Below are 72,089 nucleotides of genomic sequence, written 5' to 3'. Positions count from 1 at the left end.
GAAGGGATGCTAACCTTCAGACTGCAGGGACAGATGATGGTTCCAGTGACTACCTGTGGGAACTGCAGTATCGCTTCTCGCGTCCTGCAAAATATGATTGCTCTTCTGCCTGAGCCAAAAAACAGTAGATGCTGAGCTGAGCAGAGATACAGGAGGCTTGTGGCTTTCATACCCAGGCTGCTGTCTTCTAATGCTGAAAGAGAAACACCCAAGAAAAGCACCGGTAGCTGTGATTGTATCTCCAGTACATTTGCCCTATGAAGCAATGGTCTGAAATGCTTGAGCTAGTTACTCTCTGACTTCCTGGGTTAATTTACTTTTTCATGTCAAATATTTCCAAGCTGGTGATAATAGAACGTGGCGCTCTTTTTTCTTCTCCTCTCCTGAAGGTATGCAGAAAGCTGAATTTTGTATCCGAATATACGTGTCTCATTTGACACTGGCTCAACGGTTACTTTCCCAAATACAACCATGCCCAGCCTCAGCAGCCTTTCTACTGTGATTCATGTAATGGCCAAGTTCAGGGCCATTTATCTTTTTTTTTGCTTTCTCTGACAATATCTCCTTGTTCCTTTTTTTTCTTGTTTATTCCAACTCAAGAGGGACTGGAGGAGGTGGGGGGGAAGTGGAAGTTATGCTAATGAAAATCTGCGTTTCCCTTTTAAAGATACAAGCATAATCTTTTGCTAACATGCTTATTGCAAATTCAAGCATGCAGGATCAGAATTCAAAATTATTCTCACTCTCAAAAACAAAACAAATACGTAAAAATCTCTAGAACGCAAATTTAAATCACAGCAGAGCATACCACACCTTGATATCAACAGTCAAGTTTAAATATAAACCTGAAATTCCACCACTATGATGCTGCGTGGTCAATCTGGCCCAAGATTTTGTCTGTAGACGTGCTTTATCAACGCCCCCCTCCCTCTGGGCCTGGGAGAATGAAGCGACAGCAGAGCGTCACCTCTGCAGGAACCAAACCAACTGCAACTTGTCTGGAGCTGGGTGTCTGGTTCTGGTTTTATTTCTACAAGGCTTAAGTTAAACTATATATTCTTGCCCTCTGTCATTTGACAGAGGAATGTACTCAGCCCCCTAACATTTGCACTGCCTGTCTTGCTGCCATCGTTAAGAGAACCTACTGCCTTGTAAAAATGTAACTACACGTGTTTCATAAAAATCGATATAAAAATAACAACACTAGGGTACTTACATCTTTCTGGAACAATTGAATTCTGAAACAAGCATCTCTGGTTCTTCCTCCTGCAAATGGATCAAATTACATTTCACTAGGTAATAAAGTGTGGTACAATAGCCTGCCCAATCTGTTTTCATCTTGTCTTGTACAAAGTCTCAGATATACTTGCTCATTATTCAACCTAATGGGCCTGCATTTGGCATATATTGAATGTTAGCGCTCTCCTTGGAAGCTGCAGAGGTTAACTGCTCCTAACAGTCTCTTTCCTTCCTTTCTGGGCATGTTTTCACCATGAATAATAGAAACAACAGAACTGAGTGTCATAATCCCCTAGAATGAAGGTGCCGGTACAAACCACAGTGAGGAAGTAATGGTAGCAATTTTTTTGTCCTAATCCCTGATCATCCCAAAGGAAGCTGGTCCATACCTGGAAATATTTTGAAATGTACGAGGGAAGGAATCTGCTCCTGCCGAAATGCTTCCCGAATTGAAAGTCCACATTACGAAGCATTATTATCATTCTTTATTCACTTTATTGGTAGGGTTTGTGTGACTGTGGCTGTGCATGAGGCAAAAACCAAGCTGTCAGAAGCTGAACCGGAGATGTTACAGCCTTCATTCAACTATCATTTCAGTCGAGGAAAAAAATCTTTCTAAATACAAATGACCTAATTTAATGTTCATTATGAGCTAAATCGTGGTCATTGCGGTCCTGTAAGTGGTCCTGCTGCAGCAAATTAAAAACAAAATTACTCTTGAAAACAGAAGCTTGAAAAATATTTGTATATAATTCATAGGCTGAACAGCAAGGAATTACATGAATTGCTAATCGCACACAGAAATGAATAAACTGTTGATACAGTTGAAATGTTTTCTTTGCTCTCTTTTGCGCTATAATATTTTTCTAGTCCCTGCACTCGAAGTAGATACATCACATTTTGATGTAGTTAGGCTCCTTTCAAGGTGTGAAATTGGTAAGTACCAACACCAAAGGAAAAAAATTCTTTTAATACTGCGCTGTGCCACTTGAAGCAGTATTACCCTCTGGCTTCAAGCCAGCAAACTCCAGTGAGAACTATTTTATAGCACATGACTATAATAAAAGATATTTAAACATGGCCTAACAATGGATTAAACTAGTAAGACATAGTTTGTGTTAGATCCCAAGGATGAATATCAAAAATAGAGGCAATAGTTTTGAAACAACAGCCAGCAGTGAAAAGTTTACTTCTAATATAAACCAGACAGTCCCCAAAATAATTTGTGGTTTATTTAATTCTTACCGTTCATCTTGTGTTCTTTTGAGTAAGCTAAAGTAAGACACCCGCCTAAAAACACCAGCTGGTTTCGATTTTGATTCTGGATCTCTAGTGAGCTGAAAAACTGTAATCTGCATCTGCCAGGGTGGGGAGTCATTTCTGTAAACACGAAAAATAAGGATTTGCTGGGGGGGGGCGCCGGTGGAGGAAGGGCAGCTTATGAGAAGGTGCGTTTTGGGAGGAGAGAGAAAAACCAACCTCGCTAATATATTATAATAAATTACTGTTTTGTCATTATCTGGTTATATTTGCACAAACATCAATTGCATGTGAGCCCTGAAAAAGAATGTCTCATTGCCTTTAATATGCACTGCAGTGTGCACCCATACAAAATCATTACTGTAACAAAACCAGCTGCGTGTAATAGAAAGCAAATGATTTACAATGTTACTATAAGAAACTACTTTATTTCATATTATCATAAAAAGAACAGCACTGAAAATTTGCATGACAAACACAAGAATCCAGGAAATTCCAAATCTAATTCGTTCTTAGGTTTTAATAGGTATTAACTTACAGAGGTGAATTGTGAAGAACATTTCTTGGAGAATATTTCCAGAGAGTTTAGCTGCAATATTGGAACTCGTATTTAGTGAAACACGTACTAGTCCAGTAGTCAAAGAAAATTCATAAGCCTTAAAGAATTTGGATTCATTGCTGGACCTAAAAAAAGTATATTTATTTTTATCACCATGCTCTGGCTGAACGTTCTGGTCTATCAAGGATCTCTCTGAAGTCATTGGGACTTCACTCCCCTGAACAAAGACCACTGGATTAGATGCTTTTCTTCCTAAAATTTCAGTTCATTTATCAACCTGCAGAGTTGGTGGGGTTTTTTTCAAGTATTGTAAAATTACCACAAATAAACATAAGCTGTTTCAAACTCACGGTCTGCCCAGTCGTATGGAGCAGTTGGGTTACTCAAGAGATTTAGCAGATTAGGAAGGATCAGCTCCCAACTCTATCTCACGCAAGTCATGAAACAAGTTTCTGCTGGACCGTGGAGGGTAAGCCTATTTTATGTTACCATCGAAGGAGATAACAGCTGTTACCAAAAAGGTGGCAGGCATGTAAAACAAAAACTAAAGTCTTGAACAAATGAAGCTTTATAAGACCCAGGCAGGACTCAAACAAATGTTCAATGAAAGTCACTTTTATGACTTTACTTTGGTTTATCGCAAGGCAGTAATAAATGTGTCTCATTAAAAGCCAGTAAAAGAACACCACCTACACCACCACTTGCTGTAACTGCAGATATAGCAAATCTGGAATAGTTACCTAAAGACCCTCATTTCCTAGCATTTAATGCTTCCCTGTCCATATAAACTAGCCTTCTATGGATTTAAAGACTGTTGGATGCTAAAAGCAGCAGCTGTTGCTGGGAAAAACCACACTTTCAAAGCCCTGCTTCTTCCTCAAGGTGAAGTCAGAGGGATGTTGAATGAACATGGAGCTCTCCTTGGGTAAAAAAAAAATAAATAAATTGCCAGAGGAGACTATGCCAACAGAAAGACAAGCAATTCCCCCATTCTGGCTAGAGCGTAAGTGTTTTGCCTCAGCTTTATTGCTCAGCGGGTCAAATTCATTCCTGGTGAAATGGCAGTTCCCATGGTGAAGCCGCAAGAAAATTCTGAAACCTTCTGGCACCTGTCAAGAAATGGGGCTGTGAAAGTGGGGGGAGGAACTGGCATGTAGAAGCTGGGATTAAGGGTGGGAGCCACCACATAAAAGGTTATTCTTGTTCTAGTTGTTAGAACTTTTTTATTGCGTAGAATTTACATACATGCTTATTAAGTGGTTTAAAAAAGAAGCCTGACAGATATTAAACAGCATGCCACACTCTTTTTGCTGCTGCCATACAGATGTGTCCAAAGCATAAACAGACTTACAGTCGGTGCTTGGTTGCTCTATGGGAGAGTATCTCTGTAGTAAATTTCTCCAAACTTTTCAGGACAATTAACTTGAGAATTGGAAACTCTTTTTTCCCCCAGATTTCATCCTTTGCTTCATCTCTCACTGCTTTCCAATTACGCAGGGAAAATATATAGCAAGTGTTTTAACACTCTAGATTGAATTTCCTAAACCTAAGCTAGCAGCAGAATTACTGGGCCAGGGATTCTGGCACAAGAAGTACAGCTGTGTGTGAGCTGGTGGGAAAACTACTGGAATATCATGACTAGTCTTGGTGTTCACACTTCAAAGAAGCCATGGAAAATTGAAAATAGATCAGAAAAGAATGATTTCAAGATCTGGAATATCTGCCTTGTAGGGATAGATGTACGCAGCCTAATCTGTTTACTTTACCAAAAGAAAGGTTAAGAGACTTGATCGTGATATAGCAATACCTCCATGTGGAGAAGATTTGTAAAGGCTGTGTAATTTAGCATATAAAAATGGATCAAGACCTAGAAGCTGAAAATGGTCAAATTCTGGTTATGGATAAAGCAGACAGGATTAACAGTGAGGTTAGTTAGTTGTCAGGAAAATGCCTACAAACAGATTGTGGGTTCTTCACCCCAGAAGCTTTTCAGTCGAGGCTGGATGGCTCTTTGACATAAGGAGACCTGTGAACTGGGCTGGGTGCAGGACTGCCGGGTGAGGCATTCTGGTCAGGGCAAATTCATTAACCATGATGATGCCTATGACCAAGGATGTGCTGGGGCAGGTCACTATTATTCAGTAGAACTAGCTGGCAAAATCAACGCTAGTATATGAACCATGGTAAAACTGAATGGTCCCCTCTTCACAGGATCGCTGATGCTCTGGGAAGCCCTGTCACCGTGCTTGGCTTGGTGTGCAGCTCCCTCTTTCCTTCCTGAGACCCTCCATGCCTGGACATTTCTGTAGAAAATATAAAAATGGAGGCATTTAATCTGCTTTGTCCAATACCACTGCTGCCATGCACAACTCAACTGCTCTAGTCTTTCTTCTACCTCTCTACCTCTTCTCTAGAAACTCACCATCTGCTAAATCTCAGGCTTGCCACTGGATAGAAAAGTCTGGCAAAACATCTTCTTTGGGAACGTACACTGGACACTTAAATGCTGAAGTGAATCTCTGTTTCTGTGATTTAAGTAATTTCAGGGATGAGCCTGAAAAGTGGTATCTTGGCTGGGATGGTGTTTAGGTTACTACTTAGGACTGCCTGGGAGTTCTGCTGAGTAAAGGTTATTTGCACAGTAATGTTAGTCTTGCGTCCCTTTAGTCATCACTCTTTAGGCTTTACCACGCCACTCAAACCCAGCAATGGTGCAATTAGTAATGCCTTACCTAAAAATCTCTATGACCTCTTGATTTTGTCACTAGGGATGGAAGGACCCCAGGTAGTGGCAGGACACTATACAAAAGATCCTGGGATAAATTATTCAGCTAGAACACCCAATTGCCAAAGTGCGGTATTTAATTATATTGCCTTTTCTATCCCTGTAAATGAAGGTGGACGTGCTGTTGCAGTAGTATGGGGGAGAGAAGAAATGAGATTGAGCAGCAGCAAAGAAACAAAGGAGAAGCTGAAGGAAAACAAAATATGGAGATGATTTAAAATCACTTATGAGACCTGTGCCTGCTAATGCATTTTTTCAAATGATTATGACTTACATAAAATACATTCAGACATCTTCTTCTCATTAGAAATACTGAGTTGAAAAAGATATAACCAGTATCCCAGTGTGTTCCTCTTACATGAGATTTTGAAACACAGCTACAAAGTTGCATCCAACATTGGTATGCCTTAACATCATATGTTGCTGGATGATGAGACATCTGTGTTCTTACATGGACAATCATATTTACTCCAACATCAGTGAGAGTGTTTCTAGAGAACAATTGCTGATGTGTTAGCATGGTTTCTATTTTTCTATGTAAACAGGTATGCTCCATCTTTGATTTCATATTTTTCCAGCAGATGGGAGTTTCCAAAGAGCTGCTACAGAGAGCTTTTACTGTTATTCACTGCTTTTTCACAGGTAGACAGACAATGCTGTCAAACATCAATGGAAAAAGACAGAGCCCTGAAGATACAGCAAAAACTCCAAGGTAATTACCAAAGTAAGAAAATAAATCACTTTTGCTAATGCTAGGTTCATTCAAAGTGGTGGCTGAAGAAGCTCAGAGGGTGACATCTATATCCTGTATATATATAACAATATATAACAATACTGTTAGAATTTACTTTTTTAGTGAGGTTCAACCAGAGACAGTGCTGGTGGCAAACTTCCACTGCAATTGCTCTTTTAGAAGCAAAGACAAAGGATTATGAAGAGCAAAGCTATATACCCAACGCGAGACTGTGACACCAGGGAACTGTTTTCATTTTTATTTACTCAGACTCCAAAAAGAACTAAATCTGACTGCATCGCCTTGCTTTCCTGCGCAGCTACATTTTCGGAGCCCAATTCTAAAGCGATAGTGGACAAGCTGACAGAAGAGACTCAGTAGATTTCTAGTGCAGGGGAAAGGGCTTCAGAGCTGCAAATAATAACCAGAGCTTAAATTCCGCTCTCCATCACACTGGAGAAAATTCAAAGTAATTACCCCACCGACTTCAATGGAGTGAGCCTAGATTTATGTTACTGTAAATGACAGCAAAAATTGGACCCACTATAGAAATAATTTATCTAAGGCCCTAAGTATAGTTGCACAATTCAATCTGTAAATAATGCCACTAATGCACATATGGCTAATTTACATCCAGACTATGAGAACACATCCAGCGCTGATTTCCAGGATGCTTGAAGCACTAGGCAGTGCCAAAACAAATTTGCAGTATTCCCATAGCCCTCACAATCCTTCCAACTTTTGGTGTTGGGACGAAGATGCTCTACAGATATTTTGGAAAAGTGAAATTTTATCTGTCATATGACTAGGTATCGGATAATTCTTACCAAAAAAAAGGCATAGAAGGCTTTCAAGCAGCAGTCCACGTCTACTTGCATGAGCTCTGCAAGCTCTCTCCTCTAAATAAGTTGTTTTTATCCAATTTGCCTCTTACTGGGAGCAGAATTTTAGGAGCAGCTTGAGTTTTCTAAGAATAAACCATGCTTCAAAGAAAGGAGGGTTGTAAGTAACATTGCGGCAGAGTGCTTGGAGTACATACATTTAATGCACATAAAACTTAACTACAGCAATTTAATTTAGATTCCTTCTCTAATCACATATTTATATTAAGACCTTCCTGAAGCCAAATTGAAATTTATATTGCTAGGAGGCAAAGATGATATAAAATCTGAATTATTCATCAACTCACCAAGAGAAAAAAATTCTCACAAAATACCAAATATTGTTCTGGGCTTTATACCAGCTCTGTAATGTGGTGCTAAGAGTTAGAAAATCCATGTCTTGGTTTACCAGGACTTGAAAGGAGACACGTTAAACCTAAGTCTAACAAATACATCTACCTTCCTTCCTTCATAAAATATTTTATGTTATGCTATTTTCTTATATATATATATATTTTTTTTTGTATCATCAGGGAAGAAGGCTTCTCCTGTTACCAACACACAGGAGGTGTTGAGACCCTGCAGTTAACTGCAGATTAATCACGGCTGACTCAGTGCTGCAGGTGGATTCCATTAGACCCTTCAACAACAGAAGAGACATGGGGTAGTCCTCTGGTAGGAGAAAATCCCTGGGAAGAAATTTTGGGGGCAGCTAAGCCTGGGAAAAAAGTCTTGGGAACGAGCAGGATGTTTAAATGTGTTGCTTTAGTTAAGAAGACCAAACTTCAAGGAGGACTTTTCACTCTTTTCAAGCAGCACACTATGTTTTAAGGTGGGTAGGTACCTTACCACCTTGCTGCAACTGCTAACTTAGTACACAAAGCAACAATGGAAGCATAACCATTTAATCTTCTTGCAAATAATTCCCTTTTGTCTGCCCTCATATGGCAGCCTACTGATGTTGAATGTATAGGTCCTGTAAAGCGTTTTGAAGTCCTAGGGAGGAAAAAGAAATAGAGAAGTTCAGAACTTCCATTATTAGAACTTTTTTTAGGACATAATTTTCTGATATTTGCTGAGATTCTCCTTAAGAGAGTTGATAACTTTGGATAATTTCTGAGGTAATGGTCTCTGAGATCCTTAGAGACCTATAAAGAGAGAATAAATGCATGAGTTATTTAAACCCAGGAAAAATACCTCTGAAGAAACCTCATACTCAGACAATGATAAAAATCTCTTTCTTTTTTTTTTTCTAGCTAGTTCATTAGGAAATGAGAAAGAAGGTCATAATTTTCAAGTCATTTGTTTCTATTGCTAATATTTCTTAGGTTCTGTCAAGCACAAAAAAAGATTATTCTCTGTAGAGATGGCAAAATTATCCTTGCCTCTCCTTATATTATTCATGTACATTTCCAACGCATAAAAGTTGTTTGTGACCTTCAAGCATCGGATATGTACTGAAAACAAGAAAAGCATGTGAATATTTAAGTCTGAAAATAGATGTCATATAGCCAGTTTCCATTTCTAATGTAACTCTCTAGTTTGAGCCCCAGGTTATGTTTCTATGATTTTTTTTGAACGGGTACTTCTCTAAGGGTCGGTTTTAGGAGAGCCAATGGCTAATCTGAAGTTTGCCCTTAGCTAAATTCAGATAAACTCTTTTAGAAGAGTTGCATGTGACTGGTCCCGTCCCCTGTGGAGCTATTGCTGAAGACAGTCTGGATCCTACCAGGTCTAGGGCAGGGCTATGGCTTTTCCATGTGCCTGAGGGATCCCACGGCTATTTCAGGTTAGAAGTGCTCAAGGAATTTGCATGCCAGGGATGCTTTGACAGAAGGGCAAAATGATTTGCCTGCTTACGATTTGTGCAAAAGCTGCTGAGAGCTAGGTGTCTTCATGTCTTTAACAGACTGGATTGAAATCTAACACAGACACCTGACTAACATCTTGAGACACAGGCAGTGTGGGTCAAATCTGGATGACTGGCAAGTTTAATTATAGCAGTTGATGACTGTTTTACAGCATTTAAGCCTCTTTGAACTTCACAATGGATGACAGCGTTGAAAGGCTGTGAAACAAGTTCAGCTAAAAATGAAGAAAAAAGATGATGCTTCCAATGCTTTTAGTGGTACCTGGCGCTTATTTGAAGTTTTGATATTGCACAAAATTCTAGTGTATCTGTGACTCCACAGTTTCCGGTTGAAAAGTACTGGATTTCTATCAAAACAATGGACAATTCCATGAGTGTTTGCCTGATTTCAAGCCCCTGCTCCCCTCTTTGGAGACACATTTCCTTTGCCATTTGTTCTATGATCGTGTTTATTGCCTTAAGGCAAGAAAGCCAGGAAAGAATGAGGCAGGGAGGAGACAAATTGCACCCTAAGCGGAGGGGAGGATAAACCCCTACCCAACTAGAGAGAACAACAGCACAGAAGCGATGCCAGTGGCTGTACCTGAGATCTCAGTACCTGTGAGGTGTGTGTAGGGCTGTTGAGAGCTATCAGAGAGGATTCAGCCCTAGTGTTGAGGCCAAAGACCGTTGGAGGATGAGATTGTACATCTGAGATGTTCCACAAGAGTGAACATGAAAGGCAAAAGAGAGCAACTCATCCAGCCTCAGAAAACCACGAACGCTTGGGGATGCAAAATTTGGGTTCAGGACAGAAATGTGTTGAATATTCATCTAGCTTTTAATATTTATATCAAAATACTGCTGCTTAATGAATTCTTGCAACCCAAGAGAGCAGACAAAAACAGTAGCTTGAGAAAAACTTTCCAATCCACAGTGGTGGGTTTGAGCCCAGCTATTTGATTTCTGCAATCAATTAATGCTAGTGAATTCCTGAAGAAGTCACTAATTCAAAAAATAACGACAGCTGAGATAAAGTTAACAAACAATGTTCAGTCTCAAAATTTGCATAGTCTCTCCAGAAAATGTGCAATCCGGACAGTTGCAACAGCTACTGAAAGTCAGAGTCAGCAAGGCAGAAAGCAGAAGCTTGTTACACGTCTAGACAAAACCAGCCTGTGCCTCACAACTACACAACGTTCAAAAGCAACACATCGCCCGAGATCTGCCAACAAAGAATTATTCAGCAAATAATTTCAAAGAAGAGATAGCATTTTCATTTTAAAAAAAAAAAAAAAGCACGGCAAACCAAGATGCTTCCTACTTCATAAACAGAAATCAGGGAGAAATTAAATCATCAAATTATCTGCTACACTTTCCCACTGTAAGCACAATTGCTCTGATCCTCTTTAGCGAGTACGCAACTGGAAATGAGAAGCAGAAGATGGAACTGTCTCAGCAGCACAGGCGAAAAGATTTTCTTGCATTTTCTTTTGCAAGGGCAGCCAGAATATCAAGCCTGATGTTTAATCAAATGTACTGTTGGCTCTGGAGGGAGAATTGAGAGGGTATTTCAAATTACTGAAATTTAAAAAAAAATCCACCATAATTCTTGGAATTCCCTCTTTAAAAAACAATGTAGATCTTCCAGGCCAGAAATGCTTGGAAGAATGTGTAATAGAGATAGATGGCACACATGAGGATTAAGGTTCTGTATTAAATACGCTGTAGATATCCACTGTTGTTCTGTGATGAACAATCATTTTTTAAACTCACTCTCATCCCTGTATCGTGTTTTCTGTCCAAGTCCGCTCACTCTGAGGATGTTCTATCACAAATTTTCCAGTCCTTGGATTTGTTTCTTTTAGAGGATTTTGAGCTCCAAATGTTACATTTGGAGCTTGCACTCAAAAGTAGCTCCCTTGAGCACTATATTGTGGTAAAAAGGATTCCTCTCCGAGAATGGTAGCTCCTGCATCGTTCTCTGCCTTGTCCCTTTTCCCTGTCCTCCCACCACCTGTGCAGGGTTGGAGAAGGACAGTCGAGAGAAGCAAGCCCAGAATTCTTGCTGCTGAAGAAAAAGCCATCAAAGCTGGAACATCTGGCCTCAGAAAACTGTTTCTACATTTCTGATTTGCACTCTCTGTACAATGTTCCCGGTGGCTGCCCCAACGATCCCTCTCCTTGTAGATAACATCCCTCTCTTCTCTCATGTTGTTAGTCCACTTAGCTATTCCTTCCTAAATAAACCACTCAAAATAAATAAACTTCTGGGATTAGGGAGTGTTTTGATGACATGAGCTAGCTAGAAGAAGGAATATGGTGACCTTGATACATAAAAAGCCGTAAGTCGTTTTCACAGAGAAAGCATGAATTACAGATCTTGCCAAAACCCAATCTAAGAAAAATTCCGCCCTTTACCCAGGAGACATTTGAGTTTTAATTATCTCTTTCAGAGTCCCTAGACTTTCCTTCTCTTGTATCTATTTTTGTCTGCTTATTCTAATCAGCGAAGAGACAGTGAAAACAAGAATTTTGTCCATCACTTCTGTCAGCTTCACAGTATCCTTCCTCACGTGAACTGTTGTTTGGTTAGTGCCCACTTCAAATTCAGGCAGAAAAAATGGTTTCTCGAAGATTAGTCATCCTCATTAGCATTCCCACTGTACTGCTAAGGCAAAGTATTTAATATTAATGACCACTGATATTCCTGCACTGTTTGAACTGCATCCACGGTGCTTGGTCTCAGCATGGGGAGGAAAAGCAAAAGCAAAGGAACAGTATAGTCTCCTAACCAAAATGGTGCATAGAAAAACAAAATGGATTTTCTAATATAATATTCACTAAATCATGGAAAGTGATGAGCAAAACCTACAGTGCGTGCAGCTGCTGAGCGGTGGCAGTGGTGTAGTAAGCGGGAATCTGAGTCGTTTCTGGATTAATGCTCTAACATAGTGCCAGGGGACACTGTGTTGCTGGAGATATCATTATTTCTCGGAGATGTTTTGTCATTTATATCGCACGTTACATTCAAGAACATGACAATGTCCCTATTCCAAAGAGAACGAAATCAAAAGGCCGGATTGCAACTTGACCCCAGAGGGGCATAAGAGGGAATAAAATATATCTGGTGCACCTTTGAGCAGAATTCACTCCAAGCACAGGGGTGGGGGAGTTGAGAAGGCATCTCCCCAATGCCTGCTCCACCAGCCCAGCAGAGAGGAGACACATGAGAAAGGCTCCACTCTCCTCTTCTCACACGCCACGTGGCGCAGAAGGAGTAGAGGACTAAGAAGCAGGAAAGGCAGATTGGGTACTCTCCTCATATATTGAATGCGGAGGTACAAAAGTTCTTCTGCCTTCCCCGGTTCAGCTGCATGCATATGTATTCCAGTCAGACCCCATTTAGAAAGAGACAATAATAAGAAATGATAGAATGCCAATAAAAGACAAGGAAAAAGCACAAATCCTGCCTGTTATAAGAACCCATAAAACTTTTCCTAAGACACAGCATGCAAGACATGATGTTTGACTTAGATTTCTGATTAAATAAATACATTCTGCCTACCTAAAATTCATTTCTTGTTTTGATTTTGACAAGCACATCATGCTTGGTTTCGATTTAGTGCAATGAAGAATACTCTATTAAAACAGAATTTGTATGTGGTAAAATTCATTTAAGAAATAATGTGATGTACACATGTCTCCCTGCTTTCCAACAAGAACCCTGTGGCTCTCCCCCATGGCCTAAGTCTCCTGCAGAACACTGTCACCATCATCCTTCGTGGCGCTTCCAGCCTGAAATACTGCTACTCTTTCCCCAAGCACAGCAGTATGCCCTGGGAGCTTTGTTGACAACTCACTGTGAAACATTTGGGAAAGAAACCTGAGGACGTGGGACACTGATGAGGAGCTGGAAAGGAGGGGAATGGCAATTTATCCCAAAGAGTTGATGTGCCGCCTTAATTTGACCATTAGTATCTCACCAATACAAACCAAGGCAGATAATCATAGTATTTATAACTCTTAAAGAAATTACTACCCTAGATAATCCATTTACACACTTTTGTCTAAATATTATCCCAAGACACGTTCTGAAGTTCTCATTTTCAACTGGACCACCTATTTTCCAACATCAACAAGAATCAGATACAACGCAGAAGAGGAAAGAAGTGCCAGCACTGTCACAGTCAAAATTTAAGGGCCGTTTAAGTAGTTATTTAAATCGTGTACAGAGATAACGTGAGCTGGGACACAAGACTAATGACTATGTGTAGACCGGTGATCCCCAACCTTTTCTGACCCTGGACAATAACTCGCTCAGCATTAAGCGTTGTGGCCAGCATTATACTTTACTCTCCCTAATGGCCTTCAGCTTTAACTTTTTAATTTCCTGTAGGTCTCGGCAGTATGAGAAGGTCTCCCAAGCTTTTTGTTGCTCACTAACCCTGTTGCTCACTAACCCGTGAGCCGTGGACTGGGGACACATGAGTGAGGGGTGGTGGATGAAGTATTATCTGACTTGGCTGCTGATTTTATCGCTCGTTATGTTTTTTGGGGGTGGGATATGGAGCCTCGCAAGCCTTATTGCGTGTGGGCTTCTCTTTTTTTTTTTGAAGAAACAAAGTTAATACCTGTGACTCCGCTTAGAGGTGCGCGTGTACACGCAGACGTAGCCTCCAGGTGTGCCATCAACATTACGTGTCCTCAAAACATCAATTATTTCCACTTTCTCATTTAAATCCAAGAGAGTTGGCAGGGAGGGCGGATGGGGTGGAAAATAAAGGGGTTCCCAAAGTGGCCTCCAGCAGGACGGGCAGGAGAGCTCCCTCCGGGGCAGCACAACTCCACGGCCGCCCCCGAGCCCCTAATAGTAAATAATAATAACAATAGATGTCTATAGCTGTTCCCTCCTGCCCACAGCTCCCGCAGGGAACTCTGTCCCCTCTAGAAATAAACGCAGCGATGAACTAATCAGGGAGACAGAGACCTCAGGCGGGAGGGGACCCCGAGGGCCCCGCTCCCCCGGGGGGACCCGGCCTCTCCCCGCCCTGCCCGCGGGCTGGGGGGGGTCCCTCAGCGGTGACAGCCCCGGGTGAGCGGCCACGGCGGGGAAGGGAAGGAGGGGACAGGAAAGGCGGCGGCCCTGGCGGCGGGGAGGGGGCGAACCCTGCCCTCTGCCCTCTGACCGCCGCGGAGGCCGCCGCCGCCGCTGGCAGCATGGGGAAGGCGGAAGCGGCGGAGCCGGCCCGTCAGGCCGGGCGGCGGCGGCGGCGGCGGCGAGGGGGGAGCGCGGCGAGAGGCTGAGGCAGGCGGGAGAGCAGCGCGGCGGCGGCCCGGCCCCACTCCCCCGACAGCGGCGGGGCAGCGAGACACCCCCCGCTCCTCCGCCGCCCCGAGGCACCGAGCCGTGAGGGGCAGGGGGAGGCCGGCGGCGGCCTGCGGAGCCCGCGCCGGGCCGGGCCGGGCCGCGCTGAGGGGCCGCGCCGGACCGGGCGGTGGGGCCCTGCCCGGGGGATGCCCGGGGGGCCGGCGGCAGCGGCGGGTGGGGGGAGGCTGGGGGCAGGAGGGGAGTAGTGCTGCTGGGGGGGGAACGACACCCGGCAGCCCCCAGGCATGGAGCCGCAGGTGGGGCTGCGTGGGGAGGGGGGGGACCTGAGGGCTGGTGGGTGCCACCCGCGGCGAGGAGCTGGAGGCAGGAGCGGGCCGAGCCCCCTGACAGGTGTCTTCGCCGTTAAGGGCCCTTCCGCCGTGGCCCGGGGACTTACAGACTTCCGAGTTCGTTATCGCTGCTGCGATCTTCAAAGACGATGTTGGGGGAGCAAGCCCAGAAGTGGTTCCCAACTCACGTCCAAGTTACGGTCCTTCAAGCCAAAGGGCTGAAGCCAAAAGGTAAAAATGGCAGCAATGACGCCTACACCATCATCCAGCTGGGCAAGGAGAAGTACTCCACCTCGGTGGCCGAGAAGACCCTGGATCCCGTCTGGAAAGAAGAGGCCTCCTTTGAGCTCCCTGGATTACTCATGCAGGAGAATCCAGAAAAATACATCCTCTACCTGATTGTCATGCACAGGTCACTGGTGGGGCTGGACAAGTTTTTGGGACAGGTGGCGATAAGTCTGAACGATATATTTGAGGACAAGCAAAGAAGGAAAACAGAGTAAGTGATGGTTGTTGTTTTTTTTTTTCATTATAATTTGTATTCCTGGTACAGTTGCACTTGGCGGGGGGTGGGGGGGGGGGAATAGCAGCCTTATTATCAGCGTACTTGGAAATGGAATTAGTATGTCTCTTTCTTCTGTGGTGTGTTAAGAGCCCCTAATGTATACAGTTATGTCATTGTGGCCTGACCTCTTCCAGAGAGAAGTTTACTGTAATCACAGTGTTCACCCTGCGCAGGCAAGGACTGTCATTAACATTTTTTGACAAATTCTTATGTGCAACATGAACTCATTACAGTCTGTTTTTCTAAAGATTTTTCTTCGTTCTGCTCAGGGCCATGTCCCCATTCAACTCCTACCCCGATTTCAACCACGTACGAGACTCAGACGCCCTCGAAGCCGGGTGTCGTTCTCTTTAAAAATGTTTTCCTTCACTTGCTGCAACCACGTGACTTTAAATATTTTGTATTTATGTTTTAGTGGTCAATGAACTGTGACTTAGTGAAGGTTTACCAGGGCAGCACAGTGTTTTTCTGATCCTGATTAGCCTTAGGCCGCGATCCTGCAGGCTGCTCTGTACAAGCAGGCCTCAACGGACAAGACCAAAGAGAAATTTCTGCTGTTGTGGTAGCCTCCATCATTACCTACGTAAGCATCTGTCAAATAAAGTTGCCATTTGCCAGCAAATTTTGTCACTGGAATGCAAAAAAAAAAAGCATCATAGCCGTTTATTAGGCTGAACTGTAAACGTATCTAACGCTCTGGGTATTTCAACTAAATTAGTAAAATTGTCTATAATTTCTAGTTAGGACATGGTTGCACAAAGATGCCTGGTACCAGTGTATTTTATCCTCCAAAGTGGGAATAAACCATAGGTGAAAGCGTAGTGCGGGCATGCCTGTGACTACATGATTTGTGTTTCTGTTAGCTATGCTTGTCCCACAGAAGTAGTCCAAGAACAGCATGGAGACCTCCAAGCTAAGGGCTGACAAATCTTTCAGCAGCACTTAAAAAGTTCCTACCCCCGTGCCTTGCCTCCTTCACTGTCTCTTCAGTAGGGTAGAAAGGCCCAAAGTGCCCAAATCTCAGCTGTTAAAATTGAAGGCTGATATTTCTTCTGTTAGTGATGGTGGGTCTATGGTAAGATGCTGGACTTTCTATCAAAGTGACTCAGCTGTTGGCATCGTTTGTCTGTCGCTGATGGTGCTGGGGAGGCGTGAACCTCCAGCAGAGTCGGAGCGGGCAGCTGGAGGTGGAAATCAGTACAGCAACACCAGCCAGGTCTTGTTGATGAGACAACTGTTTCCGCAGAAACCATCTCAAAACCTGGTCCTGCTTGTGTGCAGTGCCTGAGGTTGAAGGAGCACCAAAAACAAGTCAAAGCTGGCTTTGCTCTGCTGGTTGGGGTTTTTTTGTAAACTATAAATTTTTAGGAAAACATCATGTTCACTAACCATATAATAGGAAAGAACATGTCAGTGCAGAATCTCTTGTGGGTTCGTGGTCTGAAGTGTTATATTTTTTAATTGCTTATCTTTTTAAGGACAAACCAGTTATCTTGATGCAATACATGGTAATGCCTGTAGCCTCAGGGTCTTAATTTCTATTTACACTTGTTTCAAGAAGTTTCAGTGCTTTTTAGACAAGCATCTTAAATATTCTTTAATCATCAGTTATAATTATCTTGCAAGTCATAGGCAACTGCTTTAGTTTAAACACCTAGCTGCTCTACAGGAAAAAAGATGAATGAATCAAGTATAAATGCTACTAATTGCAAAAGCTTTCGAAGTCTAGGTAGAAATATGTATTCAGAAACTGGAGGAAAATATGTAAAGCACGTAACAAAACCTCTTTTCCCTTTGGGGAACCATATGCTTTTGCACCAATTTTAGCAAAAGTAGTATTGGAGTCTTATGAAATTATTGCAAAAATTTGTAAGTGGGGTAATTAACATAGTCCTTGTGATAGTTAAATAAACGTTCAGATCTCTTTGGCATTTTTATGTGATGTTGTGTTTAGCAGGGCTTCATAGGTGTTTTTTAATTTTTTTTAAATTTCTTTTCTCTGAAGTGCGAGAGAGGAACTCGCACTATGTAAATGTGCCGCGGTGCTTCCCTAGACCACCGCAGAAATTAGCAGGGCTCCCCGAGAAAGCTGTGCTCCGCCTGCAAGCCGTACTGTGGGAGATGGGAGGCCTGCGGGGAAATTTTTACAAACAGCCGAAGTCCTGTTTTCAGAAGTTACTTGAGCATTTAAGATTGCAAATCTTACTAAAAGTTGATGGGTGTTAGGCTTCTAGAGCTGAACAGCCGTACTTGTAAAAGTCTTATATATGTGTAAAAGTGCGGATAGTGGGATTTTTGGCAGCATGTACTCAATGCTGATTTAAACTCTTATGAGGAGCCACTGAAAGTCCAGTTTTCCTGTCTGTGTCTCTAGGTGCTTAGAAGCCTAGGAAACATCCTTTTTGAAACTCACTTTGGAAAAAAAATCAGTCTTAAGTGTTTAGAGGTGTTTAGATAACTTTTTGAGAAGTTACGAGGGTTTTCTGCGTGTGTGCCCTCATGGAATGCATGTGTGTTGTTGCTGACTCCTTTAAGCGTTAGTTGGAGATGTGGATGCAATATTTGTACGTGTACGTGGGAGGAGGGCAAACTTTCAAGAATATATTTGCAAATGTGATCTCAAACAAAACACTCTTTCTTTCTTATTCTGCTTTTATTAAATCCTTTTTGATACAAAATATTGCTAGTCCTGTGTTGGCAGTAAACTAAGGGTAATATATTTGGACCCAAAGACCTTCTAGCCATGACTGTGGTGTGGGAACTGAGATACCCAGTGCCTTTCAAGACCAAGTCCAATGTCTTTATTACCAAAGCATTCTGATGGTTGAAAGCTATATTCATTGTTTCAGAAACACTAATCTGTTTTATTAAGCAATGTTTTTACTTTCAAATATGTTCAACAGGCTTGTGGTGTTATTAAATCCAGAGTTATTTTCTCATGTTGATGTAACCTTAACGTTTCTTGCTTTGTTTGGGGATGAATGAGATCCAGTTATTTGATGAAGTGTCTATTGGTAATATTTCTACTTTTTAATATATTTAATAGCTTCCTCTTTCCAACACAGCTGTACATATGGTGCTGTAAGAGACAGACTCAAGAGTCACCAGGGTATTGCAAAAAAGATATTTAATATTCTGCACAATGCTGAACCCTGTCAGCAATTCCCTAGTGCTTTTTTAGTAAGGAGGTATGAGAAGTGAAGGCTACCAGCTGATTTTGAATTCCTAGGAAGACCATGGGGTCTGTGACATTGAGCTTTTTGTATATTTTTTTTTTATATAATATTTTATAATTTGGAAGAAATAAATTTAAAAATTCGGTGCAGCTTCAGAAACATTATGTTAGGGGAAAATAATCCTTTTTTTCTGTATAGCTTTTTTTGTTACTTGTCACACCTTAAGAAAAATACTCTCTGCAGTAAAGTTTTCAGGCAGAGGCCTCGTGATAGGATTTGTGCATCTTGTGTTCTAATAAGCTTGATTTCTCACAATATTCAGTGAAACAAAGCAGTATATGTACTGTAATTTGATAGTGGAATTTTGTACGCACCATCACGCAATGCCCTTTCTCTTTCTTTCTGAAACCGATGGTTTTTCCAATTGTGAAAAGTGAAAATTCCTGGAACGGTTAGATCCAGATGTGGCTCAGATGGTCGCGTACTAGGTCTCTTCCTGAGCCCTCAGCCAAAGCGTCTGCAGGATCCTGGTTTGTTTTCTTTCTGTATTGGTGCAAAAAGTGCCCATCGATCGCACTGTGCTAACTTTGTAAATTTGTGTCTCTGGCATCTCTGCCGTAGTTGGAAATGGACAGGCTCTTTTTACTTCTGCTTTTTTCTCCAGAGTCGAAAACTGGGCTCCAGAAGCGAAGAGGTTTTACCGAGTTTTTTTAACAGTTCGGAAAACTTGGGAGACTGCTTTATTGGAAGTATACTTAGCATAACTCTTCAGATCTTAGATTTCTGACGTGGTTTTATTTTTTTGCAGTAAAATCCTGGGGGTTTGTTTAATTCATCCTGAAAATACCTGACAGTTTTTTTGGTCTGCTGTTGCAGAATAAATATACCTCTTCCGTTCTTGCAATTTAAATGTAAATGGTAATCAATTAATATGTTGTTTTAAAGGATATATACGTTTTTGTAATAATTTCAATTCAGCTATAGTTCAGAGCTGCCTTAATACTGCTGATGATCTGACAATGTGTAACATCAAAACAAGTTTTTGAATTATCATGGAATAAAAAAATATTCATTTACTGTCATGTCCGAATTTACTGAAATAGTTTTCAGTAGCTTTTTTTAATGACTGTGCTTAGTTTTTTTTCTCCTGTGTGCTAAATGAACACAGCAGTAGAAGAACAAATTTCCACTAGCTTTCACCATAACGTTACTTATTTCATAGGCATTTGTTTCGTCCTTGACGTTCTCTAATTCGACACTATTTATTGTCCATTCCTTTATTAGCTTTCCTGGAGAGCTAATTTTATTATACATGCATCTGATTTAAGATGCAACACTTGTCTGGAATGTTATAAATTTGAGGGGGGTAGGCAATGGTAGAGTTTTTATTTCTTGCAAAAATTTTGTTGGAGGAGACATTTTTATGTGTGACTTAATTCACCTTCTCTCTGGTTTCTATAATACCTCAACACCCCACCCCCAAATTGTTTCAGCATTATAAAAAATGCTTATTTGAGCATAATACAGTGAAGGAATCTTGGCCTTATCTAAGATGTTTCTCCTCTGCTTACATCGATCATACAAAAGAGTCAAAACGAGCTTCTCAGCAAACAAACATACAGAAAGAATTAACGATTGACCATGATCGATACCGCTGTGTTGTAAGCACTTATTCCTTAGTGCTGCTGAGCTTCCTGAAAGATAGGAAAATTGTGTGACTTCCTCCAAATTAACGTGAATTTCTTTTTGGCAGCCTCCCTCTTGGGCATGGACAGGTTCCCTCTTCGACTGCCTTTGCCCTCTCCTCTCTCTCATCTGCAGCAGCATAAGCAAGAGGCAGGCGCTTGAGGAGATGGCTTCAAATATAACTTGAATTATGAACAAGCAAACAGCTAGTGAATAGATAGTATGTCATGGGCTTGCTAATGTTGTGTCATGCCTGTTAATGAATAGTGCCTTTTTAAAAATAATTCTACAAAACATAACACTTTGTAAATATTATTTACTGATTTTGAGTCTTAAATTTGGTTTTAACCAGAAAAATGAATTTTAGATTATTTTAGGTGGTAAGACTAAATAGGACTGGAAATGGCAGGCTGTAACATGAATTATCAAAATGTTGTGGTGAAAGTAAGAGAAAACACTTGTTCCACTCTAGTCAAAAGTGGGAAGAGAAATTTGTCGAAGGCACAGAAATAACGAGCAGCCTGGAGGATCCGTGTGGATTTGTGCTGTTGCTTTTCTGGTACCACTCAGTAAATGTAATAAAAATTAAGGAAAGTTAGTAGTGAGGAACAGAGGAGAAAGGTGGTGATGGGGGACAACAAAAAGTTGTGCTCAGCTGTAGCTTTATGGGATTATAGCAATATTTTCAAATTATGTAGTAATATTCCCAGCATTTACATTTTGACAACAAATGCAAGCACATCCTCGGAATAGGTCATAATTCTGAGTCAGAGTCTGAGTGCCATCTGGATTGAAATACTTCTCCATTTTCTGTGCGTACACACGTGTTTATACACACACTCAACTGAAATAACTCGCCTTAATTCTCATACTTTCAGTTATTTTGTTTCTAAAATAAAAGTTTTCACACGTAGTCTTTAGCCAAGATGGTAAGTAAACTAAAACCACTTTAATTACTTTGATTCCAGTTGATGTTAGCTAACCCCGTAGTAGGGGTGTTGTGATATGTGTCAGTTCCCATATGTTTTGTGGTGTTACGATGTCACTCTGTAATATTTATTTTTAAACTCCGCTTTGTATATCTCATTTCAGTTGGCTTCCAGAAAGTAATAGTATTCATCTTTGTGAATGTCATCACTTATTTTAATAAATAATCTGTTTTCTTCTTCATTTCCCCTCATACCCGAAGTAGTCTGTGCTCAGCCCCTTGCCTTAATTTTCCTACTTACTGACTTTTGGGGCAGTCTTTCGGTATGGCGTTCTGCATTTTTCAAAGTTCATTTGTTGCTAATTAAAATGTTAAAAATTTCTGGACATTGGGTGTTGATTTTTATCCATTAGCTGTGGATATTTATGTTAGTGGGATTTTGTGAAGCCAGGTTTCTTCGGTGTGTCTAGTTTGGACATAGTAATCTAAATGAAGAAGTACCTTCCTGTGACAGCTGATGGACGTGTTCTGTCATTGGGATTTTGATGGTGTTTTATAGGGGTAGTTTTAGAAGTACCAGCTGGTGTAGAAAATTCTCTTCATCACTGTGTAGCAGACTAAAGTTGCTTAACAGATCAGGGTGCTAATTTTACCTGTAAAATCAAGGTTAGAAGCTTTGTGGATGCTGTGATTGCTTTTTTGGAGGCTTTTTGCAGAGTGGCTTCAGTAATTTTTGAACTGAAATCAAGATTTTGCAAAAATCTTCGGGTGCAATCTAATGATTTCACCAAAGCAAAATTAGATCAGCTCCATAGATATTTACTGGTAGAGTTAGGGCTGAGTGGCGTATTTGAGAAGCAGCAAAATGAGTGGGAAAATTCCTCTTGCATTTTCCATCTTCAGCGCAGGCAAAAAGATGGGAGTCAGAAGGTCGTTTATCATGCAGATTGAATGTGCTGGCTGGAAGGCTTCTAATTCCCATTGAAATTGGTAGACAACTATGCCAGTGGTTTTGGAGGCTGTTAAAGTTTTAAGTATATAATTAAAATGTAATTAAAATTACATAATGGTTTTTCTTACGTGTACTGTTATTATTTTTCTTATCTATGCTGTCAGCCTCTCCTGCTGACTGTAACATAGTGAGTGGAATAGGTTGAGTGATGCTTCTTCGAAGAAGAGAGAGAGGGCTGAGACTTGGCACTGTCAAATTCTGTGGCAGATTTGGAGGATAAGACACCACGACATCATCTTCCTGCCATTAAGAGAAGAGAAACAAGATATTGGTTTCAAAATATTTGTTGAATGCAGGATGAAGGATGCAATGAGAATAGTGTAGATAAGCAAAAGAGAGTTGAAAAACCAACTTCATGGGAAGATGAAATCAGAAGAAGGGGAGGAAAAGAACAGGTGAAGAAATTGTGTTGAAAATACATTTGTAGATCACTCAATATTTAGATGGAATAGGCAGGCCAGAGTTTTTTAACTTGCTTATTAATAGTAACTTAGTTTTCTCCTTCAGCCTTGCTGTCTACCTTTTCTAAGGTAAAAGGGTCAGTGCTGCTGATACTATGGAATTCACTTTAATAGTATGCAGAAGATAGTTACTGTTTTTCGTAGAAATAAGGGAGTTTTCTTTTTCCAGCCCTAATTGTAGGTATGGCCAAAAAATGAGTGATTTTGTCATGGTTAGAAAATAGCCATGTATCTTCAGAGAGGGCTTAAATTTCTCAGGGCTGACTTGGGCAGCAGGATTTTTCAGCCTTGAATGTTGATCTTGTCTTTACATGTTAAAAAAAAATTGTCAGCATACAGAGTGGTAATTTATGTAATACTTAGAAAATAAAAATGATCAGGAACCTGTGCAGGACAGGCGAAGCCCATTAGCACACTCAAAAACAGATGAGAAAAAGAAGCAAGGGTTGTTCTGATGGAAACCATAGGGGAAAAGTCAAAATTAGAGGGTGTATGGAGGACGTTGTCCTACAGAACACTTGAAGGTGAGAGCAAGAAGTATGAATGTGGTTCAGAAGGCAATGGGGCTTCCTTTGAAGTTGGGAAAATTTGCCAGACTTTGTACGAGGTCTGTTTAAATAAAGACTGTCTGTGAGACTGGATGTAATATTTGGTTATTAAATAAAAGGGCATCTGCTCTCATAAAAGCCACCCTGTTTTGTTCGTGTATGTTATTGGCTATTTTCCTACTTTGTACAGGCTTTCTGTAGCATAAGCTCATGGCAGCCTGACAAATGGAGCATTTATTGTGGCTAAAAGTACTGTAAACAAAACCAAAATAGCAAGTTTTATTGGCTTTTATAATACATTACAATTTTTTAAATTGGCAGTGGTATAGTGGAATTTAGTATTTTAGGACCCAAATGCTGTTATCTGAAAACAGTGGACTTCATTTTCCAATTCTTTTTTCTATTATATACAGCACTGTTTTTTCTGTTTGTTGCTCACGCCCATGTGTTGTAGAAACAGTTTCTAATAAGAAACATTTACAGACTCGGTTACTCATTCACGTGTAGCTCCACGCACACGCATTGCCTGCATTTGTTCTCATCTGTTTAGAAAAGTAATTATTTGCCTTTGAATTTGAAGAAAATCATGATTTGAGTCTGCTTCTCATATTGTCTTGTTATGAGCTGAAGCATATGGAACCTTCATTATAACTAAAACAAGATAAACTCTCCAAGGTAACAAAGAAACCTCCTTGAAATGCCTATGAAAATTAAATATCTGTATTTTATACAAAGATTTGATCCGGCAATCATTATTCAAATAAAAATTCCATTGAAGTCCAGAGGAATTTTGCTGGAGTAAAGAGTTTATGATTAAATTCTGTTGGAATAAGTAGTAGTGTTGAACCTGGTCCAAGCAGGTCCAGTCCCTTACACTGGGGGGGGGGGGGGTAGTGTTATCTTCCTAGGGTAAGGAGAGTTTCTTTGTTTTCCCAGCCGAACTTATTTTTAGTGTCAAGTTCTTCAATGTCTACTTTGATAATAAATGTACAAGCTGCAAAGGCAATGTATTAGTTGTGTGCTGGAATTCTCTCCTTCAGACCTGGTAAAATGTCAGAATAGCTTTTGGAGATATGCTGTTAGCAGGTGAGTACCGGGTAGTGACGCGGAGTGGTTGTCGATTCGTGATAAGAAAGTCAATAATTGAGTTAAATTAAGTTTTAAAAGAAAAGGCTTTCTTTCACACAGCCAAAGCTTAAGAATTTGTGTTTTGATACTGTTCTAAAAAAAGTTAGCAAGTGTCATACATCAGTTTAAAGTTTTGCTAATTCCTAAGTAGAAACATACGAAAATTCAGCAATCTTATCAGAGATTCAGTATTAATGTTTGAGACCTATGAGGGGAGGGAAAGAGGGAGAAGGGGAATATGTTTTCTTACAGTGTAGGTTGAGCCATTATGCTTGAATGTCAAAAAGTGAGGTCCTCTCTGCCTATTAAGCCTCTTAAAACACTCATAAGCCTTATTTATATTTATACTTTTGTTTATGTTTACTGTCTGCCTAAGGAATCACGGTGAGGACTTTCTCAGTTTCAGGCTGGTTTTTTCTTTAGTTTTTTTTCTGCACAGGCAAGATCTGTCTGATGGAGATTTATAAGCAAGGGCTTGTTCGTTATGGCTGTGTATTGTTTTTATTTTTTTAAGAGAATATATCAACATATTTTCTGTAAAAGAAGAGTTTTGAAGAAAGTAGGCTATCTTGTCTCCCAGTTTTTGCAATAATATATATCACAAAAAAGATTTACTCTGCGTTCTGTTGTGTGCGTTTTCCGTAACGACTGTGTAGATGAATTAAAGAGGTTCTGGAATCAGTTACCAAGAAGTGAAACATTATTAACTAAAAGGAAAAATGATCCATCTTCGTCAGACACATAACATACCTCAGGTTTTCTCTTTCATTTAAAATACATAAATGAAGTTACCTCACAACAGAAGAAAAATTTTCTTCTAAGGGTTTAATTGTCCTTCCACCAGTTTGAACTTCTGGATCTACTGGTCTGGATTCATGTTGTCTAGTGCCGGGACAGAGAAGGTCTGGTATTTCTTAATTATTCTGGTTTAGTAGGGGATATAAAATCTTTAGGACATCACAAAGCAACAGAAGTAGTCCCAATACTCTTTATCCTTTTGTTATTTCTTTGGCGGGTCACTTTTCTAGAAGTCTTTTCTCAACTCAAAAAATAGTATCTCTGCCTGAAAATTTGATTTCAGCTGTTGCCTTTAAAAGTATTTATGAAATCGGAAAGGAAATTGAGGGTTATTTTTCTCCTTTCCTGACCTTGTTTTCCATATTTGGCAGTATTGAATAATGTATATATAACTGCATGATCAATTTTGCATCTGTGCTGATAGGCATTTTCATTTCTTAGTCTCCAGTTCAAAAGTTACTTCGTTGTGATAATGCACTGTTGTGTTAGCATGTGTGCGCGCATTTCTCCTGACAATGGCTTTAGAGCGCTTCTGTGGAGCTGGCGGATCCGAAATACACCCTTGTGCCCTTTTTCAAATAGGAAAAGGCTATTGATGATGGGTGTGGAGAAGGGATTGTCTGTCAGTCAATCATTTATGTGAAGGAAGATTGAGCCATAATTCTGCAGATGCTTCCATGGGACAGTGGACGACAATAGGGAATGAATAAGACACTTGTATAATGATAGAGCCTTTATTGGACCTGGCAAAGAAGGACACTTGGCTTTTTGAAACAGATGATCACACCTTTGATCTCTGTTCAAGGAGCGGGGGTTTATGTTATGGTTCCAAAGCCTGTGGAAATATTTCTGAAATTGAGTAGTTCCTGTGCAGCCTGCTCTAGGTGACCCTGCTTTGGCAGGGGGATTGGACTAGATGATCTCCAGAGGTCCCTTCCAACCCCTATCGTTCCATGATTCTGTGATCCTACTGGTGACCTGCAAAGGGGCGGCTGTTAGACAGACCTACGCGCTCACCGTTCTGCCAGCAGTGCTCGGGGAGTTACCGTCAAAGTTCATAGTGGTTGCAGTTGCAGAACTAAACGATTGTTGACTATTCAGGGGTCTCAGATATTTATTTCTTTGCTAGTGCAGTTGATACAAATCTTAACCAGTGGTTAGAAGGAAGGGACAGAGGGGAAAAAAGTTTGCTAGCATATAAACGTGAGCAAAATCAAAGGAGAAAAGGTTACTAGATGAAGTATTTGCCACGTAGTATGCATTCAGGTAATATACATCACTGCTAAATAAAGGCTACTTGAAAAATACCAAGTGTCCTTTTAAATAGCAAAATAAAATGTATTTGTATTTATAATTAACATTTAGATACAAATACTCCTTTGTAAGCAGATGTGAGCCCATTAGCTTTGATGAATTTTAGTGCGCTCCACAGTTGGTTTCGGTTCTCAAAACAGGTGAATGCTGCAAAGAGCTTTGTGCTTCCTTAGTCATTAAGTTTTCTCTTCAAAACCAAATATAGACAAAAAAGTTTTTCAGTACAGGAATGTTTTAATTTTTATTATGGAATTTGGTTTTCATATTTTAAGTTATACTAGCCAGATACATTAACCAACTAACCAGAGTTTAATGACTAGTCTCCAGAAGACACAACTGAACTTGCTCTTTTTCTCCTTTAAGGTGGTTTCACCTAGAGTCCAGACAAGGGAAGAGAAATAAAGACAGAGGAGAAATAAAGGTCAATATTCAGTTTATGAGGAATAACATGACAGCAAGTATGTTTGATTTGTCAATGAAGGACAAAACTAAGTCCCCTTTTGCTAAACTAAAAGACAAAATGAAGGGTCGAAAAAACGATGGGACGTTTTCGGACACATCCTCTGCGATCATCCCAAGTACTCACATACCCGATGCAAACGTAGAGGTATGTAGTGGCGAAGTACAAATGAAATCAAAACCAAAAAAACCTTTCCTTTTGGGACCTCAGCGGCTATCCTCAGCTCATTCGATGTCGGATTTAACGGGATCGCATGTCTCAGAAAAAATGAAATCCAGCACGGTTGGCTACTCTCATCTTTTCAGGCGTCAGCTAGAATCATTTGGTTCGGTTGATGAAGGTGGTAAGTAAAACTCGTCACCATTATAATTACAGTTCACTGCTATTAGAGCATTCAAAAATCTGTTTCTTTCGTTTATGAAGCAATTACAAGTCAAAAAAGTTAGGAATTATTGCTAGCCTATTTTTTTTTCACTTCCATTAGTTGGTGGTAACACATAACTGCTGTTTCTGAGCATAAGAAATAAATTATATTGGTCATAATTTGTGGTAATTTAGCGTTTTTCTTCTTATGTCCTCATTTGAGAGTATATTTTAGGGAAGCATTGCATTCTAGAGGGAACTCTAGGCAAAATAGCGTCTTGTGAAAAATAAAAGTCGGTTTAAAAAGTTGAAAACCATCACCAAAGTTATAAACCTGATTTATAGGAAGAACTGAAAATACTTTGCATTGTTCAAAGTCATTGTGCAGCAATGGGCTACTGTTGCTTTCTGGAATGGTACACTAGTCACAGCTGTCTTCTTTGTAGAACTTAGTTTTCACACAGGCAACAAAAGTTTGCTGTAGTGTCTATCCATAAACATTTCTGAATCACAAAGTCAAGGCCACAGCTGTGCATTTTTTTTTAAATAGTTACTCATCAGTGTTTTGAACTGAGACTCAATTGCGAAGCTTCTAGACCTAAGCTAAACTGGGTTCTCTGCATGTCATAAACTATGATATATAGTGTCTCGTTGATAATATACTAATGACAGATTGTTTGCAGGGAGTCTAAAATCTCCACACAGAAGGACATTAAGTGTTGATACTTCTAAAATGAACCAGCTTGACAGCACAGCTGATGAAACTGCACTTGAGGCACAAAATGACCCATTTACCAACGTGAGTGCTTCGTTACCCCAAAAATTTGCTACACTGCCAAGACAGAAGAATCCGTTCGAAGAGAGCCCAGCAACGTGGGATCAAAACATAAGTCTGTTTTCTAAACCTGTCGAAATCAGAAAAGAAATTAAAAAAGAGAAAAAAGAGAAAGTTAGTCTTTTTGAAAGAGTGACTGGAAAAAAAGATAGCAAGAGGTCAGATAAACTTAGCAATGGGGGATCAGACAGTTCTACTGACTTGAAATCACCCAGCGCGTTTGGTGAAACTCATCAGGAGAGTTTTGATTATGATTCGACTAATCCGTTTATGACAAACTACAAGCCTACAAGCATGTTGCCATCTTCAAGGTAGGTTTTTGCTGTATTTCGATCTGATATCTTGAACATGTTATATAAATGAAAATGTGAAGTGTTGAGGAACACAGTCCTTGTGCTGTATATACGTTTATATCATTGGTTATCTGTTTCTAAGTAAAAGTTATGAACTTTTTATATAGTTTGATCTTTTCTTACTTCATTTTGAAATTACATTTATATTACTAATATGTGCTGTGAATGTTCTTGGCTACTTGTGTTCGTGGAAGACTTTGTTCTCGCTTCAGAATGGGTTCTTCCTGAAAGTTCTGCTTTAATCGAACACTCATTGCTAATTATTATACTGCCCTAAGTCAAGGTTTTAGAGGGAAAGGTTTCAAGTCTAAGCAACAGATGAAACGGAATAAATAAAATAATGAAGAAAATGTGAGTAATGAAAACAAATTCTGTACACGTCACCATTCGCGAAAAAAAAATGGATTTAGATTCTATACGTTAAAGCACAAGAATTGAAGACCGTTCTGTTTCTAAATGGGAGCACCCACGTGGGCACTTATCAGGCTTGAATTCCTTTGGCTCACTCGAGCTTTGCTGAGTGTCTGTGTATTCAAGTCGTTGCATGAGGCAGCATTTTATGTGTTAAGCAGAGTGAATTAAGTTACCGGTGCTGATAAGAAACTTTGATTTAAATAACCCATTTTAATCTTTGTTTCTCTGTCAACAGTTTACTAGTTTTTCTTAAAAGAATAAAAAACAAAAAAACTCGAGTGTATCCCACAGTTAATTTTGTTTCTGGCTTTTGTTTGCAAATGACAAAGATATATTGTGTCTCTCTTTATGTATATAAAAATATATAAATACACCCCCCCCACACACCTATACTGTTCCCGATAGGTAAGTGTTTAATCAGCTAATTATTTAACTTTTATTCATTTGCATTCTTATTTTTTTTCTTTGTATTAATGCCAGAAATTAACAATCCTTTTTTTTTTTCTCAAGGTAATGATTCATTTCTATTTAATTACTTAAATTTGATAGAAATTGAATTTAAAAATAAAATGCTCCAAACTGGAATTTTAACGTTGTAAAATACATCACTGTTTTAAATGGAAAATATGGGTCTAACAAATTTGCCTTTTCCCTGTCTATTAGTTCTTTAATTAATGGCACAGTAGTATTGTCCTTGGAAAAAAAAAAAAAAAAAGTAATTAGTTTCTTGTTATCTTGTTCTTTAAGATTTTAGAGCAGATTGATCTTATTGTATCCCGGCTCAGTTTTATTCGTAGGTTAGCATGCATGCACTCCTGATTTAAACTTAGAATAATTTTCTCAACAAAAATAATCATGGATGTGAATTAGATAAACGAACTGAAATGGAACTGCTATAGAAAAGATTTGGTTGCTACAAGTTCATACAGACTTCAATGAATTATCTTCTTAGCGTCTTCTATGAGTCAAGGCAGTTCCTAGTGTCTTAAATAACATGTTTACAGACAGAGTCTTAGCATATTATTTATTTAATAAAGGATTTCTCTAGATTAGAGTAAGGTTAGGATGTAGCTTGGTTTGTCGGAAGTTAAACTTCCATTTAAATAAGCTGCTTTAAAGAGAAGTTATTTAAATAACAATTAAAATTACATAGCATTTAATTTTTTTAAAATGAAAAAATGTATTCAGGCAGACGCTAGATATAAGTAGTGAAATCTTTTGAAGTTCTTGAATGCAGAAGATCTTGATAAATATAAATCTTTAACAGTAATCATGATGGACTTTTTTTTTTCTTTATTTTGTAATTAAAAAGCTCATCACAGTGCCCGTTCAGAAGGACTCTAGTCATTTATTCCCCCTCTTTGTATGAGTCTCTTTTACTAGTTCTTGACTTTTATGTAAACATAAACTTTTGATAATACAAATAGATACTCTGTTATTTTGAAAAAAACCAAAACAAAAATAGTAAACATTTTTGACCTTTTTTTATAAGATAGCTGTTATGGAATAATATCTAGCGTGCAATAATTTAAGTTAGAAGCGCTTGATTTTTATATGCTGCAGTATCATTGTCTGTGAGAATCTTTTAGAATAAGTACACTTTCAAATGTATCTTGTACAATGATTTTCTTTTGAAGTAGAAACTAATACAAAATGTGCATATTTAATAAGTTTACAGTATAAGTTTACCTTTTATCTGTGGAGGATATGTTGAATAGAATCCATTTTAAATTTTTCGAACCAGTAATACTGTGAAGAAAGAATTGTATAAATCTATGGGCGCAAAATAAATGAGGTTGAGTAACAAATTCAGTATGCAGAAAGCATACGCAGGGAATTTAGACTTTGAGTTGCTTTTTATTTGCTCAAGATGCTATTAAGCCCTTTTGGATGGATACCAGTTCTGCAGGTAAACGGGGAAGTATCTTTTTATTAAGGTGTGTCCAAAATCAGTGTTCTGGTGTGGACGAGGAGTTTGCTTTGCAGGTGGATCTCCCAGTTAACCCCACTTAGCTAAGCCTTTGTTTGAGTGATGGAACAGTCCTGGGGCGCGTGAACAGGATTCCTGCCTGATGAAACTCGACTGGAAGATGCATTCCAGGAGCACGCTGTAGCCACAAAAGGGCATTCAGTCCCTGGGACCAGTCTGAAAATAGTGGAAGAAAAAAAACCCACCTCCCCCCCCAAAAAATAATTACCAAACCCAACTTCATGTGGAAGGCGTGAAGGTCGGGTGCTTAGCACCCACGAACCGATGTCTGTAAAGTTAGTGGGCGTCTTTTCAGTGACTTTGGTGAGCTTTGGGTCAGGCTTGAGTCCATCCCAATTAATTGTGTTTGGTGCTGTTGACTAAGCAGTAACGATGTGCAGGGCAGCAGCTCACAACAGCCCCACTAACGGATGGCTGGGGGAGTTGCGGGACAGAGTTGCTGAATAGTCCTTCACCCAACCAGTCGTTAAGTGCTAACTGGCTGTATAATTACTCTTATTTACTAATTAAAAGAATGAAGTTAAATACATCTTCCACATGTTTCTCAGCTGCTGATACAGAAAATGTAGAAATGGTTCAGCAACAGTTAAAGTAAACAGTAAAGTATCCCAGGATTATTTGAAAATTATTATTTATTTTTATTACTATTACTTATTATTGCTGTTCCAAGAAGGTTTAAGAAGCATTTTGGAAAAGCAAAACAAAAGCTGCCTGGTTTGTGTATAACACCAGTTGTCAGGAAATCACAAAATATGGACCCGTAATTTCTATTAATCTCCGCTCTGGCAAAGCCTTGTTTTGTGGCTTTGGCTAAATCACTTAAGTCTCCCTGCTCCTGATCTGTAAAATGGGGATGATATTTTGTTACCTCTTCCAAATGCTGAATGGATAAATTAGTATTTTTTAAGGGTTTTATAGAAACAGTAATACAGTATTACATAAGTGTTAAGATTGGGGTTTTTTATTGTCTGGTGTAGGTGTAATATGGATATTTATGAGCTGATTTCTTGACAATTTAAAAATGCTGCAGTCTCGTAGTGAAACAAGAAACACTGTTTTTGCAAATATTACAAAATCTGTTGGTTCCAGAGGATTTATATCATACAGCCAATGAAAAATTTTAAGCACACAGTGCGTCTAGTATTTTTAGCCTGCGTTTATCAATACTACTTTTGTCTTCGTACTTATTATTCCGCTGCTTTGAAACTTTTACCTAATACTATCTTAAATTGCACTCATTCTTACAATTACTGCTATTGTCACAGCTCTCATGAGGTTAATTTGCAGTCAGGAGCCACGTGGATTTTGTATTGAACACAGTTAAAGAACTCGAGGATACTCCTGGAAAACAAAGATTGTTTTGTGCCACGACCAAACCTTGAGCATCATTTCTCTGAAATTGTTTGTGTTTAGGAAAATGCACTACAGTGGGCTAATAAACTGATGTGAAAATTTCTCAATTTACACCACTTGACAAGTGCTAAAAGAAAAGCATCTTTAATTTTAATGTGTTATTAGGACCTTTTTAGAGAGATTGTACAAGTTATTAACAAGGTCCTCTGAGACAGGAGACGGGTAATTAACAAGACCTACAGAAAGAGAGTTTAGGTAATTAACAAGATCTTAGGCACTGGACACAGGGAAACAAACAGTCCAATATTTAAAGCTGACAGGTTGTTACTAGTCTGATCAAATTCCAGATCTGGGAAACTGAATTGATAGGTGTTTGGGAGCTTTCTAAGAAACATCATATGTAAAATAGATATATACATACACACAATATATATGTGTATCTGTATAGACATATATGTATACATATATAGAGAGATGCATTAAAAAAACCCTTTAAAGTAGCACTTCCATGACCTAAGTGTTGTTAAATTTAGAGAAAAGAAGACAAAGCTTGTGCCTGCATACTGGTTACACTTTATGTCAACTTCTTGCAATAAATATGTTACAGTCTAAGCAATGTGGAAGATGGAATAGTGGAGGAGAGAGAAACCTGTATCTTACTGGGATTCACTGTAACAATTATGAATAATGAATTATGGCTATGAATTTATAACATTAGTAATTGGTCAATTGGACCATAAAATACAGAAATACTATTTTCTGTGTTCTTTTACTGCTTCGGCCTTTTTTAAAAATTGCAACTCAAAAAAAACCCAACCGACAGAACCCGTAAACTCATCTATTTTTGCATCTTTCTGCTTTGTGTGTCGTTTCTGAATGTGGTTATTTTCTTCAGCCTCTCTCCCCCCTAGTATCATCACACTGTTCCAAAGGGATCAGTATGTGCAGTTTTATTTGTTCCAATGGATGCAGTGTTTGAAATAAGCAGTGTGTCTGCATTTTTGATATGTCTGTTACTAGCTTTGGAAAAAAATCAAACAAGTGCCATGAAAACATGAGGTTCTTTGATAACTGTGATGCGTTTAGATCGTATTAAATTGTTAAGTCTAGAGAATCGATGATGTCTGTTACATTTTAGCAAATATTAAAATTTTGCATGTGTGATGGTCAACTAGTTAGAGAAGCTTTTTCAAAATCCTGGTGTTACTCTGAATTTCTAGGTCAGTTGAGCTGTATTAGTAGAGCAGGTGCCTCGTTCTAGTCAGCTGCAGTTGTAAAGTCAAACCTGTTAGCTTAAACCACAGTGAAGATAAGTTATTAGTGCAATAACTTCAACATCATCAGAGATAAATGACTGTTAAATGGTTTCAGTTTCGGCCTGTTACATGTGATGTGCCAGAGACGTAGTCACTGGGCACAGTTCCATTGGAATGAACCCCAGAAGTTGCCTGGTCAGAGCAAAGGGTTGTGATGGCTGTGGATTTCTTTACCGAGTAGGTCATCCTGTTCCAGTGTACAACTCGCTGTTTTTAATTTTGGTATGCCTTGTTCAGAAATGTTGATTTCTAACAAGTTTATTAGTGTGCTTGCTTGAGTAATAGAGATGGAGTTTGTTCTGACATTTTAAAGTATGGTTCTCTGTTAGTCAGAAATTGACATCAGGTGAACTATGCTATTTTCAGAATTTTGTGCCCTCTGTCAATGTTAGCATGTCTTATTTTAAGAACAGTGTACCTCTGCATTGCTTTTCTTGAAATGAAAGGATTTTTTTCAGTTCTCTACTGAAATTTGACTAGCTTTATTTCCAATCAAATGTGATTATCTATAGTCTGGGTAAAACATTATAGTCTATGACAGTGCATTAATTATACTGTAGACTGTTAATTCAGTGTGGTAAAGCTGTCGGTTGAACGTTCTTTCAACAAAACAAATACATGACAGGTATGTGAGAGGTAGGGGGAAACTACAAAACAAGGAGAAGTCATGTGAGGATTCTTAGTCTCTCCTGTCAGGACTGTTATCGTCCAATTTAGAGAGATCACTGAAGGTGATGAGAGAATAATGAAATCTTTCGCAAAGCTACTACAAAGCAATGGTCACAGTATTTGGGATATTACTAGGATGGTTTGGAGCAATGAATTCCTAGAGAGATATTGTAGAAATACCTAGTGTTAATCTTGACTTTTGCAGACTCTTCACCAGCAATCAGTCACTCCTAATTAGTTGTCTCTTTTAGGAAGGCTGTTTTGAAAGTTCATCCTGCTGGCTGAATGACAACATTTTTTTCAAGCTTTCCTTGTCTGTTGGTGCGCATTAGGGCATGTGAAAACTTTTTTGAGTGGATGCATGAGACATATTATCTGTCTCAAGGGGTAATGCACTGCCTAGTCTATTTGCTTTAAAAAAAAAAAAGAATTAAATAGTTATATCCAGTTCCTTTATTAATAAATGGAGAAGCTACATAAAATTGATGAACTTTAATTTTTTTCCTGTTTCTTTGTAAGAACTAAGAATTAATGCTGGTTTTTTAAGCATTCAAAAATGCTTAAATTTTCTTAATTAAATGCTTAAAAATTCTGGAAGTTTCGATACAAAATTTTGCTTTAGGGTTGGTTAATCTTTTGGTTGACTTATAGTTCTCTAATAGTAGGGTCTTCTAGTGGAGGTGGTGGCACAATTTTTATACTAAAAGTTCTTCAGTGGTCTCTTGAGAATAAAACTTCATTAGTTTTTTAGCCATAGCACAACTGCCTAGTAAAAGGAGGAATATTTAAATGCTTAGAACTATTAACTTCTTATGTAAAACTGTTGTTTGTTTACAGAAACTTAGTTTAAAATTCAGTCGTGTACACTGTGTGAGATCACTTTTAATTTTAGAACGTCTTGTAAGTCCTGAATAATAAATCAATTTGCACGACTAGTGTGTCCAGCAGCACACAAGTACAAGTGCCATTGTTTTAAGATACTTACATTTTTGGAAGGAGAAGGCTAGCATGCTGGCAGAGCTCATGAATGCAGCCCTGTATGCCTCCGCTTCTCTTGATCTGTCTTCTTCAGTATCAGACACCTCAGAATTGGTCACCAGCTTATTGTGGATCCAAATTCATGTCCGTTTTCAAAATGGAGGTGTTTATAGATAAAGCCAAATTTTTGTTAAATTTTTTGAGCTCTTTTAACCGAAAGCCAGCTGGATTTAACTCCAAAGAGTGGTGGTCAATGGAGTTAAATCCAGCTGGCGGCAGGTCACAAGTGGTGTTCCTCAGGGCTCAAAGTTGGGACCGTTTCTGTTTAACATCTTTATTGATGACCTTGATAAGGACAGAGAGTGTATCATCAGTAAGTTTGCGGATGACACCAAGTTAAGCGGGAGTGCTGATCTGCATGAGGATAGGGAGGCTCTACAGAGAGACTTGGATAGATTGGATCGATGGGCCAACGCTAATGGAATGAGCTTCAACAAGGCCAAGTGCCAGGTCCTGCACTTGGGCCACAACAACCCCACGCATCGCTACAGGCTTGGGGAAGTGTGGCTGGAGAGCTGCCTGGCAGAAAAGGACCTGGGGCTTCTAATTGACAAGCGGCTGAACATGAGCCAGCAGTGTGCCCAGGTGGCTAAGAAGAAAGCCGATGGCACCCTGGCTTGTATTAGAAATAGTGTGACCAGTAAAAGTAGGGAGGTGATTGTCCGCCTGCAATCAGCGCAGGTGAGGCCACACCTTGAGTATTGTGTCCAGTTCTGGGCACCTCAATACGAGAGAGATATCGAGGTGCTGGAGCGAGTGCAGAGGAGGGCAACGAAGCTGGTGAAGGGCCTGGAGAATAAATCTTATGAGGAGCGGCTGAAGGAGCTGGGACTGTTTAGCTTGAGGAAGAGGAGGCTGAGGGGAGACCTCATCGCTCTCTACAACTACTTGAAAGGCCATTGTAGAGAGGTTGGTGCTGGTCTCTTCTCACAGGTAATTAACGATAGAACAAGAGGGAATGGGTTCAAGCTGCAACAGGGTAGGTTTAGACCAGACATTAGAAAAAAATTCTTCACAGAAAGAGTGGTCAGACACTGGAATAGGCTGCCCAGGGAGGTGATGGAGTCGCCATCCCTGGATGTGTTTAACAGTTGTTTAGATGTGGTGTCAAGGGATATGGTGTAAGGGAGAACTCTGTAGAGTGGGGTTGATGGTTGGACTTGATGATCCCAAGGGTCTTTTCCAATCTAAATGATTTTATGTTTCTGTTAAAGTTTCTGTGCTTCTATATTGTTGCGTTGTCATGTTCCTACTGCACTAAATTTCAGGTATTCGTGAGCTACAAGAGAAAAGGCTACTTCCTTGAAGTACGTGTTGTTCAGGACCATTATCCAGCACCGCGTTTTGAATCTATAACTTCTTTGCCTCATGAAGCCTTCTGCCTTCTTTGAAAGGCTCTACAGAGTCCTGCAGTATACTCATGAGCAGACCATTTCCAAAATACTCTATATAGTGAATATTAGCTTGAGAACAAATGATTTGCAAAAGCACTGTGTCTTAACATTCAAAGTTCAGGGGCTTTGGTCCAGTTTCTTAACTCTTGGCATGAGACTTCATAGTAATATTAAGAAATGGAGTGATAGCAACAAAACCTGATACTCTTTTTGTGTCCTCCTGTGGTTACACAAACTCCAGAAGGCCTTGGAGCATGGCTTGACAGCAGGACAATTTATATAGTGAAGGGTCTTAAGTGATGTTCCCCAGAATCTGATTGGGAAATAAATGGTAATGTGCTTACTCCATACTTGCTTAGCTGCCAGACATGACAGTCATTCCTTCTCAGAGCATAAAGTGATGTCTGCACTGCCAGGCACAGCAGGCTAATAATATTCTATGAAAAGCTAAGTTTCTGAATTTCATTAACTGTATCTGATTATATTAATTTCTTTTGTGTTTCTAGTACATTGGTAATAACTTAAATTGCATCCTAATATTTCAAGGTTTTGATACGTGTTGTGAGAATGCAAAGAAAAATGCACAAGCAATGTAATAAGAATCAGCCCAAAGACCAAGAAGTAGGAATAGGAATAATATTTCAACTCTAATGGAAAATGAACATGGTAGAGTTTTGCTAATTACCTCTACACAGTCGTTCCATATTAAAGGAAAAATCTTGAAACCTCACACTGAGCTTATTGGTATAATGGATATTTTACAGGATGCCAAGGTAGCATAGAAGATTTCAATAGTTTGAGTAGCAGTGATTAATGTAAATGTCCTAGTTTTAATTTCTAATAGTATACAGTACAATGATCATATAACTAATATGAATAGCAAAAGATAAGTAAAAAGCTTTTGCTCCTTAAGGAAGTGTGCTTTCCATGCAGCATAATGTAGGAGTCTGATTCCCATTCATTATGTTGTCAGAGTAAATGGTTCAGGCACTAAAATGTTTAAATCGGTTATAGGAAAGATTTTTTTTAAACATTGTTTTAATCTCTAGGCACTTAGAAGCTAAATATTTAAGCAGCCACTAGACGTAATGTTTGAATTTTTAACTACTATTAAACTTCAAAGGACAAAATTACAAGCCCCAGTCATAAACTTGAGCTTGTGATACATCCTAAACTCAGCTCTGCTGTGTTGAAGCTTCTGTACAAACTGCAAATAATCGGCGTGCAGTGTAAGCATTTAACTACCTCATAAAAAGTAGGTGTTATGAAAAAAAAAGTAAGAGTTCCGTGTAGTTCTAATGTAATGTATTTAAATAGTAAAAATTACAATAAAGCATAAAATAATATGCTTGCTATGACTATGAAACAATCATCTAAAACACTCTACAGAATCAGCATTACAGTATGGCCGTCTCCATTATTAGCTTATACTATTTTTATTTCTCATCACTTTTCTCCTCCCAGCAACGTGGCGATTGGAAAGGGTCCTCATCTCAGATGAGCTCAAATTCAAATTGAAATCCAAGGTAATAAAACCCCAGAAATTCAACCAAACTTTACTATTGAGTAAAAATGTACATGTAAAGAAGAAGTTATATCCCAAGCAATAAAATAATGGATATGATTTAAACTGGTAAAATTATCTGATATAAAGTAACCGTTAAGGAAACTAATTGAATTCCCAGATGAGCGAAATGTGCGACATGACTAATTGCTGTGCTGGCAATTAGACTGAAGAAGTCTGTTCTGCCTATGGTGGGGCAGGGGCAATGTAGAAGTTGGGTGGCTTGGTCACTCACCTGCCTGATCCTACTGCAGCTGATTTTGAATCTGTGCTGGTGCGATTTACCTCCCTTTTACTAGTTCCTAACTTTCTTGGAGGTGATCGGAGTGAATGAAAGTTTGTTAGTTGTAAGAGACAAACTCTTAAAACTCATTGTGGGACCTTGGACATCACCTTGAGGCAGATGAGACTCCAGAGTGGTGGGCAGGGGGGCTTCTTGTCCTGTCTGGATGGAAGAGGCAGAAAATGACTTGATTCCTTGAGATGATGAAGAACACAAGGAGCAAGAAGGTAGATGAGGTCTCTTCAGTGAGCAGGAAAAAGTAGTCCAGCCGGTTTGTGTAGGTTGGGAGGTATGTCCAGTGAGGAGACGTTAGACATAACACCTGGGAGTTACACACCGTGTTAGTGACGATGAGACAGAGAAACCCAGTCTGATTTCAGTTCTCAGAGTGAGTTGGCAGAAAGTTCCATTCGTTAGAAAAGAATCATCTTTTTACTTGTTAACTGAGCAAATTTATTTTGGGCATAATTGAGAAACAATAATTATAGAATCTCACAATGCAACTTTTTTTTTTAATAAACACAGTTCATAGAAAACTGCACTCAAAACAAAGCTAAAAGAACTTATTTTGCCAAGCTGTGACCATAGTTTTTTCAGGCTTCCATGGCAAAAGTTCCCCGCCAATTTATCAAACCCTGGGGAAAAAACAGAGATGGGACTATACCAAGCATTATCCCTATGAACTGTGATTGTAACACAGCCAAAAAAATTACATTATTTTTTATAATTGTTTAGATTAATGATTTCAGAATGCTCTTAGGAAGTCACGAAAATGGCTGCTTGAAGGAGGCTTGTGATGGTTGTGCAGCGTGTGGGCTGTGGTCCTGGAGGTGTGTTTTCTGTAAGCTATTACCAGTAATCAAGGAAGATGGTAATGTTAGGGGTATATTACTGTCATGAAATTTAAATTAAAAAATAAACGCTCTCCTGAATTTCAATACAGCAAACATGCGACTCCCCCAACTGTAGGCATTCATAATTTTACAGTATTTTTCAAGGTATTATTTGGTCCTCGGACAGTGAATTACGTGTCCGGCGGTGAGAGCCTGCGTCTGCTCACGCTCACCTCGGGCTGGAAGCGCTGGCAGGAAACCCTGCGGGGCTCAGCGAGGCCGCCGCGCTCCCGCCGTACTGAGCAGACAACCTGATTTACAAAATGTTATATGCATTCTCAGCACCTGTTTCTTCCTTGAGAAGCAGTAGATTTTCCACATATCTCTTTAAAATACGAGTAAGAGTATTCATGGGGTTTGGGGTCTTATTGGGGAATATTCTCTTTAATAGTTTTTCATTTTTTGGCAAGTATATTCAAATTGCTTCATGTGAAATACGCAGATGTGCTTTTTTGTAACGGCAGTTACAATGTCCGCAATGTTATAGAAATGATCGCAGGTTTTTTAGCTTTAAAAAAAAAAAAAAAAAAAAATTAGTCCATATTGCCAGTGATTTATATTTCTAATTTTCAAATGTAACTTTTCGTAGTCAGACCTGCTGCTTTTCTTTTAAGCTGCTGCTATGAAAAGGAGTCCCAGAACTTATTTCACAGAAACTATAAAGTCATTCAGGGCAATGAAAGATCTTGCTTTTTTAACCTTTCAGAAAGTCACTCAGTTGAGCAGTCAGGCCGTATTATTCTATATCTTGTCTAACATGAGGAAACAGTCCCAAAAGAAAGATATCCCAAATTAACGCCACACTTCGTTAAATAGAGACATTCTTGGTTTTCACCAAGCTAATTCGATCCAGTTCAGTTAACTCAGTTTTTTTTGTACTGGGATCACAAAAGGCAGCCATGAATGAAGCAAGTTCATCATGTGTTTGACACATCAGCGTGAAACTAAAAGGCAGGCTGGGAGGGAGGGTTCCTGCCTTCAGCTTTTTAGACAATACCCGATGAAAGAGGCCCCTCATTCAAAACTGGTCTCCAGCAAACTAGGCAGACTGCTGCGGATCACCGTTACAAACAGGTATAATGGGAATTAGCCAGAATTGGATTCGTCAGACACCTCTTGATTTCCAGTTGTGACTGTTTGCGTAATCCAATCTTTATCTAATATCCCCGGGCCAGCAGATGGTTCACGGGATTTCTGTATGAGCAAAAGCCTGCCTACTTTGGAAATGAAAAAGAATGTACGGAAGAAAAAATTGTAATGTTAAAAAAAAAAAATAAATTAATGTAAACAAAAAAAATTTCTTACAGAACAAATCAGGTTTTACATTTTACGTCATTTACTTTTGTAAATTACGTCCCTTCCACTTTTATACCATGAAATACATGGCTTATAAATTCAGGTAATAGAGTGATGAACAGTCACAAAATACATGTCCCTTACTTTAAGCTCCCTTTAAAATTAAGAAAATAGTGTAAACATATTTTTGTAACTTTTTGCATTATTCTCAGTCATCAAACGTCACCCTTAACCGCCAGTACATGCAATCGAACTAAATAGTAGATTCTGGGATGGGATGTCTGCTATGATGCTACCATGTAAATAGTACTTGTGAGCCATATCCAAATTCCAAACACGTTTTCAGAGGGTTAGCTTTCTCTCCAAACTTGCTGTAGCAAGTACCTAAGAACACAGCAGCACTGATTTTCAAAGATATTTGCTAATAATTGCATCGGCCTGAGAGATCAGTGGACTGATTCTTAGGCCTGACACTTAGACAGTGGCTGCTTTTATCAATATCAGCTGCACCTTTGCAGATGAGGAAGGAAAAAATCTCAACTACATCATGAAACAGCTTTGCTTTTTGAATATGTGGGGTAGTCACTAGGTTTGTAAAAGAATAGATTTACTGGATTTTAAGTACAAAACCAATATTGCTGACAGAAGATGGCTTTTCAGCTCTGACTTAAGGTGGTGATCTCGCTGGAATTTCTGAAGGACCTTTCTCCTCTGGAAGCTGCCATGAAAGCTGGGAATACATGTTAGTCTGCGGGGTTTTGGTGGTGTTTTTTAACAATCTCATCCCAGGGACCTGTTTCCAGAATGTTTCATGTAAAGTATCTCTTTTTGCTTAGAATCTCAAGGTAAGTGTAGAGACAAGAGAAGAGCTAGGGAAGGCCAGTCTGTAATACCCTTTCTTGCATTCCTTAGTTACTTATTCCAATTCTATGACAAAAAGAATACGAAAGAATTGTGAACAGAGAATACATGAAAATTTCCATTAACTTTGAATATTTTCCTACTTTTTGTAAGTTCAACAAATCAACAAAATAAATAGTATTAAATATTTTATAGCTATATACCTAATTCAGTAGTGCCTTCGAGTATATATTTTGGTCAGATAAATATGCAGTGCTAATATCTGGGGGTTTGTTTTTTTTCCCACAGTTTCAGTATGAATCCTCCTGGCATTGAGGACCTCAGGAGAACAATGGTGAGTTACGAAGCGTTGCCATCAGTAAATGCCAATTTATTGGTGCTTGACACAATATAAGCTATTATTCTTTTTTAACCGCTTATAAGGAAATGTTGGGGGTTTTTTTGTTGTTTTTCTTTTCAAATATCCAGAAGATCTAATTAGAAAATCACAGGCTTAATATAAATTTGGAAACAAAGAAGAGTTCTACACTCAATAGATAGTGTACTTCTGGTATGATGATGTAGAGAAGAAGGGAAAAATTAGATCTTTGCACAAAAAGTAAAAAGAAGACTGTTGCTGTGGGGTATTTCTCTAGAGAAGTAATAGTCCGGTGAGGAACCCTGCGTTAGGCAGTGATGTATTAATTGGCCTAACAGGAGTTTCCTGTCACTATAGTTGAAAACTTGAGGACAGTCTTTAGATGGCAAATCAAAATGGAAGTAATGAACTGATACAGGGTAGGATTAATAGTACAAATAATAAAGGAACAGCCTCTCAGAAAATACTAAAAATAGAAATACTAACATTATTCAAAATACACTTTTGACTCTAAAAGTTCCTGGAATAAATTGTGTACTAAGACCAAAAAAATCCACAGATTTCCTATGCGGTGTCTTTGTTTGAAGGAAAATGTGGTCTTGCTGGAATTTATTCTGTGAATAGATGAAATCTTTAAAAGTGGGTTTGTTTTCAATCTTTAAAATATATAGAAAACAATTTTCACAAGCAAATAGGACTTTGTACTGTTTGTTTTTTGCTGGTTTATGTAAATGACTTGTAATAACATTTGATGTTATTGTAAACGCCCAAGTTTTTATAATGTAAGTAACTGGTGGGAGATGTCAGAGTATATGAAGGCTGTCTTTGATCAGATAGTAAACTGAATTCTACCAGGCGGTTACTTAATCTCTGACAAAAAGCGACATCAAAAAATTGATTTAACTTAGCAGCTATTGTCTGTAAAGTAACCATAATTACAGTTTCTATGTGCTTGCAAATGTACTACCGCAAATCATGTAATTTATTGCTGGTGAAAGCATCGGTTTAATTCTTTTAAGAAATAAGATGTGAATTGTTTTATTTAAAGGATTTAAAGGTGATAAAAGAAATCCTTGATGATTTTTCTTTTGGAATACCAGCTATCCTGAATGTCAGTTGTAGGATTATGAGGTGGTGCTCATTTAATACAAAATACAAATTAGGAGGAGAAGAAACTATATCTCAACCATAGTTTTGAATGAAACCATTTGAATATATATATTATTTTTTTAATGTTCAAGATTGCTTTCTAAGGTGTTTGAAGTAATTTATTATTAGGTTCTGCAATAATAGCCCTCACCAAGTTATTATATTTCTTCCTTGTGCGTCACATTTAGTAATTATGTTTGTATGTCTTCTACTCTGGTGCCAACACCTGTCTCTGAAAGCAGCGTTTAAATGGGAGCAGTAGCCAGTTGAAAGGGCAGCATGAGCTCTTTAAGGCCTAATTAAGAACTGAAAGGAAGATGAAGTAAGTAGGACAAAAGATGTGAAAGTAGCTTAGATGATATTCCCAGAGCAGAATTCCTCATTAGAACAATAAAGAGATGATCAGAGATTGCCAGGCCTTCCGTTTTATCTAACTCCATTTCCTCTGGCTGTCGGTGTGTACCCCAGTAGTATTTTGTAGCTGAGACAATCGTTCTTTGCGTAGCTTAGCATTTAGAACCTTTTTTTCTTCATATTTCATTATAAGATTAATGTTTTGTATTAAAATTTTGGTAGCTGTTTTTGTAAAGATATAATTGTTCCTTATACATTTAAGTATCACTTATTTGCTCAAGCTGAACATTTAAAATCTTAACTTCAACAATACTTATTTCTAAGTACTAAAACCCTTTAACTAGAATGTTGTGTAATTAATGTGATAGGTTATTCCTCCCAAAGATCTATATAGAGCATATGTATGACCAAACATCTTTAAAGCATCTTTAACGTCTTTAACATTTTTACACACAATTTTCCAGTAAACTTTATATAATATAATGACATCATTGCATCTTAATTCCTGTTATTGACCTAGTTATTGATCACTTACAATATTGTAACTTGATAATATAGTTCAAAATTCTGAATACGTACACATAAATGTGACATTAAATAGCTCAAATGTAGCGAGCAACCCTTAAAAGCACATATTTGCAAGAGGTGCTATGAGAATATAATTGATGGAGAGAGGCTGATTGATCTGTCGTACTTCAACCTATTTGCAGTGCCCCATCACTTTTAATTAGGTTTATTTGAAAACTTCGGCCACCTGCATATTTTAATTATTCGACATATGCCAATGTGTAAATACGGAGCTGTATGGAAAGAAAAGGAATGAAAAGGAATGAAGCGGGGAAAAGGAATGAATATGATGTTGTTATGTGGTGTGCTTCCTAGCTGTGCAAGCTTTATCATTTTTAATGGCAAGTTCTTACTGTAAACAAAAGCTACCGTGTGTTCTTCTGCCCTGTTTGAGGTGTAGGATTTGAGAACTTAGATTATTTTAATTAGTTAGAGGTTCCGTATCTTTTAAATGTCTCCATTTCTGAATCAGCTAAAACTTCCTGCTTTGCATGTCTGACAGTGCTAATACTTTTATAAACCAGCTCTCTCAATCTTTTTCTCAGTTACACATTTCCAAATATTTCATAATCTGGTTAGTTAAGGTCACAGCTAACTCTTCTTGACACAGAATAAGTTGTTCACCTTTATAGTATTATAGATCGCATATTGCCCTTTGTTAAGGGGACTGATTTTTCCATCTCTGTTAGTACCTGCACTTACTGGGTCATCAGAAATCATTACAGAAAGAATTCTGTTTTCCCTACTGCTTAATTCTGGGCCCCTTCTGCTTTGATGCAAGCAAGATCTTTCAGTAGTACATATTTCTGTCTTAAGTGCTGTGGTGCAAATAAGATGCAGCCTTTTAACTTCACATGAAATTCAAAATTGAAAGTTTTATTATATGATTCAGAGGCCAAGGCCTGGAGAACCATTGATGACTAAAAACAGAGTAAGAGAGACAGATGAGGGCTGATGTCATTTAAAACTAAGTAAACGTTTTGCTATGATATGCTTTAAAGGTGAGACTCGGGAAAGTTACAGTAGGACTTGAATTCTCAGGGCATTCTCTTGTTCCTCTATAATTAAGGTTACCACATAGTCAGTTTCCCAAAGTGGAGCTGCTGACTGTTCTTGTGGTTACTGCCCATATAGTCATTAACTGCGTACACATCTCTCCGAGAACAATATTATTTTTTTTCTGAGATGACAATGTGGGAAACTTATTTTAAATTATCTCCAGTTTTCTGCTCCAGTGGGGGTACCGAAGGGAGAAGCTCTAGAGCAAATGGAGGTACGTTGTCTAAGAGATGCTGCTTCTGTCAAGAGGTGCACATGAAAAACGTGAAAAGCGGTAACCCATCAACTTGTTCAGAGCACTCAACTATTTAATAAAATCTGGTGTTTTTTTTTTAAACTTATCTGTAGGATGGCAATCCTTTCGACGCCACTGCAGGATACCGTAATCTCACTTATGAAGAGGTTTTGCAGGAGCTGGTGAAGCATAAAGAGCAACTTAAGAAGAAGGACACTCATATTCGTGAACTTGAGGATTACATTGATAATCTTCTTGTACGAGTGATGGAAGAAACACCTAGTATTCTCAGAGTGCCATATGAACCTTCTCGAAAAGCTGGCAAATTTTCCAAAAGTTAAGACAGTGATACTTGATGGTACTTTCTGCTGAATACGTTAGTGAAAAGAAACCACACTTGAACGTTTTGACTTCTCTTCATTCCTTGTCTCCTAAGAAATTCCAGGAACCAGGGGAGGACAGGACGATGGTGTGGGTTTTTTTCGTTTGGTTTTTTTTTTTTTTTTTTACTCTGAACACTAGCAGGGACTGCCAAAAGTCATATTCTGTTAGATTACCTAAATAACATTTTTTCTTTCTTTTTGAAAACACCTTTAGGTACGGAATACTTGCAGTACAGTAAATAATATGCATTAAGTATGTCCATGCAGTTTATATAATAGCTTAGTGTTCACCATGTGGCAGTTTCAGTTGGGAAGTCTGTGCTGTTATGAATGTTTTCTTGGATGATTATTGGTATTATGCAAATATATCGATTCTGGTATTACAGCATGCCTTCGAGACCGCTGTTTTCAAGCCAGTGCAGTACGCTTTACTAAACCTACGTGTGGTTTGTTGCAATGGAATGTGGTTTGTTCTACACATAGTAGAGGAAAACAGTGATGCACAATCTTTGCAGAGTAAATGCTGTATTCTATACGATGTGCTTTTTCTATAACAATGTAAAAAAATACCATGCCATTTCGGTAATGGCACATGCTGGAGTCAGTTATTTTACACTTAAATGCTGAATTTTGTGTTTAATGATTGAACTTTGGTAGTGAGCTCATGTCACAAGGTTGTTTTGAGGATCTTTTTGTATGAAGTTATTGCATGCCTTTTTATATGTTAAAGTACTTTGAACAGTGTTAATAGAGTTGGAGATAGGACTGGAGAAAAGTATGGAATAAAGATATGAATACTTTGTTCAAAGTCTACTACAGTGCAAATGTAGGAGAAATGAACAGACTGACTTAAATAGACAGGATAATTCAAAAAATATAGAACTGACTCAATTTAAGGTTGAGTTTTACATGATAGATATCTGTCTTAGGTTTTTTTAAATCTTATGACAACAAAGTATATGCCTTTAGAAATAGGCTATGTTGCTTAAACACATATAGAGTACTTAGAAAGGCTTTTCATTAAAAAAAAAATCTGTAGTCCTTGTAAGTCAGTTTTCATTGAGGCAAATGAAAGAAGAATGTAGTAAATGTCTTCCTGATCATTTCATACTTGTTTGTAAAATGACATATGAAAAAGGTACCTATTATTCAATAAATTGGAAAAATATAGTGAATATATAATGGGAAAGTATTGTAGGAGAAGAATCCTCAGAATATTAACATAAATAGATTTTAATTTCCTTTATACAAGTCTCAGTTGCTGTGAAACAGTAAGATGATATTTAAAAAAAAAGTATAGAGAATATTTTAGATTTGGGTTTAAGAAAACTGACTGTCTTCTCCTCCTCCTCTTCTTTCTCTACACCTGATCTGTTTTTTTTCTTACAGCACCACGTAATGGCTGTTGCTGAGGAGGAAAAGAAGCTCGAAATTAAACTCAAATTTTTTGTTGTTGTTGTAAAAGATCTAAATATATTTTCATTTTTAAATCTGCAAAAAGTAGTAGCATCTTGGGTAATTAATTAATTGATCTGGAAAAGTTGAAAAAGTTTTATCTGAATGCTTTTGGCAATGTTAGTATTGTGTGACAGTACAGAATTGTTAGAAAAAAACATTTCTCTGTACAGTTGTTCTCAGATTTAGTTTACTACTTTTTTGCATTTTTCTTCCTTCCTTTCCTTCCTTTCCTTCCTTTCCTTCCTTTCCTTCCTTTCCTTCCTTTCCTTCCTTTCCTTCCTTTCCTTCCTTTCCTTCCTTTCCTTCCTTTCCTTCCTTTCCTTCCTTTCCTTCCTTTCCTTCCTTTCCTTTAGGAACTACCTCCCACCCCCCTAGCGCTATGTCCCTAAAATCTGTGCAGTTTGGGTGTTCCCAACCCAGCGTTGAGATCCTTTAGTGTAGATCGTTGTGCCTGGATGGATCCTGAGTGATTCAAGCCCTGCCTAATTGTAGTGTTCTGCATTTAGACATTTGTAGCCCAGAAAAGGGCCCACTTCATCAGGTAGTCTCTCTTTTGACAACCTAAGGATTTATCGCGGTCGGTACCTCATAAACCACATGAATGTTCCTTTGACCCACTTGAGATCTAAATGACTGTAAATTTGTTGTAATATACTCAAAGTGCCAAAGGTTATGTACTAAGTTATGGTACATTTACTGTTGGAAGTTAGGTTTTGCACTCAATTAGATTTTAATTTCCTAATTACACCAAGATGTATTTCAGTTACTCAGTATTTCCATAAAAGTTCTTAAACATTTTCAAATGTTTGGCCGAAGCAAGTGGTTTTCTCATGTTGTTAATGGGGAAGTGTTGTGCAATTGTTTTGAATTCCACAGTCATTTTCAGACTAACTGGTATGAGACCATCTGTAATATCTGCAATGATTAAATCATACACACCAACGGGGTTTAACTAAAGTAAACTAACCCGAGAGTGTATGCTCCAATGACTTTTCACTTGCAAGCCAACTTATAATTATTAAAATGAAACTCTACTATATTTAGCACCTCTGAAATCACTTCTTTTAGAATGTAAATGTAGAATATCAAACTGCATAATTGACGAAGAGCAGATCATTTGACATATTTGCATACCAAGAACGATAAGCAGATTAAAGGTAGCGAAAAGATCAATTTTTGTGCATTAGTGAAGAAATTTCGTGAAGCTTTGAATGTGCTATCTAGTCTTTATCTGATCTGTAAGTGAATAAAAGCACCTTTTGTTTCTAACAGTTTATCAAGAAAGAGGGGAGAACAACAAATGCAACTTAGGAAAAGGTAAAGTTACTGAGAGAGGCAGAATGGGACACTTACAACTGTGAAAATATTTTTATAGGGTTCCTATAGCTAAAGATATAGTCAGCTTTTGGAGCAATTCTGGAAGGATTACGTACACATCATTTTCCGCTTAGAGTGAGAATTGTAACATATTTCTGTATTTTGAAAAGTTTTGAAAAGCATCTTCACCCCGCATGTATTTTTTGAACCGCGCAGCTTTCAAGTGAAGACACTTCATACGAAGTAATTTATATGTTGAAAACAAAGAAAGTTCTGTTTCTCCCAACAGGATAAAGTTGTAGACTTTCTTGCAGATCATTGTAAAACCACAATAACTTGCCACTTACGGTCACTCTTTCTTGTCCTTTAAAATGTATGGATGAAAATTTTGGACATCTCCACATTTTTTTGATTTTTTTTTTTTTTCCTCTCAAAAATTCGCATAAGGGCTCATCCGTGCACACACTATACTTTGAAATTACCCTTTGAAACATAGCCTCTGCCCATAGCCATGTACTTTACTTACTTTAAAGAACAAATATTAAGGCCATACTTTAATGTTGTAAGCAACCAATTTAAACTTTCTGCCATTCAAGGAGGATGTTTAATATTTATATGTTACCTCTTGCTGCTCTATTTTACGTTTAGCTCGGGTTTCCACCTGCTAATGAATGTAGCATTCTCCCTGGGTTATACATAACTGCATTTATTGCTGTTGTCTCTGTATCAAGAATTGTTTGTAATTTTCCAGCTGTGAAAATGTTGCCTTGCATTTCGAAAGCTTTCCTGATTTGGGGACCTAATGAAAGTCATGCTCATTAGGTACCAGTCTGCGTTTCTTTCTGTACAGGATGCCCGCCCTTAGATGCATCTTTACAACAAACAGAACTGCTGTCTTAATGTGTTTACTGCTGCGCTGGAGGTTTATTTCCACTTCCAGCTTTAAAGAAAAATTATTGTCCTACATCAAGTATGTAAAGTAAGCTCATGCTTTTTTGCTCTTTGTGTATCCATTACTGTTGTAGCTACGATAGAGGCGTTCGCTGTGGGCTTGAAATGGTGATATTTAAAGCATGTTGACTAACTTCCTCTGTTTGAAGTCCATGGTGAAGGACTATAGCGCTGCTGTGTTGATGATGCTAGATTTAAGGGTCTGTCAGCACTTTCGCTATGAAACCCTATTTTCAGGGATTTATAACTTCTAAATGTAGATACAGTCACTGGAAGTATTTAATATGCAATAGGTAGCACTTTAATCTGTTCATGAAGGGTTTTGAGATTTGTTTCTGTTGAAAACGTCATGGTCTCCTAAAGCGTGGTGGGCATTTGCTGTATCTTTTATAATTTGTACGTTGAAGAAGCCACTGTATGTTACAAATGGTAGAGCCATTCCTATTCATCTTAGAAGCTTCCAGATGTCTCGTATTACAATGTGCTATAAAAAGCTGAAGATCCAGGTTATATAGGAAGTCTGTAAAAGATACGAACATTACCTATAACTTAAGGGTTGATTTCGTCTCGTGCAATCAATGGTAGTTTGTCTACATTTAATAATGGTACAGAATCACAACTATATGCACATGTGAGAACTATAAACTTAGAATGCATGAAGAACTTTATTTTTGTTTCATTATTGCGACTTCAACTCCTTTACTTTGATTACAATGTTATCTTAATATTTTAATTTCTGTTCGTTAAATAAATATTGCATGTCTAACACTAATAAAGCACCACAATGCACTACCGCCGTATGTCTTGAATTGTGATATTAATCTGTGTTACGCAAAGCACGTAACTCCTAAGCTCCGCTTAAAAACGTGTTTGTAAGACCCGTGCTGTTAAGACTCTCAGACCGCAGAGAGGTATTTCCTTAAGGACAGCTCTAAATGAATATCCCAGCTGTTTGCAGGGTAGCCATTAAGGGAAATCTTTTCACTAGTGTCCAAAACTTAGAATTAGTGAAAAAAAAGACGTGTTCTGAATGTGCTAATATGTATGTCTCTTTTATATGACAGCTGCAGTCTCTTTAAAATGCACCTTCCTCTGATTCTATGGTTGTGTAAATATTACTAGGAGGCCTTTGGCACCGCAGGCCAGAATGGCGTTTAGCATGAGGACAGACACCGTGCAAATTTTGCTATGGAAAACATGATGCATATTTCTCTCCCTACTTGGGAGGATAAAACCCAGCCAGAGTGACAGAAGAGTGGAGCCTCCTCTCCCACCTTCCCTGCCCCATAGGTGTTTTTTTCAATGCTCCCATAAGTTTTTCAACACACTTTTCTCTGCAAAAAAAACCTGCTTTTGCCTGTCGTCTTTTCCTCTTCATTGAGGCAGCAAGACAGCAAAGTCTGTCCCCTGACAGTAGTAGGTTTTCTGGATGCTGTGGAGATACGAAGAGCAGTTCTGGCTCAGGAGAAGGACATTGTGAGTAATTCACCCAGTTACTTGGTGGCTTGAATTTCACTGGGATGCAGTTCCTTTCCTTGCAGTTAACTTGCTCGGTGACTAGGTCCTTCGTCGTACAGCTACGGACTTATGAGGTTTAGAAAGGGTTCTTCTCGTTGAGGTATCCATGAAACGTGGTGGTTATGGGAAATCAGTCCATTTTTGAGCTGTACATGTACTTACACATGCTTCATTACACAGGTTTCCGCCAGCTGTTTCAACCCATGTCTGGCTGACTTTGCAACTGTGCCAGTGGGTGAGTAGATGAGGAATGAGGACAGCACCATGCTGCATATTAAATACCAGCTTCCATCTGTAATTCACATCTGGTAACTTTAATCTCGGTTCCTACGCCCATTTGAAAATGGAGCCAGTGCAGTTTCCCTACCGCACAGGCATCATGTTTGTTAGTTGATACCGAGTGTAATTCTATTGACGATGTAAGAGTCCAGCTTGATTAAATAGCTTCCACTTTCCCCAGCACAGAGTTGGGTTTTGAGTTTTCATTATTTAACATCTCAAGCCCCCGATAAAGGTTTTCAGGGATATTTTAAATATAGTTTAGCAGTTAAAGAGCTATTGAAACATGTAGATGTAAACTAGAAGTATCATTAAGGATAATTCTCTGTCCAGTTACATTTATTAAATTTAATTCTTTATGGAACCATACGGCGTCAAAATCAGAATTTCATTTCCATATTTTGTTTAATTTGGTTTTTTGGGAGTGTTGTGCATGCTCTGGGTGCAGCTCAGTTGGGATACGTTGCCCTTCTGCGTAACACTGGGCATGTTAGTAAAGTTATAAACAATGATGATGAAAAGCAAATCCCGTCTCTCATTCTGCATTAATAAATTAGATGTTGGATTATTTTGTTGGATTATTTCGTAATAGTGCCATTGGGTTATCTTCTAAAGGAAACTATTTTCTCTTGTCTGTACTGCTTACTGAGTAATGATGATGGCAGACTGCCACGCTATGTACAGCCCAATTTGAAAACGGTGTGGCATTGTCTGTGTAATATTTATAGAAATATCAATATATTCAATGCTGGAAGCCAGTGGCTATTACATGGAGATTATTGCAATGTGTTTTTACAGCACTTAGCAACATAGATCAGTCTTTGATAAATGGATGGTAATTTAGGAGAGAAAAGTACACTCAGAGGCTAAATACTGACATGTTTGTACTTTAAAAGTAAGCAGTTTAAAAAGGTTTTGGGGACGTGCAGCATTTAAATGAGGCCAAATATTAAAAAGGGGAAAAATTTCCCGGGATGGCCGTTCGTTTCAGCCTTAACAGTATCTGCTGCGTGACATAGAGGGAATGAGCGAAAGCGGCATTGGGGAGATTCCACTGTTGGCATACAAAAAAAACCAACCACAAAAAGTTAATAGGACTAGGATTTGGATTTTAAGGGATGTATTCGCCCAGCGCGTGCCAGGTTCTTTTCGTAAAAAGTTAACACAGCGTCCTTCACTAGCAGGATCAGTGTCAGGGTGAAAACCCAAAAAAAAGGTGGGAGTTTAACAGAGGGATTAGTTCCGGAGGTGTTAGGTACGAGGCAGATGTCGGGCAGAAGCACAGTGCTTTAGCCAGCTGTCGCCTCCGCTTTTTTTAGTCCCTTTGACATTGTAGTATTAACTTCAGGGATTAAATGAACCGCTTTCCTGTAAAAGTTAGGAAGCATCGGAGGAAATTTGGTGTATGCAGGACGTGGCTGGGCAGATTGCCTCTGTTGTCACTCAAAGTAGGTGTGTGGCTCCGGGAATCTAACAAATAAACCACCAAAATGTGTCATATCACCTCCTTCTCTAAATGATTCATTCGGGGTCGCCTTAGGTGAGAAATGTCTCCTTCTCCGATAACTTTCTGCTTACATTATCAATTCCTTGAAAATTGACTCCCTGAGACATCTTTACAGGAGACATCAAGGGTCTCCGTTTAAATTTAATGAATATTATGTAATTTGCCAAGGACTTCTACAATGAATTAAGAGTATCTGCCTCTCTGAGGCCAGAGCTTTGTCAAAATAATGGCAGCTTAATGGCATCCTTTAAAAGCAGCTGCTGACTCTCTGGCTATGAGTATTCTTTATTTCCTAATAAAATGCTTTCCCCATTAAAGCAGCTTATTTCATTAACTTCTAATTCATATCTTAAATATGCTTATGTTTTGCTAATTGCAGATTACTTAGTACTTATTTTTAAGGAACGCTGAAGCACAAAATGCACAATGTTAGGGTTTTTTTAAGAGAAAAGTCTTGCCTTCTGCATAGCAATTGCATTTGGATAAGCATTTTTTAATAGGCTATTTTAAAGGAGTTTTTACATGCTGTTTTAAACTAAATCATTAAATGTGTATAACAAGAAACAATCTAAAGCACTCATGCAATTTATAGTTTTAATTCCTTTATCAATATGTGCTCCAATATTTTAGAGTTATGATTCAAAGCTACCACAATTACATATTTTAAATTGTAAGGTAATGTTGTGATATCCCCTATTATTTTTTTCCAAAACATACAGAGATGAAGTATCTGATATACTCTTTTGTGTAATGTAGAAGTTAAAAATGAGCTCTGGAAGAATTAAGGTTTTACTAAAGGATTGTACAAGCCCATGTGTTGAACTGCAGTGCAACTAAATTTGGGTATGTAGCCTCCAGCGCTCCTTTATCGAAATTTGCTTTCTTTTCATTATAAAGTGGAGGTCAAGAGAATAGGACTCAGATTACAACAGGTACTCGGTACTGCTCTTGAGGACCAAGGGAAAAAATACCGACACATTGTAAGAAGTGATCTTGACTTTTTTTGTGTGTGGGAAGCATCAATACCAGGATTATGTGTTTCCAGGGTCAAATATAGACAACTTCCTATTTCTTATATTTTCACATTTAAAAACTTGTATAAATATCTCTATTGTTAAAGGCCAGATTATTGTTGGCTACAATATAGGTAACAGGTCGCTTAATTAACGTTACTGCCATTTGGGACCTTCTCGTAATTGGCCTCCTCTTAATCCACACACAGAATACTGTGAAATATCGTGAATTTTAAATCGGGACACTAAATGAAAGAAATATCCAACAACAGTGGGGAGAAGTAAAATAATCCTAATTAAAACCAAAAGCAGTCTGTGATCTGAATTAAGATTCAGCTGGTGGATACTGAGGAGTATTTTTTCTGGAAAGTATTTTTATTATAACGGTCCAGTATAACTGCTTTGGAAAAAACCTTGTCCTTCATATTTGATGGTGTAAACTTTACTAGCTCTTTATAAACCAAATATTAAGTTAAAGACTTGTGCTTAACCTTTGTTTCATCGGACATGATTTCAGACAGTTGAAGCAACGTTTTGTTGCTGGAGTTGATCATAGAGTTATATTTACTAATGGGGTCTTAGCTATTCTTTTATCTGTTTCATGATTTTCTGTGTAGTTTTAAGTTCTGAACATTTCACCACAGTCTATTTAGAGCATTATTTAAAACTCGTTCCAGTTCTCTTCATTCTTACGCACGCCGATGTGCTAAACTACTCCAGAAACCAGCTTAGCTCTCACCATATTTGGAGGCTGTTCGTCTTCTTTGCTCTTGGACTGTTTTGGATAGGGACTTAAGTCTAAAGTAACAAATGAAATATGTGACGAGAGATGGCTGCCAGAACTGGGATCAAAGCAAGTTTCTGAAGGGCTCATTGGAAAACTATCTTGGACTTTGGAAGGGTGGCTCAAAGCTACAGTCTAAATAGAGCAAAACGCAGCGAAATAAACGTCAAGGTGGGAATAGCATTCTTGAATACGGGTGGGGATGTGTGTCCCCCTAAAACTAGACAGTCCCTTTAGTCTTGGGGGAAAGGAGGCAAATAAGTAGATGAGTTTCTAAATGCATCAGTCAGGATGGGTTGGTTAGGGTGTTTTTCGTCTGCAAGCCCACAAAGCTTTGTGGTTCCTGTTTGGGCTTCCTACATATAAGTGTGTTAGCCGAAGAGCTTTCAAAATAAAAGGTAGTGTTTGTTGATGGTGTCCTGTGGGACATCATTAACTTGTCTGAAAAGTTGCCAACTTTGGCAATGGTTTCTGTTAAACACATTCAGTGTCTTTCTCATCTAACTTAAAAATAGGAGAATGTTCAGCTTTGACTCGTTAGTTACAGCCAGTTCATCTGAAGAAAGAGGAGATCGCATTTTTTCCCTGTATCCCTCTAAGAAACATGTAGGCTTGCAAGACACAGCTGCTGTAACTGCGTAAGTAGATAGCTGTACTTTGCAGTTAATATGTGTGTTATAAAAAGCCAGCATTGGAGAAAAGAGAGTTCTGTGAAAACGTAGCCAAAACCCCTCTCACAATCACAGGATCACTCAAACTCCCAATATTTTAAGGTGTTCAGAAATAAAGAAGTAGGAGAAAACCACTCAGCAATGACAGTTTTTAGCAACTGGGAGCTGTGTGTTTAGGTAAAGAGTGAAATGTTAATTTTAGAAGGAGAGGAAGACAGTTTTTAGGTAGTTGCTGTCCTGAAGATTTATCAAATACTAATATATAAGGTAGCTGTAGAAGTTAACAGCATCTTGCTCAGAATATAAAAGGTGAAGAATGAGCTTGTTGAGTTTCCCTGTGGTAGGCATGAGAAGCAATAGCTGATTCCTTACAGGAGGCAATAACGGACTCGCTCCAGTAAGCATCACGCTTCAGGAACGCGCTAGATGCTGTGAACGCAAATAGTAACAGATTTCTCAGATTTTCCTAGTGCCTCAAAAAAAGTACACAAACTTTCCCCCAAAGTAAATTGCTTGAATTACAAAGCCCCTGAATTTATATATTTATTTATTTATTACCCGAAGGACAATTAGCAGGTACAGAAAAGATTGAATCTTTCACTGCTTTATTTGATTCCTCCTTTGACTTGTCTTCAAAAGGAAAATGGTGGCTTTTAGTCTGACAAAAGCCTAATGGAGTCCATGCTTTGTTCAAAGAGTGACATATAAACAAGGAGCGATGCAGTTATAAGGGAGATGATATATATATATAGACAGAGAGGCTAGTAGAGTTCTTTTTGCCAACAAAATCTTGCTGTGAAACGATGATCTTCTGGCAGGAGCACTTATTGCGCTGTCCTGGGAAACATCCTTCCCTCAATAATCCAATAATCCAAGCAGCCCTCCTTCTGGCTTGGGAAGAGTTACTGGCATAATACTGGCCAGTTGAAATAACCCCTCACTGCAGTCCCAAACACAAAGTGATACTTCTTCTGAAGTATTTTAGAAGGCAGTGCTTTCTCTTCAGTGCACTTAAACTGAGGAATAAGATCATAATTCATTATAAATTTTCCAGGATTTCGTCTTTTTCTCATTGCTGGCCTAGGAGCGGTACTTGGACAGTGAGTCAGTGTCTGAGAACCTTTGGGCAAGTTGATCGTAGCCCTTGCAGTTTGCACGGTACCAGATGTCAGCCTGACATTTGGGTTATTGTTATCCTTTTGCTGTGGCACCCAGTGGAGCCACCGTATGTTATATCGGCTTGTGTCTCAACTGCTGGATATTAATTATTTAGGCTGTTGGAAAACTTAACCTCCCCTGCTTCCCACAGGTATAAAATGTGTTTATTTTAGATGTGGCCCTGGACTTTACGCTGTCTGTTGCTGCCTGTGAGAAAAGCTGGCAGCGTATCTGCTAAAAACCCGTGAATCTCTTGTTCTCAGACCACCTCTCGTGAGCAGCAAAACTCAGGAAGCTCACTGTTTTGTTTTGTTTGGTTTTTTTTTCTTTTTTTTGTCTCTAGACCCTTACTAAGTAGAAAGTTGTGGAATTCTCAATAAGTGCAATTATTTTTTTTTTTTGTTTTACTTTGACATTAATGCCAAAATTTGGCATTAGACCAGCTCAAAATGAGTTTAAAAAGCCACTAAAAAAATTTCAATATTAACAGTTATTCCCACTTTGCACTGGTTTTAATGCCTATCTTCGATGCAGGGCAGCGGACCCTTACCACACCTGTTTTCAAAGTAGCAATTAGCTTTGCTGAAAATTTAGGGCTGAGTATAAATCCTGGTCCCTAGGAAAGAAATATTTTGGCTTATCTTATGGTAAAGTTACACAAAAAAGAGTGTGTTTGTAGCCCAGGATTTTTGTGAGACAGCTGTAGCATCAGTCTGTTTCTTCCTGAGACCTTTTCTTCCTCTGGCACACATCTAAGCAGTCAAAGATGTTGATTTACACAGCTTCAGTTCTGAATATAAGCTTTTTCTTTGGCTATTGAAATACTTTCTCACATGTTGGTGCACCTGTACTTTCAGTTTGGCTTCAAATCAGTATAGAGCATGCACTTTGGCAAGTTGTAAAAATTAGTTGAAGAAGAATAATAAATAAAATGGCATACTGCCCGAGCACGTTGTATTTTCTTTACTAATAAATTGCTCATTGAACATATTTTCCACATACAGTTCTGTATATTTAAGTACGTATCTGAATAACTGCACTTTTAAATTCAAGAGTCAAGTAGCTACTTTGTATGCCGTGCTTATCTTAAAATAGAGTTTGATTTAAAACATTTATCTCCCCCGGTATCATCTTCCATGTCAAAGCACATTTAAATCGAGCTCTGTTCCTAATATCGCTTGTGTTTAAAATGGTATCTGAGTACAAAAAAAGTTTGATGAGCGTTCTGTTATTTGCCCACTTTGTAGTTATTAGCTGCTCTGTCATTGTTTTGAACATCACTGAAGTTGAGAAGGAGAAGCTTCAGCAGAGTAAACTTTTAAAAATTAACGCCAAGGTCAGACTCCAGGGTTAGCAACACCAGCAGACTGCAATTTAAAATGCATCCAATTATGCGAAATCATGTGTTGAGTTACAGCCTCAAGTCTCCACTGGGATCTGCGAGGCTGCCTTGGTAAAAGTATCGGAGGAATTTCAGGAGGGTGTTTCTTTTGTTTCTCCCTTAATTTTGACAGAGAGTGATGCAATTCTGGCAGTACTCATCATTTTTAGGTCAGTAACTCAAAAGGAAGACTCTTATTCCAGGAATGTGTAGTAGGCGCGTCATTTCGGTGAAGGCAGCAGAACCAGCATGAGACTTCGGAGACATTTGGCACCTTGTCGTCTTTTATCGGTTTGCGGAGGTAAAACATTCAGGCAACACCTCTGAATCTAGAAATAGACCAGCCGAGGGAGACCAAGGGAGACCCGCTAGAGCAGAGCAGATTTTATGGTTTATATTCTTAATATTTAAACCAAACACCATCACATCTAAGTGTTTTTGTACCAATATCTTAACTTATCCTTACTTTATCTTTTCCTTCAGGTAGATAATTGGAAAGCACAGGCACGCAGTGGTGCCAAACGGTGGCTCCCAGAAAGGCTGGAATGGAAAGGTCAGACTCAGTTTACTTGGATGATATATGCAGAAGTTAGGATAATTAATTTAAAAAAAAAAAAAAAAATCACTTCTCTCTTCTAGGTGAAAGGAAAACATCGTGTGCTACGCTTTTAAAGTACTTATCCCCAAGCCAAAACACTGTAGAGATATTTTGTAGTCTTCCTACTTCAGAAAACATCAAAACTTACCACCATTATGTTTTCTCAACTTCTGTGTGAATCTGAGGTATACGGTTTCATAATTTTGATCATGTCTATGAAAGCATTCTTAATAAGAGAAACAGACAGATTATGTTCAGTAAAAACAGAAACACAGTTCTGAATATGTTTAAACAAGTTTTTGCATTGATAAACAAAACTACTGGGTATTTTTTTCAATCACAGACATTAAAAAAAGTCATCAGTGCTTACTAAAGAATTTGTACAGTGCTCAGGGCAAGTTACAGCTGGATCCTCTTAAAAACCTCAATCTTTTCTACTAAATGACTCATAAAACTATTGTAGCTATGAAGCTTTTCAGAAAATTTATATAATTAAAAGGGATTTTCACCATTTTGAACAAATGTTAAGTTATTGTCAATATCTTATTGTAATAGGAGGAAAAAAACACGGGTTGCTTTTGCAAAGCATTTCCCTTTCAAGTAGTCCAGAAAATGAGTTTCTAAACTGACAAATTTACTGCGATAGTTTTTGACAGACTGACGCCTCCTCCTAGGCAGGGCTAAGGCGCCTGGAAGGAGAGTCTTGCGCATCTCTCGGGGTAATTAGCTGAGTACGTAGGAATTTGCAGTCCAATTAACTGTGTAATAGCTCTACTGAGCCAAACAGCCTTTTCTTTTCTTATGCAAGGAAAGTGGATGTATTTGTAAATATGACTCAAATTCCATTGAGTAAAGGAAGTAAATTCTAAACCCTAACTATTTCTGTCACCCTCCGGGGTCTGCTCTCGTCCTTTGATGTTGTTTAGCCCCCAAGGCATCTCTTCTGTCTTCCACAGCTTGCAGCTGAAATCTTGTTTTAGGGTCTTCCTCCCATCAGTAGCTTTTCCGTCCCCTCCAGGATCTGCCGCATGAGCAGCACTTACTTACCTCTTCCACCTGCTCAGCACTCCGCGTCCGTGTGGGGTCAGGAGAGTGTCTGGTGAGGCGTTAGGAAAAGCCACCCCTGAGAAGACAGCGGAAGAGCCTTAGAGAGGAGAAAAAGTTGAATTTAAATATCTGTCTTCGTCACATCCGCTCTTGAAGAAACAGTCTGTGCAATAAGGCCATTAGCACGTCTAACCAACAAGGCTGAATTATTTCTTCCCGACTAAAGCACTGGCAGGAAAGAAATTGCCAGTCAATTTTAAAAATATCTAATGACTCTCTGGGATGGGACGTCTCTTTTCACCAAGTGCTATAGGGACATTTTTATCATAGAGTAACTCAGGTTGGAAGGGATCGGATCATCCAGTCCAGCTTCCCGTATCTTCAGGCAACATCACCTTTCCAGGAAATGTGTGGTAATGAAATAGTTTCTTCACAGGAATGTGTCCAACTCGTGGTTTTGTATCTTGAAATGCAGAAGTGAACTGGATAACATTTTATAAGATGTTAAAAAAAAAACAAAAACAAAAACAAAAAACAAACCGTTGCAATCCATTATTCTTCGATGTTGTCCTATTTATGTTAACAGGACTACATTTGTGAGTAATGGGAATGGGATTAGGTCATCTTCTAGTCAGCTGAGTGGTCTGATAGTAATGAATTCAAACTAACATTGCAAAACTCCCCAGAGATGTGTAAAGGTAAGTATTGTCTCTATGCTGACATTAAAACTGAATACTACTTCTAGGAATGCAAGGGAAACCTTTTATTCAAGCTAATATGGACTATAATAACAGGTAATATTAAAATTTATGGGTTTATTCTGATAAAACCAGTAATATTCAAGCTCTATGAGCAGCAAATTGTTACTGAAGCAATAAGAACAACCACAAACCTTTTTTAAAATTATTATATTACTATATGATTACATATTCTCCAGGGGTCATGTTAGAAAGCGCCAGCTTGTAAAAAGGATAAAACCGTATCTAAATATAATGTCAAATAAAGTTCCCATTGACAAAGAGGGAGAAAAAATTAAAAATCACTTGGGACCTATAAACATATTTAGATGTAGAATGAAACATATAGTATCCAGTCTGGTTTTTTTTCTACTGATACTGGAGAGATAAAAATTTTAATAATCCATAATGCTATAAAATACTTGGCAAAGAATTTAAAAGGTTACGATGTTACCATTAAATGTATATTTATGCAAAAGCCAGAGGAGGTAAAGGGAGTTGGGTTGACAGAACTGAGATAACGTCATAGCCATATAAAATTTATATCAAAATAATATTACTGCACTTTTATGAACCAAAACCCAAATTTGATGTACCATATAATAACAAAGTCTGTACAGCATAGCTCAGGTATGGCAGCTAATGCGATTAAGGAGGTAAAAATGAAAATTATTGCAACTGGAGCAGAAGCAAGATTAAAATCTTAGCACACCGAGAGGACCAAGGTTTCTCTAGCCTGATCTTCTGGTAAGAATGGAAACGTGATATTAGGGGCTTGTAATAAACCACGGAAAGATCAAGTAAGCAGTCCAAAGGTAATGTGTCTTTTCTTATTCTGTACAGCTTTTAATTCAGTGTTAGAAAAAAAAGCACCTTTCTCTACGCGTGGTCACCACTTCAAGAAACTACCTGTTCCAGGACAGCACGCTAAGAGACCTCCAAGAGCGAACGGCTCTAAAGGCAAATTCAAGCTTCCCATAAAACAGCATACAGACAGAGGTCCACTATGGATAAGTAAATGGATCTATTCAATGAATACAGAGGTTGAAAACACATGGTAGTGCGGTTTTTGTCTTAATGCAGTGAAGAGATCCAAGGACAGGTAAACCTTTTACAAACAAATATTCTGATTGTGCTCATCAAGCTCATCCAAGATAACCCTATACCTCTTTTTTCTAAAAAGGAAAATTCTATGAAATTCATCTTTTTTACCTAAAGGTCAATAAATGCCTACCATAAGATTAGACCAAAGGTACAAGCCACGGGAAAAAAATGTTTCTGTGAGCCAAGTTGAGTTGATTTAAACCAAAATAGTAGAAAGGAATGCAAATAATATTAATAACCAAGCAGAACACCTTTAAGGCTGCCATAACTTTGTATTAAGTTTGCTAATATGTATGGCGCAAAATATCTAGTACATATTATTTAAGCACTTGTATAGGGTTTTTTTCTATATTTTTGCATTTATTATGGATTGGATAATGATTGTATCCTCATTTGTGTAGAAGTTATAATTCCAGTGGGTAAAAAAATCTAGGAATTAATCTTGTTGATGCTACTGAAATAGATTACCCGAAGTAGGCTAGATATATAGGAAAACAATATAAATGCATTTAAATTCAATTATTTAACAAAGGGAATATTGTATTTAATTAGAAAATTGAATCAATTTGCTTACATTCATCCTTATCCTTCATAATTTTAGAGATGATAGATTTCTTCCTTTTACACTGTATTCACTGTATACACAGGCAGAAAGAAGAGAATAATCTCTCTTCCATTTTTCAATTCCTGTTTGATTTTTTTTCAGCTGTGGATGAACTAATTACTAATCAGGACAAAAAAAAAAGTATCCTTATACAATAGAAAAGGATAGCGTTGTCAAAACCTGGCTTAAGACTTCAACACGCTGATACAGAGGTTTAGCCAGGACTTCAACTAGCTCAGTAGCTTAACTTTCTTCAAAATATAGAGAAAACTTCTATGAATGTTTCTTAATTTTAAATAGTTGAATGGTTTATAGTAAGATTAGAACTAACAAAAATTATTGTGAGTTTATCGAAATGCAATGATTTTTGAAAAATTTTTAAAAATCTAACTTTTTAAATTATTTCTTTTCGTCACCGCAATTTATAGTGGATAAGTGGGGAAAAAAAAAACAAAACCAAAGAATGTTAAATTTAAGATACCTAAATCAGCTGTTGGGGAATCCTCAAATTGTTAGAGTCCAGTGCAAAGTCTGCTCAAGCTGAAACCAGAAGATCAAGCACAACAAAAGCTAAATGGGGAGAGGCATAAACCAAGTATGAGGAGGACACGAAATGTGCTCTGATTTCCACACAAGCAAAAATCACGGTTTTCTTAATCCTGAATGAAAATAAGTAAAAAGCATTTTATCTTGGTTTAAAAGAGTGGAATTCGACCACAGTACTGATGCTCATAAAACAGAAATTCTTCTTAATCCGCACATTTTATCATGCATTTATCATTATTTAACCCCTCCAAACTCCCCTAAAGTAAGCTGCTACAGGCTTAGGCTGGAACTTGTCACTTAATGTTTGAAATCCCAAGTCACTGGACTGAAGCAAAACTCCTGGTTTGAAAGGCACAGTATTTTCACACAAAGAAAGCAAAACAAAAAGAAAAGAACAAATCTCCTTTCAAAATGGACTTTATTATTTGCATTTGCTGGACTTAAGTTTTTTTTTCTAAGGGGGACTTAGGGTGCTTAATGTACCATAATTAAAAAATTGAGGATTTATGATGATACTTCAAGATATCATAAAGGCTTATGCAAACCAGAGTTCATCTCGCAGTTGGTCTAGTTCCTTGGAGCTGTTTAAGCTAGAAAGAACTCACAAGTTTTACAGTCTAGGTTTTTATGAAGCGTATTATCCCAAATGGGTCAATCTGAAAATCACCGTAGTAAGAGCTTGTTATATTTGGCTGGGATCTGCAATTGTTAGGAGTCAGTCCAAAATTCAGTGAAGTCATGGATTTTCATCAAGTCAGTCTAGATTAATACGGACTAGATCTGTCACACTTCAGCTAACAATGACCTTTCTTTACATGTATGTGCGTTCTCTTTCTGAATTCGATTACCAAGATACCTATTTCTTAAGCCCTACAAAGTACTTTTCTTGGGAAAAAATACCTTGCCTGTCAATTTTTCAACCAGTGATTATAAGTAGTCATGGTAAATCCTGCAAACTACAGTGAGACTAATCCTGGGAGAGAAAGACCTCTGCAAGTATCAAGAGCAAAGGTATCCAATTTTTCCAGAGAAATGCAAGTATATTTAAGTATTTAAATCATACATGAATTTTGAAAAAGATGCACCAGTAAGTTTAGGGAGTTTCTCTGCGTTACTTTTCTTGAGAAACTATTGGGCTAATTTCCACCTGAATTTATCATCACATACAAAATTGCTGCAGTTAAGAAAATTGCTGTTTGATGTATAAAGGGGTGAATTGTTCTTCTGAAAGCAAGATATTATAGGCTTTGGCAGTTGTTATATTAGTTTTTATGAACGGTGAATATTCTACAATGTTCTCCTGTACCTAGTGGGCTTGAACTGTTGATACATCTCTGAATGAATCTTGTAAACAGTGGTCCCATGGGTGCACTCCAATTTTGGAACCTTTATTGCAGCAAATGGAATAAAGGTTTTGATAATCAAGTAACATATAAGCTCGCGGCAGCGTGTAAATTACACCACTTCTGTTTCTCTAGATTCACTTCAGGAACATTTGATTGGCACCACACGCTGTGTGTACGGTTATAGAGTTTTCTTACTTTCACTGGCGTAGGTGGAAAAGTTTTTTTGCATTACACTGCAGATTATTCATTGATGCAAGTGAATCTAAGGACGGTATTGAGGTATTTAAGCTGGCATTTTGATTGACTGGGCCAAAATAATGTGGAGACTCCACTGAGCTAGACTTTCTTCTGTAATTAAGATGTTTATGTATTTCCTTTTAAAAATGGAAGTGATACTGGCCTTTTTTAAATTTTCTTTTAACAAAGGTCAAGAGAGATGTGAGCAGGCTAAAGAGCACATTAGTGATCAGAGGGCTTGGCCATGCTGTGCGAAATTCAGGTTCTCTGTCCTCTTCTGCATGAGTGTATTAGGATCCAGACCATCTGCTTTCCAGGAAGATGCTTTTGCCACTGGCTGTCGTAGTCCTGGGCACAAGGACACTCTATTTGTGTAGCTAAAGCTTTGCCAGCATTGCAGGAAGCACTCCACGTATGGGACTGGGAAAGGCAGGAGGCAGAATCTCAGTTCTCTAGTTCAGTAATGAGGGTATTTGGTGCCTTAAAGCTACCAGAGCTGTTGATGAACGTTCAGCGTTAAAGACGATGCCACCCATGTTTAGGCATAATGTTAGAGCTCAGCACCAAACCCTCAGAGGATGATGGTGGTGCTGGGCTACAAACATTGAGTAAGTTTTACTGTTGAAAATATAGGTGCATATATGACTTGAGGAGCCGTACTTCCGTACCTGAGTGCCTACATTTTATTCCTGTCTTGCTTTTTGTGCTTGCGTCCTTGGGCAGGTGATAGCTTTGGCGATTTGCCACAAATCATGCAGAAAGCTGTAATGGAGAAGGAACCTGAACCAAAGCCACCCATCTTTCAGGCTAGTGATACAATCAGCAAATCATCCTCTGGCCCTGCTGTTCAGTCCAGAATGATCCCCGTGAAAAGGATCAGGTTTGTTTGTAAGTTGTCCTCTCCATGGCAGTTCCTAGGGGGTCCACGAGGGAGAAGTCTCAAAGGATTCATTAGGACCCGCTGATGTGACAAATAGAAATAGGCGTGGTGAAAACCCACAAGTCCAGTGGGGCAGAGAAGCCTGTAGGGACCCTGACAACTCTCCTGGAGTGGTTTCATCCACGCGGACTGGCAGAAGTCACAAAAAAAATCACAATGGAGACGTGCTCCATGATCTTAGACACCTGCCTCAAGAGTCGTACTCTCCCTGTATGATAGTCACAGGTTTTAACTTCTCCTGCAAAATCTCTGCTCCGTCCGTCCCTCCGTCAGATCCGACTGTGGGCTCTGTGCTTCCAGGGCAGCTGCTGAGGCATTAGAGCCAGTTCATCTCACTCGGATGTCGTAAAATATTTAGTTAACAAGTATGAAACATATCGGATGCAAGATTGTTGAGGGCCTATAAAAGTCTCTTAGAAATGAGTCTTTAAAGCGTGTCTCCTCTCGTTAATTGAGAGAGGGCAGGGAGAGAGCAAGAGGTATAATTTCAGCTCTTAACGTGAGCCCAGCACATCCTGTGGAAAAAACTCAAATGTGGATAATAAGGCAACCCTAATTCTGTTATTTTTCAGTTTTGGAACATTTGACTATAAATTTATATTCCTAACATTTCTTAGTCTGTTATTTGATACGATTTTAATGTAAGGCTATTTTTCTGCTGACACTGGGAGAAGTTACGAACTCACTCTAATTACAGGTGAATAAGCTCCCACCTTAGGAGAGTCACCCAAGAGCAAGCGACCTTATTAACGAATTTAAGAGTAATGATGCTGTTCATTGGTGTTCGACAGACATGAAGGTGTCAGCGAGGTTGGGGGATCTCATGATGTATGCTCTGGGACGGCCTGTTCTTGCAGTTTTAGGAGATACGAGCTGGCACGCAGGTATTCGCCTGGGGGGCTTTCTGCCGGCGCGATGCGCTGTGTCGGGCTGCTCAAACCCCCGGGTGCCCCTCCTGGGAGACTCTTCCCTGCGTGGGGCGAAGGCGCAGCACCCGGTCGTGCTCTGCCGCATTCCAGGAGCGCTGCCGGAGCCCAAAATAGAAACTCCCAACAACCAAAGGTGAGAACTCTTTGTTTTGTAAATCAAAGAAAAGTGGTAGTTACTGAGTTGGAGGAGGCCGTGGAGAAGCAGTTGTTTAGCAGTAGGTGTATCCTGGAGCGTAAAAAAAATATACACACAGTTCATAGACTGCGGATTATAAATTTGCATGGTTTAGATCATTTTCTCTTCTTAACATCAAGAAATTCTGTGCAAGCCCAAGCAACACTGACAGAGTTCCTCTGATTGAAGGGGTCATAATTTGCCCTCAATTGCCTTTAGCTAAGCACGGATCTAAACTAAATCCTTGGAGCTGACCCTCCTCAGATTTGCAAAAAGTTCAGATGAGCTCTGGCTTAAAATGTGGCACACAGCTCCCAGCTCGCACTTTAACTGCAGGAAACGTACCTTCTGAGTTTACCTGTGCGTTTGCAGTTGGAGAGCTTCAGAAGATAAAAAGTTAATGTGATATAAATTTAGGGCCGACATGCTTGCACTGTGAAGGCAGGTTAATCAGCCTCTTAACATCCTGTATTTCCCCTGGCAAGTAATGACATTATGCTTCAATCACATCAACCTTTTTTTAACACTGCCCTCAAGAAAGATTTGGGAAAGATAAACATTTCCCGTAACAATTTTTTTCCCCCCCGACTCGCATCAGCTATATATGATTTATCTTTTAATGTGTTAAGGCCAGCTCAGTACTCCCTGCCCGAGATAATCTCTCATTGACTCCACCGGGAGATTTTCTCATGGCAAGAACATTAAACAGAACACCGATTTGATTTTATTTTTAATGTGCTTCTGACAAATTTTTTAATTTTGTATCTCCTTTTTAATTTTAATTTCTGTCTCAATGATGCAGTAGAGATAATTTATTGGGATATAGTTTCTACACTATTGTTTCAGCCCTGCTTTAACAGCTGCCATGGATGATAGATAGCCTGGCTACCGGGGTACGTTCTGGAAGTGCAAGTATTGCAGTAGTCTTTCTAAAACATTGTCAGCCACAAATTACTTAATGGTACCCAAAGTTAATAGGACGTTAACAGTATTATTGTGACCAGTTAAGGAATGTACAATTGAACATGGGGCAGGTGTTTGCATCCCAGGTGTGTAATATGCTACGCACTAGTAGGTAATATGCTTTGCTTCTAACTTTATAACTCTAATATGCGCTCTTTGTGCATGGGCACTGATTTGAGTAATTTTTGGATGTCAGGATTGCTGTTATCAGTGTATTTTTTTCTTCATTCACATCGGCTCTTACAATATTTGCTGCTAACTTCAACTATTCATCCCTTTTTCCTACAAAGGCACTTTGATAGCGACTTGGTTTAAGAAATTGGAAGCCTACATAAACCATGCCTTAATACTGTGGACTGTAGAAGGTAAAAAAGTTATTACACTCTTTTCTTTTTGTACTGTGGAGACAGTCCTAAATTTTATCATGTATTTGCTATTCCGCTCTTGAAAATGCTTGTATTCATGATTACTTTTAGTAACAAAAAAAGAACACATGAAATCAGTGCTGCTATTTTTGCTATTGAAGGTAAATATGTTTGGAGAACGTTGTCCTGAATTAGGATCCTAGAGAGAAATTAGGTTTTCCTTGGTGATATTCTTTTATTTTACTCATCGTGCTAGTTGTCATAATTAAATGCTTTAATTGGAAAATATTTTTTGTTTACTTCTTGAGAAGAAGTTTTGATATTTTTGTATGACTTTTGCATGAGCTTCATTACAAAATGATATGATCAATGTAAAACAGTTCCCCTAATGATTTTATGAGGCTTTTGAACCTTTTTCCTCATTATATGTAATTACTGGCATGTAACCAATTGCAAGATCAAAAGATAGTTTTGCTTATGGTACATGTTATGAAGCACAGTGACCTTGTCCTCTTCGATTTTTTGCTGAGATGCTTAGAATTTGCGTCTCCCGGCTCATGGCAGTTCTGATGTGGACTTTGCCATCCAGTGGTATTTAATATGAGGAATGGAGGAGAGGGGTGGGGGGAATGTTTTAGTTTTGCTATAGGCTGAACAGACAACCAGAGAAGTGTGTCACTGAAGGTGGCAAAACGTTAGTGAATGGACCCAAAGAAATTTCATCATTGCTGCCTTCCTCAGTTTCCTCCGATGTCCTTGAACGGAAAGAGCTGGGTGCAGCAGGATAACACGGGGGGAGGTCATGATGTTTCTGTTTGCCTTGGGGGGCCGCTCATGCTGATTTGACTCATTTTTCAGCTTTCCGTTTCAACCAGCTGTAACCCTAAGAAAATGCAGTGTCTTATTCATCCTTGTCTGGTTTTGGTGTGTAAGATCCATTATGGAGACCCACATAGGACTGGAAGGTGTATCACCGCCGTTTTGCGGTCACTGCGCTTTATTGCTGTTTGGCGCGTGCTATGGTGGAAGTGAAGTCACTTGTCAGCCCTGTTGCTTAATTAGTTTCAAAGCTGCAGAGAATTTTTCATAGTAGACTTTCACTCCTGCTTTCATAAACGAAATGAAGATACCTCGAACAAAAAAACCTCTGAATTTCAGTGCCACAGCTGAGTCTGAATCTCCATCCAGGCTGACCAGGTTGCAAAGCCCAAGTATGGAACCGACCCTGCAACACTGCACGGCTCCGGAGCACATGCCAGGTAACTCTGCACAAAGTCCAGGCTCTCGCTTGGATCCATCTGCTCCATTTGTGTTTTATCTGTATTTCGACTATCCCCACATCCCGCTTTCCTGGTAGCAGAAATGGTCGCTCTATCTTGGAAACTGTGGGTCCACATGTAACCTCTGAAGGAGAGCCGGGCAAAGCAAAGTAGACCAGCCCTTGGGATCCCTGCCCATCTCGTGTTGTCTGCCACAGTGTCAGGCCTTAATTATAGTAACAGAAATACGGTAACGCAGCAAGAGGGGATCAGTATCTACTAGCTTCAAGTTCAAAAAAATCACTTTGTCCCCAGGATGGTGGGTTTCCAGGGGTCCTCAGGCAAGAGTGTGTTTTTTCACAGTTTGTACCCTCATGTGTGAGGCTCATCTATCAACAGTCGTATTTCTGGCCTGCTCAGGAACAGTTACTTCACATAAACTCTAAATATACTCAGGCGTTATGAACACAGTGCAAAGTGGCAGAAGGTATTAAAATCATGCTTAAAATTGCTGCCGCTTTGTTTAGTTCATTCACAGTCATTCCCATGAAGGAGGTGGCTTCTAGAAACATTTCTTTCCTGTGCTTGCACTCATTGCGATGCAGACTGGATGCCTCTGCATAAACAATTAATCTGACTTCTTTGCATCAGGCACCCTCTTGATAAATACTGCTGTTGCAACTTGTTTGCACAGGGTGAAGACCTATCACTTAAAAACATTTACTTGATATATTTACATATAATTCTGCATTCTCTCGACCTGTTGGCAGCATTAAGTTATTCTACAATGTCAGCTGTTACAAGGTTGTGAGTTTCTTGGCTCTTCAGTATTGCATAGAAACAAAGCACTTGCAGATGCTTTGCCGTTTGGCTGTAATGTTGCTTTCCACTTAACAAAAAAAGCATTTCTTGGATGTCATATGAGCATCAGTATCAGATTTCTGAGCGATTAGACCGGTGGTACAGGTAGATCTAAAACTGTTGCTACCGCTGGTGTGTACTAAACCTTCAGTGCCGTCTTTGATGTTCTACCTGAGTGCTTACAAACTGTTGCCACCTTAGTCTGTCAGCATTTTTGATGTTCCAAAATGTGAAAACGATAACCACATATCATTAGCAACCTGTTGCTGTTCAAAGATAAAAGCCGGTGATGGCAGAATCAATGTTAATAGCCACACTGTTATCTTAGAGACACGTTAGCTGAGCTGTGCTGTGCACGAGGAATTGTCCTCCCGTCCATTAAAATAATTAATCAGCAAAATGGCATGTTAATGAGGACTGTAGAGATGCCTAGATGGGTCCATAAAAATGATCCTTTATGCCTGAGGCCAGATTCCGTTCTCACTTACAAAAAGGAAAATCCAAAGAAAGTGTGTTGGCTTTGGGTGTGTTATTCTTCTTACAGCAGCGTCTGAATAAAATCAGAAGCAGGTCCATAAAACTGAGGCAAAGTACAATATGAATGAATGATTTTTAGGAAGATGGTTAGATTCATCTGAAGGAGAAAAAAAAAAGTGGAAGCTGTGAAATATTGCAAAAATTAGTTTTGTTAATAAGAAGTAACTTAGATATGGCTGTGGTTGCAACTAAATCACCTGTCACCAAAATGTATGCAGGCCTGGATGATAGTTGGAGAAAGAAAAAACCCCCTAAATGTTGATAGGAAAGTGCTTGGAAGCAAAGTGCTTAGTAACAATCAGAAGAGATGACAGATTGTATTATTGCACAACAATAAGTCTTCAAGGTATTAGAGGTATCAATTTACAGCGCTTTCTATACCATCATTACCTGCCACAGTCTGACTCTAATCACAGCAATAGAAACCGGGGGAGCTCCATGGGTGTTTGTGACTTTCTCTGAATATTTATGAAGGTTATAAATGAAATCAGGATCTCGCTCTCTGTTCTTAGCCCATCTGTATAACCATGGAGGCCAAATGAAGCTTTTAGTCATTATACTTAATTGGATGAACGGCCTTCAAAGCTGTCAATAAGTGGTGTGTTCACAGTAAGGTAATTAATAACGCTATTTCCTTTTGGAAGACATATCATTAGCCATTATTTCTCGAGATACAACACTGATGTCTTTATTCAAAGAGGTAATTGCAGGTTACCCACCAATTCCCCACCAGTGACATCATCTTTGCAAACTGAATCTCACAATCTGTCACTTTTCAATTCATAATTAGGATATTTTTCTAATGACAAGTGAATGTTATTGAAAGAAATACCTACTTTGTCGTTACAGGAATAAGCATAGCCGTACTGAAGAGTGAGGGGCTTGTAACACAAATGAGGCTCGTGAGTTGTTAGACTGAACATCTGGGACCTTCAGAATGACTGTATTGAGGGATCCAGCAAAAGTCACAAAGGCAAACCGGCAGCTGTATCACAACCAGTGTGTCACCAACGTTTTTGATGGCGTACTTGAACAGACACGCTGAAAAGATTCTCTGCTGCAGAATTTATTTGCTAATTTGGAGTATTTTATAATAACAAATAAAGAGGTTCTGTTAGATTGCCCCCGTTCAGAAAATAAGTACTATACAGTGGCAACGTCCCTTTTCACCCCTCTTAATTAGCTAATGTGCTATGCAGCGTAGTTGATTTCCGACCCTATCCTGGGAGGTCAGGAACATGGATAGCAATGGGATACTTGGGCGCTTTTTATTTGTTCATCCCTTTTTAAAATGTATGTGTATAAATAACAGGAACTCTTCACCAAGAGGTGAACGGCTCTTGCTAGTGTTGTAAAGCTCTACAGGTAAATTATATCTATTTATGCCAGCGTGAAATCCTTAAATACGACCATAGTTTTCAGCTATCTCAGAGAATTACTTCTCTTCTTCTTGCATTAGCCATTCGGGTTTTTCAGTATCTTGGGAGTTTTGTAAAGGTATAAGCGCCAGCATGGTTTATGCACTGACTTTGATCTGCAGACTTCAAACAAATACACTCTGCAAGTATTTGTCACAGACCCAAAAGTCTAGCAGGAGCTGGAACCTGTTCTATATCCAAACTTGGATATTTTGATTCTGTTTTTATATATCCACACCATACCACTAGCAGGAACCCGTTTAACATGGTTTCTGCTTCCCTGATCCTCTTTGTTTGTTTGATCCGAAGTCGGGTTTCACGTGCATCGTCGTCTTGCGTGTTGTCTCTGCCCCTCTCAGAGCCGCCCCGAGCCCTTCACCGTACGGGGCAGTGGTGAGGTTGACCGTGGCTGACTCCATGGACCTCCCCCCACTGAACATCCTGGCTGCTCCAGTCCACACAGAGTTGAACAAGAAACCGAAGAGAACCACTCTGCAGGTATGTCTTTGTCATTCTCTTGTTATAGCAAGCCTCTTTGCTTGCTGTTCCTCTGCTCCGGTTATTATGCAGGCAAACACGTGCCGTAACTGCAAGGCAACAACTAAGATCTCAAGTA

At 38.8% G+C, this 72,089-nt stretch overlaps 1 protein-coding gene across 3 annotated transcripts; it reads left to right on the top strand.

The window, feature by feature from the left end:
* The first annotated feature begins 14,974 nt into the window (after positions 1-14,974).
* RAB11FIP2 (RAB11 family interacting protein 2) lies at positions 14,975-57,361 on the top strand. Of its 3 annotated transcripts, XR_008467106.1 has the most exons (6): positions 14,975-15,466; positions 26,947-27,386; positions 28,090-28,552; positions 41,954-41,999; positions 45,501-45,856; positions 47,160-57,361. XR_008467106.1 is itself a non-coding variant. In XM_054206505.1 (5 exons), the coding sequence occupies exons 1-5, from the start codon at positions 15,117-15,119 to the stop codon at positions 45,726-45,728; spliced, it is 1,527 nt and encodes a 508-aa protein (XP_054062480.1). In that variant the 5' UTR covers positions 14,975-15,116; the 3' UTR covers positions 45,729-57,361. The 3 variants fall into 3 exon arrangements, 2 of the variants coding, with proteins under 2 accessions (XP_054062480.1, XP_054062481.1); XM_054206505.1 differs by having other exon boundaries at positions 45,501-57,361; XM_054206506.1 differs by lacking the exon at positions 14,975-15,466 and adding an exon at positions 15,550-24,429 and having other exon boundaries at positions 45,501-57,361.
* Positions 57,362-72,089: the final 14,728 nt, after the last annotated feature.

Source organism: Rissa tridactyla, chromosome 6, assembly GCF_028500815.1.
Source record: "Rissa tridactyla isolate bRisTri1 chromosome 6, bRisTri1.patW.cur.20221130, whole genome shotgun sequence".
In the NCBI taxonomy this organism is placed as follows: Eukaryota; Metazoa; Chordata; class Aves; order Charadriiformes; family Laridae; genus Rissa; species Rissa tridactyla.
This window is presented reverse-complemented; position numbering and strand designations above follow the sequence as displayed.

Bases quoted from the DNA above. Each gene is read 5' to 3' on its own strand.
- RAB11FIP2 (XM_054206505.1), top strand. From the start codon at position 15,117: ATGTTGGGGGAGCAAGCCCAGAAGTGGTTCCCAACTCACGTCCAAGTT. The intron at 15,467-26,946 runs GTAAGTGATGGT...TTCTCCTTTAAG, and splicing joins AAGCAAAGAAGGAAAACAGA to GTGGTTTCACCTAGAGTCCA. The intron at 28,553-41,953 runs GTAGGTTTTTGC...TTTTTCCCACAG, and splicing joins AGCATGTTGCCATCTTCAAG to TTTCAGTATGAATCCTCCTG.